Below are 71,768 nucleotides of genomic sequence, written 5' to 3'. Positions count from 1 at the left end.
TGGACAGAACCAAGGTCTTGCATGGTCCTCGGACTCAAGCCTATGGGGAAACCAACTAGTAAAAAAAAAAAAAAAAAAGTTTTGTACAGAATCAAGGCGTTGCGAAGTCCTCGGACTCAAGCCTATTGGGAAACCAACTACTCGGATGGGGAAGGTCCTCTGCTCAAATACTGTAAAAGGTTAAGGCCAGTAAGAGTGATAAGAAGATGGCGAAACGCCCCACTGTGCAGTAGCCTAAGGAGGCTGTTCATTTTGCGGGTGATATGTCTTCGGATGGTTACTTCCTACACCGCATCGAGCACTCAGTTCTCATCTCGGCTAGTTTTGGGGTAAGTATCGTTCTTCACAGGTCGGCATTGTTGTGCCAAACAACTCTGTTAAAGTTATGGTTACACCTATTTCTTAGCAAGTATTTTGGCCCTAGTTGTCATTGATTCAAACACTATATTTTTGTGCCGAACAGCACTTACAAATTCGTAAAAACGCTTTTCTCTTTGATAAGGGGTTAGGAACCCAAGTATTGTGCTCTAAGTTCGGCAGTATTGTGCTCGGCCGATTCAGTAAGCTCATCATAATGTCCTTTCTGTTCCTGCCTCAGGGGGTTTTCAACCCTAAGAATCGTTTGTTCGATTCAGTATTATTGAGCAGGATTATTTTTATAAACAGAGAGCAAGATCTTTTTATTAGCTGGAACTTTAGTCCTAGACGTCGGTCACGGTTTAAAAATAAAAAGAATTTACAAGACTGTATGTCTATGCATTGCGTAATCATTTTGGAAACATAGAGATATAACATGCAAAGTAAAATGGCAACAATTTTTATTAATATAAAGATACATTACAACGTACAAAAGGGGGCTTAAACAAGCATATACAAAAGGTAAGTTGCCGAAGCAACGATAACATCAGCAATACAGATAAGTAAACAGTCAGGTATCTTTTAAACTCGTCTTCAAAGTCTCTCCAATCTCTGCCTCAGTATTGCCCATATTGAGAGAAGAACCTTCTTTAGAAAAAGATGAAGGAGAAGGAAGAAGAAGATGAAGGAGAAGGAAGAAGAAGATGGAGGAGATGAATGAGGAAGATGGAGGAGATGAATGAGGAAGATGGAGGAGATGAGTAAAAAGAAGGAGGAGAAGAAGAGGGAAAAGATGAAAAGAAAGAAAAAGGAGCAAAAGAGGGAGAAGGAAAAGTACCAGGATGGATCTGGTGGTGGAAAGAAGAAGAAAGAGAGGCAAAAGGAGGCGCCAGTGAACGAAGAGAGGAAGAAGCAGGGGCACTTAGTCCCTGCCCCAGTCCTGACTCCTAACACACTGGTTCCATGTTAGATATGCTCATGAGAGAGCGGGTGGTGCTGATAATGTGTGTCCTCGGCTCAGTCACGCCGAAAGTGTGACGTGACGAGTCCCTGCTTCGGATTTTGGCTGAAAGGAAGGCGAGACAAATCTTGAGTCTCCGCCATCCTTGCCCTGACCGAGCCATTTCGAGCTTCGTTAGAACATGGTGTTTCTGGGAGGGGAATGACTTTTTCATTGCTTATCACTATGGTGAGTGTATTTCAGGTTAAGGTATAACCAGAGAGTAAAAGTAAACTCCGGAAGGAATCTAAGGGTTTCAAATTTCGGGGGGATTAAAGGGATTCATTTGTGGGAGAAACAACTCTTGTTTCTTCTCTTTATATAGGGGACGAAGAGGAGGGTACATAATGTGTTCAGATCTCCAAGGAAATCTGCAAACAAGAATATGCCCGTTCCGCTCCCCCACACCATCAGTAACTGTTGAATCTGAGATGTCTCGTGAAGAGAAACTATTAAAGACACGCTTCGGATAACCAAACGGCATGAACGTATCGTGAACAGATCAAGAAGAACATCTCGTAGACCGGTACATCTCTTGGGCAGGTGGAGAATTGCCAACGTCAGTGAGAGGATGAATTAAATGAGCCATAATAAAGGTTTGGTGTTATCAAAACCCCCCTCTCCAACCAGGAAGTCAGACAACAGGGTTTTGAGGGGCTATTGTGGGGCCCAATAATTTATGGGTCAGGTCCACTTGCTCGTGGGGAGTCCAAAGGCCCAAGCCAAAGAAGGCTACGGCCCAAGCTCAATAACATAAAGCCCAAATGGCCCGGAGATGTTGCTGAGGACAGTTCAGTCCTCGGCAGACCCAAAATTCTACCGAGAAGAGGGGCAAAAACGGTATAGGACCAAACTTGAAAGAAGATTTAAAATATCTCGGGAAAGCTGCCCTTATTACCCTTTCCAGATAAGACTCTGCACCCAAGAGAGCCGGATTCTTTGGCTTTATCAACCACCCCCAACGATTCTGGGATTAGACTGACGGGACAAATATCAGTCTTGGAAAGGTTGACCCTACACGTGGACGAAGGACAGCGAGCGTCGGCTAATATAAAAGAAAAAGTAAGTAATTTGGATAAGGGGGCTGGGAAAAAAGGGATAAAAACCAGGGCCTCCCATCCCACCTCCAGGAGAAAGACTCCATGGGTGAAAACACCTTAACGATGTATGCACATCACAGAAAAAACCCACCGCCAGGTAATCGGGGGAAGACCTTAATGCTCCTCGGACCAAGTCCGAGGAGTCCAACCCCTCAGGATACGACGCTATAGGGCTTAAATGTTCAAACCCAACCCCTTTCTCTACATGAATTCCTCTAAAATCAGGACCGGACCATCGCCCCGTGATCAAAAGCAAGCCTTTCAAGCCCACTCTCTACAAATCATATTGTGAGGGATCTTTCATGTGCGAGTCCAACATCATTATTGGGCCGTTAAATAATCGTGTCCCTACAGCTGAAATGTAGCATTTATTATTATTATGCTCCTATTGAGCCACCTCATCATAACGTCATTAGCCACACAATTAGTCTTTTTCATATTTGTTTTTTACCTTTAATTTTTATACAATATTAAATATATAAATATATTGGTTTTACAAATTCATCTTAGGCAGTTTTAACTTTACATATTCATCTACTTTAATTTTGATATTATAATCTATATAATAAATCAATAGAAAATCAAACAAAAGTATTGTCTATATATATTCATCTTGGGCGGTTTTAATTTTACATATTATTTTGCCCCTTCATCTTCCTTTTTTTATGGCTCTTCTTATTCCCATCATCTTACTATAAATTTGTCACTCGCTCACATTCTATGCATATATTTTCCATACAAAAAAGGTTATTTCTCTCTCTCTCTCTCTCAAATTTTTTTTTTCATTTTTTGTTGGATTTATTTTATTTTATTTTCCCTATATCTCTACCTTAGATTGATGAATATTTGCTTTTTAGAATTCTAGTTTTTAAAATCTTTCTATAAAAAAATTCATTGCCCATAGGAGGATCTCCCACTAGAGGTTCGTTCCCTTATTGTCCAATTATTAACTAATTCATATGTGTTCCTTGATGCAAGTATTTTTTTTTTTTTATCATTTTATTTACAACACTAAATACTTTTAATGAATGGTGTTTGATGTTGATCTGAATTGGGGAAAAAAATCATATTATAATATGTCATATTTTGTGTTGTTGTTAGATTTTAGTTTATTTGGAAAAAAAAGAAAAAAGAAAAGAAAAAAAAGAGAGGATAATCTAGACAAGTTGATGAAGAACAATTAGTGTAGTTGAAGACAATAGTCTTTGTGTAGTTTCTTTTCACTGTTTGTAAATATTAAATTTTATATATTAGCGGCAAATTGTTATGTCTTTATTATATGATGTTCTTAGATGCTTAAGTAATTTTTTTAAGTGTTTACAAATATTTTATATTGTTTTTCATCTTCTTTATTTCATTAGTGTGTTTTTTGAGATTTTTAAGAAAACAAATTCTATTTTGTGTTTAAAATTATTTATTTATCTATTCATGTTTCATATGTTGGATTAGATGTTAAATTAGATTATGACAATATTAACACAATACTTAAAAAAAAAAAAAAAAAAAACTTCTCTACTTTTTCACCTTTGGAATTGTACTCTTGGTTTTTTTTGTTTTTAAGGAAAAAGAGTTGCAATCTTTTATTTTTTTGAATAGTAGTTTTGTTGAGTTTTATTAATTTTTTTAGATAAGTTTCTCGGTGTTTTTGAGTGTATGGTCGAAAATTTCTAGTTTGAGAAAGTTTGTTTAAAACTAAAATAAAAATTTCAGATTTTATATAATTTTTAATGATACACAAAATATTATAAATAAATTTTATTAAAAAATTAATATTTTTGCTAACTTACCTTTTGAATTCTTGAAAAAAATTATATTGCTTTGATTTAGTATGACAAAAATAATATATATTGTAGGGACAAAGTTTGGAGCCCAAGCCCGAATTGTATGAAATCCTGGTCCAAAAAGCTCAATACAATGAATTTTGTAGAGTATGGGTCAAAGAATTAGATTTAGATGAGTTAAGCAACGGCTTGCATGGGATTAAGAAACAATCAGACAAGAATAAAAGCTATTATGATCTAAGGACCTTCTGTCCAAGGAGACTAGAATTTTGCTTATGAATACAGATCACCACATTAGGGTTCTTTTATATGCTACAGTATTATCTTTTTCTTTTTTTGCTGCCCTTTCTTCATGGGGGCTTTTCTACATTATATAGGCTCTTCCTGATCATCTGAACCTTACACTTGATCATCTGGACTCCTATTTGAGCACCCATCCAATCAGACACCTCTTTCAATCCTTTGTGAGTTGCGGCAGCCAAGGCAACATTGTTCAGGGGTCTTCTCCACATTAATGCGGTCACAAAAGTAGTTGCAGTAAATTTAATGTGGTGGTGACAGCTTTTCCTTAAATATTTTGAGTTTTCTTCTCTTTCACGTGTTCAAAGGGCGTACTTCAACTGCTTGAATATACACTTGGTCTGGGTCTGCCGTGTTCGAGGAGAAATTCCTCCTCGGACTTTCTTCTCTGTCTCCCAATGATGAGGCTTGTAAAGTAGATCACCTAAGTCATGTTTATCTCCTCGAACTTGTTAGTATCCTCGGATAAGGCCCAAGGCCCAATACATTATTTTGAGCTATAGTCCTCACACACACACACATATATATATATATATATATATTACATTTGTGATTGTCCCTATAATAAATTAAAATATGATTATAAATTACATTACTATTTATTAAATTAGTTCAAAATGGGTTTGCAAAAAAAAAAAAAAGTTCAAAATGAAATAATAAATAAACTTAATGAGATCACACGCAATGCGTGGGGTCTGCGACTTGTTCATTAATAATTGTGTCATTCTAAATGTTTCAAATTTTAAATGATATAGAGAGTAGAGTGTATAATTTAGCTGGGTGGGGGGGGGGGGGGAATTTCTTTGTTTATTTCTTTAAAGAAGTAAAACGTGTGTATCTTCAAAAAAAAAAAAAAAAAAGAAAGTAAAACATGTGTAGACTATTTAATTGTTTAGCTAGAAGCTAGAATTATTGCACCAAACAGCACATATGAAATTCTATATATATCTAAAAGCTAAAACGTAGCATTTATTGTTGCTACACTCCTGTTGAGTCACCTCATCACAACGTCGTTAGCCACATAATTAGTCTTTTTCATATTTGTTTTTTACCTTTAATTTTTTTACAATATTAAATATATAAATATATTGGCTTTACAAATTCATCTTAACGGTTTTAACTTTACATATTCATCTACTTTAATTTTGATATTATAATCTATATAATAAATCAATGGAAAATCAAACAAAAGTATTGTCTGTATATATTCATCTTGGACGGTTTTAACTTTATATATTATTTTGCCCCTTCATCTTCCTTTTTTTTGGCTCTTCTTATTCCCATCATCTTACTATAAATTTGCCACTCACACACATACTATGCATATATTTCCCATACAAAGAAGGTTATTTCTCTCTCTCTCTCTCTCTCTCTCTCAATTTTTTTTTGTTGGATTTTTTTTTCCCTGTATCTCTACCTTAGATTGATGAATATTTGTTTTTTAGAATTATAGTTTTTAAAATTTTTCTATAAAAAAATATTCACTGCCCACAGGAGGATCTCCCACTAGAGGTTCGTTCCCTTATTTTCCTATTATTAACTAATTCATATGTGTTCCTTGATGCAAGTATTTTTTTTATTTACAACGCTAAATACTTTTAATGAATGGTGTTTGATGTTGATCTAAATTGGGGAAAAATCATATTTTAATATGTTATATTTTGTGTTGTTGTTAGATTTTAGTTTATTTGGAAAAAAACAGGATAATCTAGACAAGTTGATAAAGAACAGTTAGTGTAGTTGACGACAATTGTCTTTGTGTAGTTTCTTTTCACTGTTTGTAAATATTAAGTTTAATATATTAGCGGTAAATTGTTATGTCTTTATTATATGATGTTCTTAGATGCTTAAGTAATTGTTTTAAGCGTTTATCAATATTTTATATTGTTTGTCATCTTCTTTATTTCATTAGTGTGTTCTTTGAGATTTTTAAGAAAACAAATTCTATTTTGTGTTTAAAATTATTTATTTATCTATTCATTTTTCATATGTTGGATTAGATGTTAGATTAGATTATGACAATATTAACACAATACTTCTTGTGGGGACACGAATCTCTGGCGGCCCAACATCGATGATGGGCTCGCCTACAGAAAATCCCTTACAATAACATTTGTAGAAAGTGGGCTTGAAAGGCCAGCGTTGGGTCACAGGGCGCTAGTTCAGGCCGGACTTTAGATGAACCAAGACAAAAAGAGGCTTTAGTCTGGATATTCAGGCCTTACACCTTTGTAACTTGAGGGATTTGGCTCCTCGGATCATGTCCGAGGAGCATTAAAGTTTTCTCCGGTTACCCGTCGATGGGTTCTCCATGGTGGAGCGCATATACTATCCGGGCATTCTCATTCTGGAGTTTTTTCCAGGAAGTGAGATGGGGGGGTCCCCTCCTAATTAGTTTGCCTTTCCTTTTATACTAGCCTACGTTTGTTGTCCCTCGTCCACGTGTAGGGTCGATCTTTCCAGGACAGATATCTGTCCCATCAATCTAATCCCGAAATTGTTGGAGATGATCAATAAAGCCTAAGAATCCGGCTCTGTTAGGTGCAGTGTCATGTCAATGAGGGGTATTAAGGACAATTTCCCCGAGACATTTTTCTGATCTTTTAAGTTTGCTTGTATGCCACTTTCCTCAAGGAGACTTTGGGTCTGCCGAGGACCAAGCTGTCCTCGGCCGTATCTTCGGGCCCCCTTGGGCTTAATATTTTTGGGCTTAAGCCCTGGCCTCCTTCAGTTTGAGGTCTGTGAACTCCCCATAAGTGAGCGGGACGAGCCCACAAATTATTGTGCCCCACATTAGCCCCTCAAAACCCTGCTGTCCAACGTCTCGGTTGGAAAGGTGGGTTTTGGTAATATCAAGCCTTTATTACGGTTCATTCAATTCAGTCCTTGATCAACGTTTGTGACTCTTCGCTTCCCCGAGGAATGCGCCGGTCTACAAGACGTTCCCTCAATTTGCGCACGTTGCCATTATGCCGTTTGGTTATCTGAAGCGTGCCTTTAATATTTTCCCATTTACGAGACCTCCCAGATCTAACGGTTACTGATGGCGTGGGAGAACGAAACGGCGCGTTCTTCTTTATAGATTTCCCTGGGGATCTGATCGTGGTATATATCCTTTCCTTCGTTCCCTATATAAAGAGAGAAGACAAGGCGATTTTCTCATATCTGAATCCCTCAGGCCTTTCTCAAAATTCACTTCTTCCATCTGGTCATTCCCTATCTCCTAATACATCCGCCATAGTAGTCAGCCATGAATAAACCCTTTATCTCCCAGAAACGCCATGTCCTAATAAAACTTGAGATGGCTCGGTCAGGGCAAGGGTGGCGAAGACTCAAGATTTGCCTCCCCACTCTTTTAGCCAAAATCCGAAGCAGGGACTCGTCACATCTCACTTCCGGTGTGACGGAGTCGAAAACCTCCCTTGTCATCTCCATCCGCTCTCTCATGAGCATACCTAATGTGGCTCCAGTGTGCTAAGAGTTAGGATTGAGGCAGGGACTAAACGCCCTTGCTTCTTCCTCTCTTTGTTCACTGGCGCCATCCTTTGATTCCCCTTCTCCTTCTTTTGCTCCTTTTTATTTTCTTCATCTCTTCCCTCTTCTTCTCCTCCTTCTTGCTCATGTCCTCCATCTTCTTTTCCCTTTGCCCTCCTCAGCGACAAGAGCTTGCTGAAGTGCTTCCATGTGTTCCAATTCTTCTTCCTTCTCCTTCCCCTTTTCTATATAAGGTTCTTCTCCTGATATGAGCAGTACTGAGGCAGAGATTTTAGAGAGACTTTGAAGACGAGTCTAAAGGACATCTGACGGTTTACTTATCTGTATTATGGATGTTATTATTGTTTTAGCAGTTCATTTTTTTTGTATAGGCTTGTTCAAGCCCTTCTTTGTACTTTGTAATAATTTTTTATATTAATAAAAGTTACTGTTATTCCATTTCGCATGTTCTGTTTATTTGTTTTAATAAATTCACAAGCATTGCTCGGTACAATAGTATAGCATTTGAATCAATGATAACTAAGGCTACAATACTCGCTAATAAAAAGACGCCATAATAACTTTAACAAAATTATTATTCGACATAACCATCCGACCAGTGAGGAACGAGACTTACCTTAAAATTAGTCGAGATGGGGACTAAGTGTTCAATAAGGTGTAAGAAGTAGTTATCCGAGGACATGTCGCCCTCCCAATGCACAATTTCCTTAGGCTAACGATTATCAGTTCGTTTCGCCATCTTCTTAACACACTGGCCTTTACCTTTTCCAGTATTTGGGCCGAAGAATTTGTCCATCCGAGCAGTTGATTTCACAAAAGGCCTGAGTCCGAGGACTTCGCAAAGCCTGGGTTTTACTTAAAACTTATGCTTTTTCTTTTATGTACTTGGCTTCCCCCTAGACTTGAGTCTGAGGACCATGCAAGCCCTAGGTTCTGTCCAAAACCTCTATGTCTTTGGTTTCCCCATAGGCTTGAGTCCGAGGATCATACAAGTCCCAGGTTCTGTCCAAGACTTTTATGTCTTCGGTTTCCCCTTAGGCTTGAGTCCGAGGATCATACAAGTCCCAGGTTCTGTCCAAGACTTTTACATCCTTGGTTTCCCCATAGGCTTGAGTCCGAGGATCATACAAGTCCTAGGTTCTGTTCGAGACTTTTCGAGTTCAGATTCTCCCTTTCATCAGGCATTTCATAAGGCGCCGAGCAGGGGTCGTCCTTGGCGACGGCTATTCCTCGGCAGGGGCCGCAGTTTCTGGGCCCTCACGCAGAGCGGGCCTGGGCCGCGAATTCACTTAACCCACGAATTGAGAGATATTTCTGCAACCTCTGGCCACGCGGTACTCTCTGACGTCACAATGATCGAGGTGCGCCTTTACGAGGCTTCTTTAATCTTGGGGCTGAAGTTGACGTTGGAAGTTGAGCCAGAACCCTTTTGTCTGTAGCGTCCCTTGGGACGCCACGTGAGTTGACTGCCATCACCTTGTCTTTTCAAATAAATGGGAGGGAGAAAAAGTTGCTTTATATATACGCACAAATCCTTCAGTTTTCTCCCACATCACAGCTTCCATATCCGGAGCTCTCCTCCCTTAGCATAACATGTTTAAGGCAAGGGTTGGGAAGAAAGAACTTTCTCTGCCGCAGATACGCCGTGTCTTCATGAGACTCAGAATAGTACGGTATGGGCACAGGAAGCATAAGTTCAGGAGAGTACTCCATTTCGTCCGGGGGGGAAAGGTGTCTCTCCCTCTTTCAGTCAAAATCCGAAGCAGGTTCTGTTCATGCCGGAATTTTGGTATGTCAGAAGAAAGATTTTCCACCATCAGCGCCTCTGCTTTGCGGCAGGCGTATATTTAGAGAAAGCCCCTCGACCTCCAACTCCCTGCACCTTTCCTTCAACGGTGTCAGGTTCAAGTTGGGTCTCTTTTGCTGTTTGAGTTGTGGGCATGTGAAAGTACTGAAGAAGAACAAGGTCTTGGGGCTGTAGCCAACCTCTCCTCTGACCTACTTCCTCAGCCTCATTTCATTCTCTTGTATCTTCCTTTCTTTTCGGTTATGTAATGAGCTTTGACGCAAACTGATTCCAGCTTTTCATTGTACGCTGTACTACTTCTTTGTTTTAGTGATAATGGAGATTTCTTTACTTGTTTTGGATACAGTTCCTTTGACTACACTACTTTGTGAGTGAGTGTGCCCCATGCGTGTGTTTCTTTCAGAATATTTAGAGCGAAATAGTGTGAAACATAATCTAGCTAACTCCAATTTATCAATATTACCAGGCATTATATCGATAATTCATAGTAAATCAAACTTAGGAAACTAACTGGGATAACAGTTGAATATTCTGTGAGAAGCGCGTGAACATCGTCCAAGGCTGATAATCTTGAAATAATCCATCCGAGCAATCGACTGGGAAGTACGGAACTCCGATGGTGCTTTTGTGTACTTGGTTTCCCATAGGCTTGAGTCCGAGGACCATACAAGGCCTAGGTTCCGTCCAAAACTTACGGTTTTTATTTTGTGTACTTGGTTTCCCCGTAGGCTTGGGTCCGAGGACCATGCAAGGCCTTGGTTTTGTCCAAAACTTGTAAGATATCTTTTTTGTACTTGGTTTCCCCATAGGCTTGGGTCCGAGGACCATGCAAGGCCTTGGTTCTGTCCAAAACTTGTAAGATATCTTTTTTGTACTTGGTTTCCCCATAGGCTTGGGTCCGAGGACCATGCAAGGCCTTGGTTCTGTCCAAAACTTGTAAGATATCTTTTTTGTACTTGGTTTCCCCATAGGCTTGGGTCCGAGGACCATGCAAGGTCTTGGTTCTATCCAAAACTTGTAAGATATCTTTTTTGTACTTGGTTTCCCCATAGGCTTGGGTCCGAGGACCATGCAAGGCCTTGGTTCTGTCCAAGGGAGGGGAGTGTTGGCTTGAGGCCGGAAGCCCCTGGAGCTGCCCGCGCCGTTAGCAGTGCAAGGCGTAGCCCCTAGCAGCTGCCCGCGCCGTTAGCAGTGCAAGGCGTAGCCCCTAGCAGGAGCTTATGGCGGAGCAACAACTGCACGTCGCCGGAGATGGGAAGAACTCGTGAATCTCCGCTTGCTAGGGAGCTGACTCATGCGCCATCCGTGCCAACGCGCAAGCCTTCCCACAGACGGCGCCAATTGTGGGGACACGAATCTCTGGCGGCCCAACAACGATGATGGGCTCGCCTACAGAAAATCCCTTACAATAACATTTGTAGAGAGTGGGCTTGAAAGGCCAGCGTTGGGTCACAGGGCGCTAGTTCAGGCCGGACTTTAGATGAACCAAGACAAAAAGAGGCTTTAGTCTGGATATTCAGGCCTTACACCTTTGTAACTTGAGGGATTTGGCTCCTCGGATCATGTCCGAGGAGCATTAAAGTTTTCTCCGGTTACCCGTCGATGGGTTCTCCATGGTGGAGCGCATATACTATCCGGGCATTCTCATTCCTGGAGTTTTTTCCAGGAAGTGAGATGGGGGGGTCCCCTCCTAATTAGTTTGCCTTTCCTTTTATACTAGCCTACGTTTGTTGTCCCTCGTCCACGTGTAGGGTCGATCTTTCCAGGACAGATATCTGTCCCATTAATCTAATCCCGAAATTGTTGGAGATGATCAATAAAGCCTAAGAATCCAGCTCTGTTAGGTGCAGTGTCATGTCAATGAGGGGTATTAAGGACAATTTCCCCGAGACATTTTTCTGATCTTTTAAGTTTGCTTGTATGCCACTTTCCTCAAGGAGACTTTGGGTCTGCTGAGGACCAAGCTGTCCTCGGCCGTATCTTCGGGCCCCCTTGGGCTTAATATTTTTGGGCTTAAGCCCTGGCCTCCTTCAGTTTGAGGTCTGTGAACTCCCCATAAGTGAGCGGGACGAGCCCACAAATTATTGTGCCCCACACTTCTTTTTTCAAAAAAAAACTTCTCTACTTTTTGCCCTTTGGAATTGTACTCTTGTTTTTTTTTTTTTTTGGGAAAAAAAGTTGCAATCTTTTATTTTTATTTTTATTTTTTTAATTGTAGTTTTGTTGAGTTTTATTAATTTTTTAGATAAGTTTCTCGGTGTTTTTGATTGTATGGTAGAAAATTTCTAGTTTGAGAAAGTTTGTTTAAAACTAAAAGAAAATTTTCAGATTTTATATAATTTTTAATGATACACAAAATATTATAAATAACTTTTATTCAAAAATTAATATTTTTGCTAACTTACCTTTTGAATTCTTGAAAAAGTTATATTGTTTTGATTTGGTATGACAAAAATAATATGATTGTCCCTATAATGAATTAAAATATAATTATAAATTACATTACTATTTATTAAATTAGTTCAAAATGAAATAATAAATAAATTTAATGAGATTACGCGCAACGCGTGGGGTCCGTGACTTGTTCATTAATAATTGTGTCATTCTCAATGTTTCAAATGTTAAATGATATAGATACTATAGTGTATAATTTAGCTGGGTGTGGGGGGGGGGGGGGGTGAGGAGGGAGAATTTCTTTGTTTATTTCTTTAAAGAAGTAAAACGTGTGTATCTTAAAAAAGAAAAAGAAAAAAAAAGTAAAACGTGTGTAGACTATTTAATTGTTTTGCTAGAAGCTAAAATTATTGCACCAAACGGCACATATGAAATGAAGGTAATTTTCAAAGATACAGTCAGATACAGATATAATATGAAAAGAAAAATTGAAAGAATAGAATAATTAAGGGAACAAGGATGTGGGTAAAAAAAAAAAAAGGGAACAAGGATGTGGGTCAAAAAAAAAAAAAAGGGAACAAGGATGTAGCATTTCCCACTAACATATCCATAAGATCATTTTCACTTAAAATTTTCCAATAGTGCAATTCAGCCAACTGCTTTTAAACAGTTTTTGCAAAAAAGAAAAAAAGAAAAAAGAAGAAGCATATTTAACTATTTAAGTTGGAGAATTCTACTCCAAATGATTCTCTAAAAAAAAAAAAAAAAAAGTTAAATCCACAGCTAAGAGTTTTATAACTCAATTATTTGACATTTTTTGATATTTTTAAGAGTTCAAATATTCTCATAATTATCTAAAGAAATTTTGAGTCCAATCAAAATGCCACTATTGTAAAGGTGACATTATTCCTTACCATATCAAGAATTTTTAATCAATGCTTTCTGACTAGACCTTTCATTGTTTTTATTTTTTTATTTTTATATATTTTTAAAATTTTTAAGTTTTTTTTAAAGCTCTTTAATCTTGCCAGTGATATGTGATCCGCTTTGTGCAATCTGGTTTCTGCTATGCCCACAAAAACACACTCCACACTCTTTGACAGCGCGTGGGACCTTTTTCACTTTATTACCATAATTTTTTTTTAAAAGTTATTAATTCCCTCGTTTTTTTCATTTTAGCTGTAATTGTTTTTGACCTATTGTTGAACACAAGATTCTCAAAAAAATAAAAAAATAAAAAAAACTTGTTGAACACACACCACGCGTTTCACACCACAAATTTAGCTATACATATAGTCCCACCAAATTAATTTTAGATATTTGGATAAGATATGGCCCTAATTATCAACTTTATCAGTGTGTCTCTACCTGAGTTTGTGCTAAGTGCTAACTTAGCTCATTACGTTTGTTTCTGTCTCCCATTACATTTCCAAGTCTTTCACTTTCATCATGCAAGCTCGAATGACGATGAATTCCATGTTCTTTTCTTGTTCTTGAGCGATACGTGTTATGGGAATCTTGGTAAAAATATAAAAGTAAAATTGTTCTTGTATAGTTTAGTCTAAGTCTCTTTAAGCTACTGTTCTATATATTTATTTAAAGACTTTGATTTCATTGGATTATAGAGTTGTCTCCCGTGTGATGGAGATGAAATTGTTTGAATCCAAATCAGTGTCTGTGTCTCAGATAGTCCATCTGGGAAGAACATACTCGAGCCCCTTTTTGAATTTCAAGAATATAATTGGTGTTAAGTTCTCTCCACAAATCTGTGCTTGCAAAGGTAATTCTTTCACTTAACTAAGCACAAAATGTTCCAACTTTTGACATTTGTCTTAGACTTATCTTAGCGTATGAACTTAGATTTTTGACTACATGAGCGTGCAGATTCTTATTTTTTTTATTTTTTATTTTTCTCAATCTTGGGTTCAGGAATAGTTCTGAAAGTTACTTGTGCAAGTACTTCAGATAACACATATCTGCCAGAAAAGGCCATTGGTTCGATTGGTCAAGGAAAACTTTCATTGTCCTATCGGATCAATGGAACAAATGGGACAAGCTCAAGACTGTGTTGTAGTGATAACAGAGTACTTCATGCATTTGATGACGAGTATGGGGGAGTTATAGTTGATCCAGAAAGATTACCAGCTAACCCAAATGCCTTTGTTTCTGTACTTCATGCTTCTCTTTCTCATTGGAAAAAGATGGTAATTTCTGAGTCTTTAAAATAACTATCACAAATTAAATATTACTAATCTTTTGCTTTGTCATTGACCATTACAATTTACAAGTTTTAGGCATAACCAGTGCCTTTGAAAGAGACCAGATGCATCTGATTTTTTTTCTTTTTCTTTTTCTTTTTTGTTTTTGTCATGGAATATTTTTTCTCTTCTTTACAACAATGAGTAAATAATGATGATAATATAAAAACGACTTGTTCATTCTTTTTCTTTTCTAGAACTGCAAGCATTAGGCACAACTTGGTAGATTAAATTATGATCTTACAAATGTTGATTATTTGCTGAAGGTTTCTTATACCCTTTTTGTTTTAAAGGCTCAATTATACAATTACAATATATAGCCATCCCCTTGCTGCACCCATTGTGTGCTCATTGAAATTTGGAATGGAATTCAGTATGATGGGTTTTTCAGACTTGACTAGGACTTTGATCATACAATCCAAGATTTTACTCTCATGTTTACATAGTGGGACTAATCAATTTTCATAAACTGTCTGTGTAAGTAAAAACATGATAGTAACACTTCCAAGTATTTTTGTCACTTATTTACTTAACTTCAATGGACTTGTCAGCCTCCAATCAATATTTGGCTCAAGAGGAATTTATGCTGTATGTAGAGCATCTTGAAGTTTTGAGACACATAATCTGAGGTCATTTTACTGCAGGGGAAGAAGGGAGTTTGGCTTAAGTTGCCAGTGGAACGATCTGAGCTTGTTCCAATTGCTGTAAAGGTAACTTCTGGACCAAAAATTTCCAGTATTTGACCCTTAATGTAAAAGTGAACTCGGATTTAATTTCAGCTTCAGCCATCTAGATTGCATACAGGTTCAGGATAACATGATAAAATGATTTTTGAAAACCTTTCCATTCTTGTAGTAAATGATTTACTTACTGAAACGCCATTGAGTCTCTGAGGCATGTCAACTGGTTACAGGAAGGTTTCCAATACCACCATGCAGAGCGAGGATATTTGATGTTAACATACTGGATACCTGAAGGACCTTGCATGCTTCCTGATAATGCATCACATCAAGTAGGGGTTGGAGGATTTGTTGTTAATGAAAAAAATGAGGTATTGTTGTTTGTGCTGATAATGTGACAAAAATGAATCTTCAAAATGAGTTACCTGTATATACGGTCTTCCACTATAGTCTTAATGAGGTACCTTGGTTCTGTATCTCACAGAACAAAGAAGTTCAAATAGCAATATGAATGAATCCTGTAGTAAATTAGTAATCACTACACATGCTGTAGAGTTAATATCCTATGATAATATTGTACATGCATCAGAAAGAGATTCAATTTCAATCTAATATAAAGGAACCTCATGACAATTTACAGGTTCTCGTAGTTCAAGAGAAACACTGTGCTGCAGCATCTGTTGGCCTTTGGAAAATTCCAACTGGTTTTGTTCTTGAGGTGGAGTACTTCTGTTTAAGTTGTACCTTGACTGCAAGTTTGTTTGGATGATCCTACTTAAAACAGAAAAATAATGTAAAACTCAATAGTTTCAATTTGTTTCTTTTTTATTCTTACCAATAGTTTTATTTGTATCAGTCAGAGGAGATATTTTCAGGAGCTATTAGAGAAGTCAAGGAGGAAACGGGGGTAAGAATGTAGTAGTTGATATTGTCTCTAAGCCTCTTGTTACCCAGACATCAATAAATTACTCTTGTTAGTTCAATTAGCATAAATGACCAGTTGAATTCTCCAATTGACATTAGCTGATTCTTATATATTGCAGATTGATACTGAGTTTGTTGAAGTTATAGCATTCAGGTAATAACAGTATGTTATTCTCATAGACAAAGGCATTTAATGAAAGGGGAGAAAAGTATCTGGGGCATATGAAAATGGTTGGATTTGTATAGCTTTAAAAAAATGTTGAAATGTTTTTAAAAACATATTATAACTATTATTATGTGGTTTAAAAAAAGGAAGTGCAATTATTGCATGTTTACTTTCACTTTGTAACAAAGAGAAAATCACTTGTTACAGGCAAGAATCTAATAATAATTAAAGTTACCAATTTTAGGCTGTATGGTTAAGTTCATTAACTGTCTGTATAGCCGGCATAACTGCATTGCATAGATTCTGGTGTGAAGCACCATTGACCAGTGCAATTGGACACTGTTCATACTTTATACTTTTCTAAATACTTTATTCCCTGCACTAACAGTATCTAATTTTCTCTGCAACTGCAATTCCAGGCATGCTCACAATGTGGCTTTTGAAAAGTCAGATTTGTTCTTTATCTGCATGCTGAGACCCCTATCTACTCAGATCATAATCGATGATCTTGAAATTCAAGCAGCAAAGGTAAATGTCCTAACTTACAGTCACAGAACACTCAAGATTGCTTTACACTGTTTCATTGGCTTTCTTTACCCTTTGCAATACTTGCCTATCACCAATAGCCACTTTAAGGTGAAGCTGTCTACAATCAGTTCTAATTTTTTTTTTTTTTGTTAATTATCTACAATCAGTTCTATGACAATCCTTTCATACACTTAAGTGTCAGAACAAAAAAGGCTTTGTTTGGAGCCACAAGAAAATAGGAAAAGGAAACTAAAGAAAATTAGGTTGGTGGAATGATTGTTGCAAGCATGCAGGCTGTGGAAATGAATCACAGTATTGGCTATGAAATAATTGCTTCATGCATCACCAACTCATTGTTGTCCTTAATCATCACACGGTTATAATGAACTGCTTTGATTAACTAGATGCTTTTTGTTAGAGTTATTTTACTCGTATGCATCCCTTTATCAATAAAATGCACCAATAACTTAATAAAAATATTTCACATACCCAACTAACTTGTTCAGTGGGATTTGGGGAAAATGAACTACAAATTACTTTACAAATGCATTAACCTAGGTTCTTCAAATTTTATGTGGCATCATATGTAGTTTCTGACTTCAGAATATTGTATGCTCCACCATGCAGTGGATGCCCCTAATTGACTTTGTGGAGCAACCACTTATCCAAGAAGACTGCATGTTCAAGAAAATTATTGATATATGCATTGCTCGGCTAGGGGAGCATTATTGTGGCTTATCTGCTCATAAAATGGTCTCAAAATTTGATGGCAAGTTATCTTCCCTGTACTACAATGTTGTTCAAAATCAAGATTTCAACTGTGGTGCCAGTTAATTGAAGCCATTTAAGCAATACTCTTTTTTTTTTTTTTTTTTTTTTTTTGAGAATCATTTAAGCACTACTCTGCGTTGCCACACAATCGTCCCAGTTGTCATGCGGAAATGATAACTGGGAGGATTGTGTGGAGTTCAGCTACAGGCTGAATGACCTTAGGAGTAATCCATTTTTATGGATATTACAGCTGATGTATATCATGTAAATACAACAATGATTTTTCTAATGTAAAATGTGTCAATTGTACATGAGTCATGAGTGACCATAACTTAATGCTAAATGTTTAATGTTGGACAAAGCCTGATCCAATTTATCATCCTCTTAGACGCTCATAAGGAATGCCTTTAGTAAATTGGAAAGGGCATAATTTATTTTATCATAAGACTGAAAAATGTGAGAATACACATCATGAACTAATCTTGTATAACTCCAAACACTAACGTGCCCTCATTGTGATGGTATACAAATTTTGACCATAGGACCTGAAACTGAAAGGGCCTAATAGAACTTGGGACTCAGGAAGTAGCAATGAAAACTTTTGCTTGCCTAGCTTTCTGAAACTAGTAAGAGGGCACAAGCTATTCTCAAATTTTGAATGCATCAATATGAGTTCAAACTGCCTGCTGATGGGTCAAAGCTGAAAAGAACAGAGGCCAGCTCAAATTGCCTGCTGTTAAACCTGAAGAATTCAGGCCGGCTGAGCTTCTTACCCACCATTCTCCAACTAATATTTTTATGTCAGAGGCAAAAGAACATAATGCCATGTGTGACATTATTAAAGACATCAACCCCTTTTTTTCTTAATATTATTTTATTTTCTTCCTTCTATTTTCTAAGTTATCCTTAATTCCTTATGCCATCAAGGGCATGGTCAGACAATTCATTCCAGTGGGTCATACTTTTTGTTATTATTGTTATTATTTTTGCTAGAAACAAAACATTGTTCTTTATTTTGTTCCCTAGTTTGTTCTCCTGTCACATCCAATTGACTCAGGCCGAACATGAGCTGGTCACAGTTTCTCATTATTAGATTATGCAAATTCCTGCTAATGATTTTTTTTTTTTTTTTTTTTTCCTTTCTTCAATACCAATTTGAAGCCGCAAACTAGTAGGTATAGTTTTAGCCTGACAAAATCTTGAAGGGATTGCTAAAATTTCAATACAAGTTTGTGGTTCCCAATCTTCAGTTTCTAGCAAAACATTGACACCTCACACCATGTTTTCTGCTACATTAATTGTAAGTTTAGTTATATAGTAGGTAAAAAATTGGCCGACACTTGTGAAGTCAAAACTACTTATTAATCATGAACAATGACAAAGATTCACAGAGCTTTCAAAGAAGATTAATACTTGAGTTGACGAATGTAACATAAATGAAAGTAACTGCAATGGTATTTTTTTTTTCTTAATCATGAATATCCTGCTATAAAGTTATTATAGAGTATGCTACATTCTGTCCTAGAGCCGGACCTGCTAAAATCCGGAATGTCAGCCATATGTACCTTGTATTATTGTCAGCAATAGTATTCTTACGGGCCTTTTTTATATATGAAAGTTCCGAATTGCCACTCCCACCAACTTCTCACTCATCCTATCTCCAAAAATAAAAAAATGATCGGTGTGGATCACTTATGACAAAACAATCCAAGATTTTATGTTTCTTAAACTACTCATAACTTTTGATCTATAACTTATACCAAATCCAAATCCAAATCCTCAAAAAAGAAATTCATATGATTATATCTGAAATGTTACATTTATGGTTTCTTCATTTAAAAGAAAAAAGAAACCTAAAACACAAAATTGGTCTATTTGGATTAGAAAATTAAGCACCTTATAAACTTAAATAAAGAAAGGAAAAAAAAAAAAAAAAACCCTTAAGTATGTTGAGTATCAAACTCATGATCATGATTTGCAAGGAAGTGTCAAGGATGTGGAGCAAGTGTTTATAGTCACTAACAAGTTAGCATTAGTTAAATGAAGAAACCATAAATCATGATCATGATCATGATCATGGGGCAGGTTTTTTTTTTTTTTTTTTTTTTTTTTGAGAACAGACTTATGGGCATTAAAAAAAATATCTAACAACATCTATTTGGTATCCTATCATTTTTGGTAACTTATTTTATAAATTTGAAGTAAAAAAATAAAAGTTAGTTTATTTCCAAAAAAAGAAAAAAGAAAAAAGAGAAGAAGCTAGTTTTGGAGATTTTTGTACAATTTTTAAAAACCTCAAATTTTTTATTATAAATTAAAGTACAATGTGGTGGGAATGAACAAGGAAAGAATTGGATGTATTGTGGACTAAAACATCTGTTATGAGGAAGGTACTGCTATTTTGTTAGGTAGATTGTTTCTCTTACATTGTTATAGAATGTACGTTTAGTGAACTAGTGGATCTCTTAAACTTAGACAGCCCTTTAGAGGTTGCTTGAATACTTGAAGATATTAATTTGATTTGCAAGAATTTTTTTTATATGTATCATTTGTTAGAGCAGTCACATTAAAGCTCTTAAATGCTATTTTTGAGTATTTTTGGGATAAAAACAGCTCTACATTAAAGCTGCTAAATCTTAAAATTTGTAAGATTCAACTACAGTACAATCTCATATTTGAGACTGCACTGTAGCTGGATTGTAAAAGAATTTTTTTTTTTTTATTCACCTCAATGACTTTCTCTCTTCTATCTTCCTCTTTCCTCTCTCACTTCTTTCTTCTCTCTTCTCTCTCTGTAGTTCGTCGATGTGGTTCGCCAATGAGTGTGCTCCGCCGATGATTGTGCTCCGGCGATTGTGAGCTGCTGATGGTATGGTCTAGTGGCGGTGATGGAGGTTTGTTCTTTTTCTTTTCTCTGTCTCTCTCTCTCTCTTTTTTTTTTTTTTTTTTTTTTTTTCTACGTGGTTCTTCTTGGGTCCATTTGGGTTTTGATCATGCAAGGCCGACACAAAACAACATGCTATCAAATTTTTGATTTGATTTTGGGTCTTGATTTGGTTTTGGGATTTTAGGTCTTAATTTGGTTGGGGTGGGTCTTGATTTGACTTACAATGCGAAGGAGGATGTCAAGCTGCACCGTGGAAGAAGATGATGACGGGGAGGGAAGTGGTGTCTGTGTCCTGTGGGTTTTGGTTCGGCGTGATGGGTCTGCTGGTGGGTTTGCTGGTGGAGGTTTTTTTTTGCTATGGTTTGTGGTGGTGAGTGGATGTGGAGGTTTCTTTTTGTTGTGATTTGGTTTTTCATTTTTTGTTAGTGGTGGTTGTGGTATGGGTGGTGGGTTTTGTGGTGACTGTTGGTAGTGTGGTGCCGACGATGCTGAGAATAGTTGGGTTGAGAAAGAGAGAGACAGAGGGTTGAGATCGAGGTGGGTGGGTGGTGGGTTTTGTGGTGGCTATTGTGGCTATTGGTATTAGGGTGAGGCTGGGCTATGGTGGTGGCTGGCAGTGGCTAGCCTTGGGTGTAGGTTGTGCTGTGGGTTGAGAAAGGTGGAGAGATAGTGGGAGAGAGAGACAGAGGGAGAGTGAGAAATAATTAAAAAAAATGAATAAAAATATTAAAGAAAGAATATTTAAATGAAGTTGTAAAAAAAATAGAATGTTTGATGTTTGGTATATTGTAAAATGAGGTGTTAAAATTGTAAAAGTAGTGTTTTGAGATTGTAAATGCTAAATTTTTTATAATTGTTGATGAGAATGCTCTAAGTGTGCCTTTGTGAATGTGATGTAATAGAGCTACTCTAGCTCTAGTTAGTGCTGCAAAGAGGAATGAAGAATGCCATTTTTTCTCTTTCCTATTGTAAACCTTATTTTGAATAAACAAAATCTACTGCCATTTTCATTTCAAATAATAATAATCATAATAAATAAATATAATCAGATTTTACCAAATAAGTAAATAAACATTTAGTAGAAAACTACATCCAAATTCATTAGTTAAAGGCCTCTTGACTTAGAGGCACTTTGATTCTCCTTAAGGTGGAGCTTGATTCGACTTCTCTTATGGGATGAGCTTAACTTCTCATAACACACCAAAAAATGCTATAAAAAAACCCTAATAACATTTATTTGGCATCCTGTCATTTTTGGTAACTTAATTAATAAACATGAGATTAAAAAAAAAAAAAAAAGATAAAAGTTTTTTTTTTTTTTTAATTTTATTATCAAAAAGATAAAAGTTGGTTTTGAGGTTTTTGTATAACTTTTTATATCCTCATTTAAAAAAAAAAATATTAATTAAAGTATGGTGGCATGTAAATGAATAAGGAAAGAATTGGATATACGGTGGAGTTCGAAATCTATTATGAGGAAAGCACTACTGTTTTGTTAAGTAGTTTCTTTAAAATTGTTGTGGAGTGCATGTTTGCTGAATTGATAGATCTCCTAAACTTGGACATTATCTACCCTCTGGAGTTTGTATGGATACTTGATGATATTAATTTGATTTATGAGAGTTTTTATTTTGTTTTCTTTGATAGTGTGCCTTTGCGATGTAATAGAGCTGCTCTAACTCTTATTAGTGTTGCATAAGAGAGTGACGATGTCATTATTTGTCTTAAAGATTGCCTTTAATTTCTCTTTCCGATTGTCTAACCTGATTTTGAATATCGATTTGAATATCGTTTTTGTTTATATATATATATATATATATATGAATTTGAACCAAAATTTTCAAATAAGCATATACTCCGGTTTTTTGACTTAATAATTTTTTTTTAATTTATGAAAAGTGTAGAATATTTTGAGGGTCAACTAAGGGTAATTTTGGGCTTTTAAAAAATGGTTCCCACATGTACCTATAATTATTTGCCACGTGTTCATATTTTTTTAAACAAAATAATTTTAATCCAAGTCAGATATCACATTAGCACTTCATCAAGTCACATAAGACATAAGTTAACGAAAACAGATTGAGGGACGAAAATCAATACGTTTAGAAAAGTTTTAGAAAAATTTAGAGACAAAAATAGAACTTTTGAAATTTTAGGAACGAAAAACGAACTTTTGTAATAATTTAGGGTCGAAATGATATTTTACTTAAAAAAAATCTAAAAAATGGAAAAAGCAAGTCAACCAACATGGAGGGGTATGCTATCTTCTTCTCAAAAATGGAAAACAAAAAAGGAAGGGGTAGACTCGTGATATAGCAGTAAAGCAAGGGGCATTGGCATCAGTCGAAAACCGGTGTCCGTGTGCTCTGAATAAAAAAAGAAAAAACTTTCAAAGTATTAATAATTTTTAATAAATCCCAGTCCCAACAGTGTACGAACAGAAACAGATTCCATTGAAATTGAAAATCCCACAATTTCCCTGGAATTCTGTCTCACTTTCCCAATAAAGCAAAACTAGCAAAAACTCTGAATTGCTCGCTCGCTCCCAATCCAAATCCGATCTCATTGTCAGACTCAGGTAAAACATTTTCCCTCCAATTCTCATTTCTTTCCCTCCGATCCACCTTTCCCTTCCACCGCTCCTCATATCTTTATATACTAAACTCACTCACTCTTAAACCATGTTTGTTTCCCGAGAATTTAACCTTTTTTTTTTTTTTTCCCCAAAAAAGAAACTGTAGCTTTCTTCTTAAATTGGCGTGCCAGATATTTAGTTGGAACTTCCACTCTTTTCTCTTCTACAATTTCGTTGCTTTCTCAGCAGCCAAACACATCTTTAGGGTTTCTCTTAATTCTGTAACTTTTTGTTGTTGTTGTTGTTGTTGTTGTTTGGTTTTATAGGGTGTTTGGATTGGTGTTGAAGATGATGAGCTTGTGAGTGTGTAAATATTATATACATATGTATGCAAAAATTGGGTGTTGAGGGAGTGGCAATTTGGTAAAAAAATGCGGTTGTTCCCGTTGAGCTCTAGCTCGAGCTCAAGCAGGGAAAAGGATGAGAGCGATGAAACCAAAAACCAGGCGTTGTTGTACCTCAATGTCTATGATCTCACTCCCATTAACAACTACCTTTACTGGTTCGGCCTCGGGATCTTCCATTCTGGTATCGAAGGTATATGAATTTCCAACCCATTGCATTGTGTTGCTTAGCTTCTTACTTATTTGAAGTCTAGGGCTGTAAATGAATTAAGCTTATTATGAACAGCTCAAGCTCGGCTTGAGAAAAAGGCTTGCTTAGCCCAATTTTAGGATCAGCTATTAATCGAGCCAAGCTCATACGTTATAATGTGTTCGTGAACAAGCTGGTGAGCATGATGATCGATTTAACCGTATATAATAGTAACATGATGATCGATTTAACTGTTATAATAATATTATATTTTCATATGTATACTTGTCTAAAAATATACTTATATAGACTTGAGATTGAATTGTGTAAATTTGTAAATAGGTTCATATGATATCAAATTACTATTTGTAGTTTGTTGATAATATAAACAATCTATAGTAAAAATTCATAGATTTTGGAAGGGTAACAAAATTTTTGTCAAGTTTTGACTATATTTGGGAAGTTAATCAAGTAGCTTGTAAACAAGCTCAAACTTGTTCAACAAGGAAATGAACCAAGCTTGAATATGTAATCTTGTTTGGTAATAAGCTCGAGTTCGGCTCGTGTTCAAAATAAAACCAAATGAACAAGCCTGAACTTTTAATACTTGGCTTGTTTATAGCCTTAGTTATTTCAAACTTCAATGCTGCAAAAATTGCAAATAGATAATTATGGGATTGTATGACAAGGTCACAATGTTATTGCCATTACGTTTCCTTGTCTTATGCTGTAATAGTTATGAATATGCTATAAAAAGCTGTATTCTGCAAAATGATTGCACTAGAAATAGAAACAACTGCTTCAAATGGTGAGTGGAAGATATTGCGCTTTATAATTGGTTTACTTTGGATAAATCTTGAAGCTTCATGTTTGCATTGCTATGCACAACTTTTGCCAGCTATGATTAAAAGTATGTGTTAGGACTAATGTAGAATGGCTGTTCTAGGCATTTCCCCAGAAGTGTGATTATAAAAAATCTAGCAAATAGGATGTTGTCTATTGTTTCTTGTTTTCATTCCTAAATTTGTTTTAGCTTATTATATTCTATTAAGTTAGTCTTTTGGTGGATTCATGGGTAATTTAAGGTTATTTTTTAATGTAAAATGTAAATGTACTAGGCTAAATCTTGTCCTAGCTTAAGGTTATTGGCTAGCATTATTAAGTTTATTTTTGATCTCTGCCTGAGCTGAATGAAGTTGTTCTGCTCTATTGATTGCTGTTACTCTCGGACCAACAACTTTAACCAATTTTACTAAGTCAAGTGCATGCTTTGGAACCTTCTTGTAGAAAATAGAGAATGGTGAGAATCCAATAGAACTTTGGACAACACTATAGGGGACTTCATGTTACATTGAAAAAAAAAAAAAAAAAAAACTAATGTTGGGATAGGAGAGGGGCAGATAGGTAAATTTCCATCTAAGCCCCTCTTTCTCCCCCCATTTTCTCCACCCCGATTTTGGGGAGACAAAAGAACACCTCAAAATGGTGGGCCCAGCCAGGCCCCACCAAACACTCACTTGACTGTGGCACTTAACTCCTCACTTCTCAATACAGGACTTCCCTAACCCCAACAAACACCAACATCATCTCCAACAACTTCCCTTCTTGCATGTTTTTGATTTGCTGTTCCTCCACACAAGATCTTTTTTCTTATTTCATTTCCAATGAAGAGCGATAATGACCGACTCAATAATATGACAATCATGATTGTCGCTCCTCAAAAGGATTGTGAGAATCCAATTTCCAATCCCCATGTCCTCACTTCAATGACAATGGTAGGGTTTCTCCTCTCTTCTCCAAGTTCTCATTGTTCTTGTCAGTTTGATTTTAATTTTCTCCATTTGAATCAATTGGTTAGTGCCTTAGTTCATGGTGCTCTGTATTTTGGGAATTTGATTTGTACTGCTATGCTCTCCTAGTTTCCTATGTTTGGTCTTTATTTTTGGGTGATGGAGTAGGTGAATTTTCTGTTATTATTATTACAAATTTTTGTGCTTGGAGATAGTATTATATCTTGTTCTTGTGGAAAAGAGAGAAATGAATGTGGTTTTTTGAAAATTTGCATATACCAGCGGGGTGGGTAGGGCAGGCCACAACAGGGTGGGATGGGTTTTTAAAAATCCCTGCATGCCAGGGTGCCAGGGATAGAAAACCCTGTTGCCACTTGATGTGGGATAGGGCATGGGGCCTTTTGAGTGGGGTTAGGCGGGGAATGGGATCACCCAAAAAACCTGCCCATTGCCATCCCTGGCTGAAAGGGCTTGTACTCCCTTGATCTTCATCAATATGCTAGTTATACTTGCCCTCATTGTTCGCTGTACTAGATTGCTGAACAGCTATGATACCACTTAATGCAAAACAGAAACGCAACAGGCTCTTGTTCTACCTTAATGAACCTCTTTAATATTCAAGAATTAGAAATCTATAATCAAACAAAAATTTTAGAATCAGAGAAATATTGTATTCCACTATGATAAAACTAGTTTGAGAACTCTTCTTGACAGCTTTTCTTTAAAAAAAAAAATATAAGTAAAAATAATATAATATTCCAACTAATTCACTGAAAGACTAATATTAATGAAATTAAATATTTTTAAAAAAAGAACTAAATCTAGGCATGAAAGTAAGGGTCAATGGAATGAACATTATGACTGCATGCCGTTTGCGTAGATTTTTTATGATCATACTTTTCGACAAATTCCAAGGAAACTTGTTCTACGTCACTTATTGGTTGCATCTGGCTAGACACACGATTCATGTCTATATAGATATTAAATGAAAAATTCAAGATTGATAAACTCAAATCTGCGACAACAAAAGTGAGTTTAGATTATATGCGTCCTCTAGTTTAAATTTTTTGAAAATTTGCATGAATTACTGTTGTTAAGCATCAACCCATTTGATTTGAGTCTAACTGGTGCAATTTTTTTTCAGTGGTTCTTTAGTGGATAATTAGGTCAACAAACTTACTTGTACCATGCGCTAATTCTTTTTTTGGGGATATTATAGGCACATATGCATACGTGGTCTTTCATTCTACCAAAATACTTAGTTAAACTGGTTATGCTTGGGCTTATTTCATTGTTGGATCTTTTCCTGACAAATGTCATGCACTAAATAGCTGTAGTAGTTATAATATAAATGACCTCTTTTCCAGGAAAGTGTATATTCCTGCTTCAATTGATCAATTCTCTCCCATTTGTGACTTACAGGCAGGTATCTTATAAGATCACTCATGTATGAGGGGTTTTTGATCTTAGGATATTATCAAATGATATTGTATATGGGTAGTTGTTGAGGATTCTAGGTGTGAAGCTTTTGTATTTTCAATTCTATGGTGTGCCAACCATAAAAAGTTGTCTCTGAAATTTGATGGACAGTGCATGGTTTGGAGTATGGCTTTGGAGCACATGAGTACTCTTCCAGTGGGGTGTTTGAGGTGGAACCAAAAAGTTGCCCTGGCTTCATCTTCAGACGGTCAGTGTTGTTGGGCAGCACTGATATGTCTCGTTCAGAGTTCCGGTCATTCATGGAGCACCTTTCTGCAAAATATCACGGGGACACCTATCATTTGATTGCCAAGAACTGCAACCACTTCACAGATGAAGTTTCTCTGCAGCTAACCGGAAAGTCTATACCAGGATGGGTTAATCGGCTTGCCCGATTAGGTAAGAGATCTCTCTGCCTATGTATTTACATTACTGAGAATCTACCTTGAAGTTCAACATAGCTTCTAGACTATGCGTATGAACATAGTTCCACATTTACCTGGTCATATGATTAAACACCTGATCAATCACTATTTTTCCATTATGTCATACTTTATTATTTCTATATTATCAGCTACATCAGATCTCTCCAGGGTCCATATATTTTTGGCAGTTTCACACCTTTGGGTAGATTGGTTATATAGGGTTTTCAAAGGGTGTGAACAGAAGAGCTGCTTACAATTATTGGTACTGCAAATGGATATTTTGGCCAACATATGACTGGCTTTTCCTTAATCTGATTGTATATCTGGTTGAAGTTTCAGGTTCTTTCTGCAATTGTCTTCTGCCTGAAAGCATCCAAGTTACAGCAGTGAGACATCTTCCCGATCATCCAGTATATTCTGGTAAGTCTATTTAGACAACCATTTTTGCAAGACTAATTACCTCAGATGCTTGAAAGTATTTTCTTCTTGAAAGAATATTACTGTCATTGGGTATCCAAAAATACAAAATCTGGTATAACAGAGTCACTGTGTGTAATTGAATAACCATATATTTCTATATGTTATGTGTTCATTTTGTCGAAAAATGGAAATGAAAGGTAGATGTTCTTTTTAATCTTTTATGTTTTTTTAACGTGTAAAATATGAGGTGAAAAGGTTAGTTAAATCATTGATATTCCCCAAGATTGCATGCTTAATTAGCATTGGTTGAACTTTATCAAGTTACTAAAAGATAGTTAAGTTATGGATCAATAATTCATAAAGATGAAGATATTGAAGAATATGTGAACCCTAGGATAAGAGAAAGGTGGATGAAGTGGAGAAGTGCATCAAGAGTATTGTTTGATCATAGAATATCTATAAATTTAAAGAAAATTTTATAAGACTTCTATAAGACTAGCTATGATCTATGGTACTAAATATTGGGCTGTTAAGCACAATGTATTTATAAAATAAGTGTAGTTCAAATGAGAATTTTAAGATGGATAAGTGTAGAAGGAAAGATATGATTAGAAATGAGGAAATTAAAGATTGGGGCGACCCCTGTTGATGAAAAGATGAGGGAGAGTCGCTTGAAATGGTTAGATCATGTTCAGAGGAGAGCAATTATTGCACCAATGAGAAAGAGTGAGTTGTTCAAGTTGAGAGAATTAAAAAAGGTAGGAAGACCAAGAATAATATTAATAGTAGTAGTAAAAAATGGTATGTCAATGCATGAAGTACTAAAAAGTATGACTTTGAATAGAATAGAATAGAATGGCAAAATAGAATAAATGTGACCTAGTCTAAGTCGCCAACTAGATCCATAGTTGATCCAAAACATATGGGTAAGGCTTGGGTGTTGTTTCTTTAAATTTTGAACTCTGGATTGTTAGGATATCCAGTGAAAATGATTTTTTAGGCTCTTAGAAGTTAGAAGCTGGAACCATCCAATCCCTGCAGTTGCATCTATAATTAGTTATCTGGAGTCCCCGTCTAAGAAGTTCTAGGAATGTCTTGACAGTGACTGCTTAATTGTTCAGCAGAAAGCACTAAATTCAGAGATTTGATTTTCCTATTACATGTGTTAGTGTTGAGGTCTCTCTCTCTCTGTTGATCAAAAATATTATGTCAATACAGATGATGATGGGTCAGAATCGGTTGTATCATCTGCATCAGTAGAGAGTGAAGGGGAGCAAAATCATCATCTCCTGACCACACCAAATGGCGAAGTGGCTTTTCTTAAGGAAAAACCAGTGAGGCTAGCAAGGGAGCTCATGTGATTCTTTCCTCCAATTCCAGTTCCAATTCTTTTGTCTCTTGGGTCTGTCTGTTGGTTGTTCTAGTAATGTATGAGCTCAGGTGTATCAGTGAACATGTCTCAAGTAAATTTTTCTAAAATTTTAATATATGTTTCCTGGTACAATATTGATGCCAAAAAGTTGTATGTGGCCAGTATTGTTTTGAAATGTATGATTATGCTTCAGATATTCCTATAACTGCATTAGAAGTTTGCTTATTAGCATGTTAGTAATTCTTAAATGTAAGGGCTCTTGTATTTGCTATTAAACTCAAAAGAAATACTCTCAAATTTAATGATGAGTATTGCAGATCCCAGAAATTTGTTATTAAGGATTTTGTTTATTTTTTTCTTTTCCTTTATTTTTACATTGAAATACAGAGAAAATTACCTATTGTTATTGTGTACGAATTTGCAGGACGAAGTTTTAAATTTTTTGCTGAGAATATTTGGTATGTGACTGAAATATTTTACAAAGTAGTATTTTTTTTTGCCAACTTTTTATTTATTTATTTCTCTCTCTTTACCACATTTCTTTGATTCTAGAGTCTTATGATCACAGAAAAATGTTTGTAAAACTGCGTTCTCTTTTTTTTTTTTTTTTTGGATAAGCTTCAATATAAACTGCGTTCTCTTAACTTCAAGACAAGACGTGGGTTCCAGTTAGGAAAATGTTAACTATATATGCGCTTATACTTCAAAAAAATTAGTCAAGTTACGATCAAATTTTGTTGGAATTGTCCATTCGATGACATCCAGGCTGTGGGCTAACTGGACTTGGCAGACATGCTGTGAACTTGGAGACACCACCCATACATGGGACTAAAGAGTAAAGACACCTTACCACAACACAATCTAGTTCACATAATCCGAACTATCACAATTCATGTGTTGTGTTACACCCAATGTGGGACTCAAGTCACTCAACACACGAATGCACAATGCCCATTTATGGAACTCATTCAACATAATTTGGGGTATCATAAGTTAACTAAATTGGTAAAATTTCTAGCATTTTCTTATTTATGGAAACTATTCCACATAATTTGGGGTATCATAAGTCAACTAAATTGGTAAAATCTCTAGTGCATCAGGCAGGTATGGGTGTATGGCCTGGCATATAGGAATTGATTACTCGAATATGTAGTCAGCCCACCTCTTTTGTCATGATCTTTTGCTCATAGTTCAGTTCACTCGTCCATCCCACATGGTGTCGCCACTCCCGTAGTGGGTTATGGCCAAGAAGCTCCACCTGCAAGGTTGTACTGCTTTGGATCACCCTCTGATAAGTAGTGCCAATAGCTTCACTTGAGTCCTTGTCATGAAGCCCTCATCAGGATTTCAATCTTCAAAGATATGGAAGACCATAGATGCATTGGTTTGGTTTGGTTAGGTTATAAGAGAGTTGGTTCTGCCTAAACCTCTGGAGGACTAGTAGATTAAAGGGCCCAAATTCCTGAAGTGGGTATTAATGAATAGTGCTTGGATTTTTAGAGTTAGACTCTCCTCCCATCTTCTCCTTCTTTTTATTTTTTATTTTTATTTATTTATATTTTTAATCCGAATAAAGGTCATGTAGTAGATATAAAAAATAAAAGTCTAATTTTTTGTTGTTGTTGTGAGAATACATTCAATAGGATCTTATGCAAATCCCCCACTTTACACCCTCCATTAGCAATATGTCACATCAAGATTTCACTAATAAATGAAATAAATTTATAGACATGTCAAACACAATAATCTCTTATAAATTAGTCATATATTTAATAAGATTCTCTGTTGATTAAAGATAATTTTCCTTAATTTATTTTTTTCTAATACTAATTAATACTGGAAAAAACAAAAAATTATTTTCACAAAAGATTTTCAATCAAAACAAATAGTGCATCAATTATTATACAATCAATTTGGAGCATCATGAATTGTGTTGCTTTATTAAAATACAATCGATGTTGCGTGACCAGAGGGTATTTGAGTGCTGGTAGTTGTATCATACAATCTTGAATAAAATAAGTTTTCTTTGAGTGTTTGATTAGTTAAATTGATAGTTGATTAACGGAGAGGACTAAAGTCAAGATAACTTAATCAGCAAGGCAATGACTGGTGAGAGATATTGACTCATTAGAGCCTGCAAAGTGAAGTAGTATTTGTTATTTAACGAGGTATGGCCGGAAAGGCTAGGGTCCAAAACAGAAAATGATAAGCAGAAAAATCATAAAGTTTAGGGGTCCACCGAAAATAAAACTGAAATTAAAACGTACAGTTTAGACAATGTGGTAAAAAAAATGAATGTCAAAAGTGAGTTTAATATAAAAAGGGGTAAAGGTTTATTAGCCCGTGAAAAATAAGAGAGGCCTAGTCGTTTATTATAATTTTTTAAAGTAAAAAGAGAGGTCAGATTGTTAGGTTGCGTTCTTGACCGGGTACCAAAGTCTCCTTAAGCATCTTCTTGTATGCTTCCTCAAAGTTTTGGGTCCAAAACCACTACCTAAAACTTTCCAACTGAATGTTCAAACCCCTTAAACACTCTATGATGGAAAAAATTGAATAAATTTTTTAATAATAAACCTATATTTGCTTTCTCTAAAGTGAAAACTCCCCACTTGTTCTGTAGAGAAAAAGAAAATAGAGACACTATTTCTAGGTGGCTGAAGTTTGCTTGTCCTTTGGGTTTCGCAGCCTCTGAGTCATTTCGGGTGTGCTTCACTCTCTTTTCCCTGTTCCATTTAAACACCTTCCCATATAAGTCATATAACACATAGGAATAAGATTAAAGAGTAACTAACAACTATCATTGTCCCAAGCTTGTGTCTTCTGCATACTTTTTTTTTTTGGTTAAGCAATGGATGCTTTTCTCTTCCTTATTCTCTTCTCTTCCACCTTGCTAAGCATAAACGCTTCTGAAGACACTTGTACCATGATGCAGTGTGGTGATGGAGCTCCCAAGATTCAATTCCCTTTCCAAGTAAAAGGCTTGCAACTCCAACACTGTGGTCGCCCTGGTTTTGAGCTTGTATGCAAAGACAACACCACTTTCATTCCCTTCCCATCCTACAATGGTGACTTGGTTGTTAAATCCATCTCTTACCACACCAAAAGTCTTAGTCTTCTTGACCCCAAAAACTGTGTCCATGAAGTCTTTCTTAACCTCAATCTCTCTCTTACACCTTTCCATTATTACTATGTTCTTAAGAACTACACATACCTCAATTGTTCTTCTAGGTTGGTTTCTTCTTCCTTCAGTGAGATCCCCTGCCTAAGTGGCTCCAAATATCATGTCTATACTGTAGAGCCTTCCTTGGCTATACCAAATTCTTGTAGGCCAGTGAAAACTGTGGCAATTCCTTTTCAGTATAGTCCTTACCTAGCTGACAATAGTTTTGGTCTTGGATTATCTTGGGATTTGCCTGGATCAGAAGATTGTGAAGCAAACGGAGGCCACTGTGGATTGAAGGATAAAACAGGATGTTTTAACTTGGCACATGATATAGGTAATCTTTGTCCTTTGTCCCTTTTTTATTTTTATTTTTATTTTTTATTTTATTTTTTTTCCTGTTTTTAGAAATTTTGATTATGTCCTATAATATTTGACAATTTCTAATTTTAACAATTTTGATTAGTAATGAAACTTGTAAAGTATGTACCAGGACATATTGTCATGTACTATTTTCTTAGAAAAGAAAAGAAAATTTCATTTTACTAAAAAGAGAATAATAAAATCATGATGGGGATAATAAAACAATAGTTTGAGAGTTTTTGAGATATCAGAAAAAATTTATGTACTACTAAATTCTTCCAGACTTGCTATGTCATTTCCACTGAAGAAAAAAAAAAATACTAGCAATCTTCTACCCCCCTAAAGTCCAACCTATCTCATATTCCAAGTAACTATTCTGTCTGTCTAATCTTATAGCATTCACATGGAATCATAGTGGGAAAATAAGATCTAAAACTAAAGAAATCATGAATGTCATGTCACTCACATAAATGTGTTATGTGTCCATCATGTATTAGGATAAGCACTCTCAAAGGTTTTAATTGGTTATATTTCAATTCTACTTCACGTTGGTCAAATTGACAAAGACTTTGACCCGGTTTTCGTAGAAATACTGAAAGGAAACTTCCCTTCCCTTCTTGTCACTATGTACCCTTGTCAAATAAGTAGCTACCATGCCCTTGATTACACTTTAGAATTGTTGTAACATTAATATTTTAAAATTGTATGAATTGAAAAATTGGAGTAGCTAGCATCAATATCTTGTTCAAAACGGAGGAAAACAGGCACAGGAAAGGTCTTTTTCACTAGCTAACCAATATATCCCATTTTCAATACATGATCAATTGATCATATGTATTATATATAAATCATAATACAAACTAATCTTAATTTTTGGGTTTTATTATGCATGTGCTTGTAGGTAAAAGCCTCAACTAGTAGTATTTGTTAGTTTTTACATATAATAAAAGAGAGATTGGTCTAGTAAGTTTATACTAATTGTGGTCTGATTTTTGCAGTCTTCAGTATCGGCATCTTCATTTTTGAGATTGGTCTAGTAAGTTTATACTAATTGTGGTCTGATTTTTGCAGTCTTCAGTATCGGCATCTTCATTTTTGCGATGGTGGTGGCGACAGTGACGATTATAAGGATCTATCACTCGAAGAAAATACACTGCCAGGATGAAGAAAAGTATTCAGCTGTGGTTGAGAAATTAGGAGACTATAACCAGATTGTGAAACCAATCAAGTAATCAATAGTAAACATGAGCTATTTAGGACATCATAGTACAGAAGCACCTTCAGAGGCAAAAAAAAAAAAAAGTATTTATATAAGAAGGTAGTTATAGATTAGCTTTGATTGTATAAATTTTTGTTTAAAAAAAAATGTATGGCTTTAAGAGCTAATAATTTTGGAAAAGTAGACACTAGAAAGAAGTTTGGCAACTCAAACAAAATGGTTTAATTGCATGAATCAGACATAAGATTGAGATGAGAAGTGATGTTTCTCAAATTCTCCAAGATACGTTCGACATAATAACACGCATGTGACTTCATTACTTCAAGATTTGAGTCTTGACTACCAGAGTTTGTCTCTTCTTACCACGTCTTAAGGGTTCCTATTATACTCTGCAAGTAATATGCATTGGAGTATAAAGTGAACAATTTAGTTACAGATTTTTTCGGATATGTGAGTACATCAGAAACTCATATGGAAATATTTTGTAAAATATATTTTTATAGTTTATTTATAATACTCATTGGGTAGTATTATATTTGAGAATTAGTAATATTACAAAAAAATTAAAAAAAAAAAAATTAAGAGAAGAGAACGAGTTATATTATATTGTTGTAAAAGCTGAAGCTCAAATACCAATATTGATTGTGATTATTGACTTGAGGAAGATTTTCAAAACAAATAATAGAAACGGAGAAAACCAAACCCAAAAATAAAAAGATGACCACGCACAAAAGAGAACACCAGAAATTTATGCAATTCAACGATAGCCTACATATATGGGCAACGGTCAAGAAAATTTCAATAACAAATCTGGAAGATACAAATACGATGTAGATGCATTATCACATAACTCAAAATCCCAATAAACCCAAAACAAATCTTCATCTTTATCACTAATATCTAACATCCAAATTTTGCAAATCAACAAACATTTTTTTTATAATCACTAATATTAGCATATTTGCCGACATCTTTGACTAACCATCCATAAAACTCCTGTAAACTATCAATTGATTCAATTCCACCAGTTAACAATTCTAACCAGTCACGGGGATAATAAAAACTAACTCATTAAGAGACAAGTCCCAAACATGATATCAGATTCTTGGTTTTGCCTCATTTAGATAGAAACTGAACTTAAGGCAAATCCTATAACCGAGTGAAATCTTCTATACAAAATCCTCTTTGACATATGGCTTGATCATGTAATTACAAGTTCAAAATAGATACAAATACTTTTTGAGCTTTGGCTATGTGGATCTTCTTCTTCATTTTTTTTTTTCTTGGTGGTAAGTAGCTCTCTGGACCTAGTTGCTACATTATGCTTGATCATGACCTATACCATACCATGGACTCAGAACTTGCTAATTAGTTTGCAGTCTCAGCTAATTAAGGAGTGGCGAACCATGGTTCTGCTTCAAAATGCTCTCACCCAAAACTAAACATGAATTTAGAAATTTACTTTGTATACTGACATAAGCAAAGTATCACTCTGTTCCCTGCAAGTAGTTTATCAAGTTGTTTTAAAATACCAGAAAGGCAAGTAGATTAATGGTCCTATACAAACAACTGCAACCTAGAAGCTGAATATTGTACCTCACAGTTCAACATTGTACCAAAAGAATTAGAAGGAAAAGAACATAGGTGATTTGCATAAGTCAATAACAAACAATGTTTACAGAGCATTATATGGACTAGGAAAAATAATGCACTCTAAAACAGACGACTTTTACAATAACCTTAAACTTGGATACATGAAGAAAGGCAATAGAGAAATTAACACGGAACAACAGGGAAAAAGCAAGCTGGGCAGGAATATCAAAATGTGGTTTCCATGTATGAAAAAGATGCAGGGAAACCATAACAAACCTGAGCGTACAAATGGCGCAAGATGCACAATGTAACTAGTGCTATCCTTGTTAATTAAACCAGGAGAGCTCTCCTTCAATCTAGTGACCCCTGGACTTCATGGGTCCAGAGTTTTCAACAAAAGCAAATTCGAAGTCCTTAATCTTATCTAAATTTTCGAGATTTGGGCATTCCCTGACTTTGATTAATTTTATAGATGGAAATATATCCAGAACGCTCTTTGACTCTAGCACCCCAATACTAGTCAAATTAGGCAGTTCCACCACGTGCAGCTTCTGTAAATTCTGCAGTTTACAATCTGTTGATGTATTTGGCATAAACAGAGTCTTCAATTTATCACAGAATTTAATTTGGAGGACTTCAAGATTTTCTGGTAGCTGGGATGAATGAAAAACAGCTTCAAGCATTGGGCAACAATCTAGATATAATTTTTTAAGGTGTCCAAGTTGCAAGTTTCCATTGGAGACACTCTTCAATGTGGGAAGGTTTGACGCCCACAGAGTCTCAAGATTTTCCTCCATTAAGACTTCTGCCTCTTCACCAAAAATAGTTTGCATTTCAGTTGACCTCTCTAGCCAACAGCCTTTCATTGCCATGACATTGCCAACATATTTTGGCTTCACACCTGCAGCCAAGTCTGATAAGGATTTGATAAACTTGTTATCGATCAAAGAGATATATTCAGCTTTTAGAAGGGCATCCTCAACACCGGAAGGAAAACTATCAAATCCAACAATTTCCAGATACTTGTCATGTTCTTCAGGAAGAGAAAGAGTCTGAAAGTATATTTTTCTGAAGATAGGGTCAACTTTGTGCAGACAGATATCTACATATTTGCCTTCCTCCTTAGGAGTGCAAACAGAGAACTGAAATTCTTTGAAGCATGTCTCCCATAACACAGGATCTTTCTTCAAAATTTTGAAAAAATCAGTACCCCTCATTGATATGCAAGGCCTTTTTTTGCCATGCTTGAAGATGCCACATTGAACCCAGTTTACTTCCTCTGGTAGGTACTTTATATCCCTCCATTCAAGTGTTTGAATATCCTTCAAGTCTGGCAGATCAAGGTGCTTTAAATGAGTCAACTCTGAGATCTCATAGGGAAACTCTTTGACTCCAGTCCCCCACAATTCAAGAACTTCCAAATGAATAACTGATTTCAGACACGGTAGCTTGTTTAAGCTTGAACAATCTCTTAACTTAAGGTCACGGAGATTGCTAAAATTGTCAAGTGACGGTAGAGACCGAATGTGTGTCTCAGAAAGATCCAAAACCTCTAGCTTAGTACATTTTTCTAAATTTGGATATAATTCAGACAGCGTACAACCTCGAAGTAAAAGATGAGTGAGGTTGGTGAGGTTGGATGTGGGAGGTAACTTAAGTGCAGTTCCTGATAGGTTGAGGAACCGAAGGTGAACCATGTTCTCCAAGAATTCAGCTTCAGTTTCTTTCAAAGACCTTGCACCACATAAATCAAGCTCCTCAAGTTTCGATAGAGATTCCAGAGGTGGAAGTTCTTTGAGATTGACACAGTTTCTTAGTAAGAGTTGACAGAGGTTCCTAAGATTGGAAAGGGATGGTAGACATTCAATCTTAGTTTCTGAGAGGTTAAGTTGTTGAAGGCAAGTCATGTGCTGAAAGGATTGATCCACAATTTCTTTCAAAGAACTACAACCTGAAAGATTAAGAATTTCAAGGTTACAAAGGTTAGAAAGTGAGGGTAACTTTTGAAGGTTGGTTTTTGAGAGTTTAAGATGACGGAGGTTTCTCAGATGTTCGAAGATATTATCTTCGATTTTGTCTAAACTAAAAGCATCAGAAAGATTCATCAACTCGAGATTTGGGAGGCTGTTATTATTGGAAGGTAAATGCCTGATTGCAGTATTAGAAAGATTGAGGGTCTTGAGGCCATCCATACTTGGAAAGATTTCATCTTGATTTTCCTTTAGCTTAGAAGAACCTGAAAGATCAAGAATTTCAAGCTGAGATACTGATTTTAGGCTGGGCAGTCTAGTTAAGCATTTACAACATCTTAAGGAGAGTTGAGTGAGATTTCCTAGATTTTTCAAAAAAGGCAAGCGGTCAATCTTTGTTTGGGAAAGATCAAGCATTCGAAGTTTTGCATGTGCTTTAAACGTTTTATCTTTCAATTTTCTCAATTCAATAGCACCAGAAAGATCAAGCACTAGGAGGCTTTCAAGTTTTTGTAGTCTTGGAAGTTCTTCCAAGCTAGCACACCCCCTTAGCATGAGCCACCTAAGTTCACTCAATTCAGAGATGGAAGAAGGCAGCGATTTGATCTGGACTGCAGAGAGCTTCAGGCTTCGAAGTTGAAGCAATTTATGAAAAAAATCATCTGGAATTTTCTTCAAGGAGGTAGCACCTGATATCTCTAGAACCGTTAATGATTTAAGTTCTTTGATATCATCAACGTTCTCCAATAGATCACATCCTCTGAGCACAAGAAGACGTAGCTTGTCCATTTCAGACAAGTTTGATGGCAATGATTTGATTGTGGGATTGAAAAGTGCAAGAACTTCGAGTCCCTGCATTGGCTTAAAGAATGTATCAAGGACTTCCCTGGAGAGACGACTTCCATCAATCAGTAGTGTGGACACTTTATCCCATTTGTCACGATTGCACATTGTTTTTATCAAACCGTCTGCATGTGTGATTCTCCCAAAACCTTGCCAATGGCCACCCTCAAACACTCTAGCCAAACCCAAACTTGATTTCCCTTCGTTCCTATCAGGACAAGAATCAAGGATTGTAAGTGCTAATCCTTCCACGACAACAGCATTATCATCTCGTATTTTCAGCAGATGGCGATCTATAAGCTCCACTAAAACACGATGTCCCTCTTCATACACCTTCTCAACATGGTCAACAGGACCAAAATATCCTTCCAATATCCAGCAAGCTATCAACTCATTGTAATGGACTCCACCATGCCTGAGAAAGAACTGCAAGCTATACCAACAACAATCAATCAAAGCCTTATCACTCTCCGGCAACATTTCATACCCACAGCGCAGCAGTGGATTTGCACTGTTATGTGCATCCTCACTTGTCGCTGCTTTTTTCATAACACTTTCCAATGTCCGAAACCCAGAATCATGCTCTACAATGCGATTTAAGGCTTCTGCTATTACTACAATCACAGCTGGTAGACCCTTGCTGTTTTCTGCAATTCTTGAGGCAGTTTCATAATAATCAATGCCTGAAACGTTTTTAGTGAATCTTTCCATAAACAGACTTAATCCCTTATCGGACAAAGGCTCTATTTTTATTATCTCACTCTTTGTTTCAGTCACTTCATTTCCTTCCACAACTGGCTCTTTTCTTCTAGTGATTAAAACCTTAAACAAAGCCTGCCCATTCAGATGCATAATTTTCCCAAATGCTGACATAATATCATTTTCATTCATCGTATCAGGAACACCATCGACAATCAAGAGAAGACACTTTTTAGAATCAGGCAATATCACTTCTTCAAGCTTAGTAGATATCTTATTTTTCAAGCTTTCCAGGCTCTCCTCTTCATGGTCCTCCTCCTTAGTTGCATTATCTTCCCACTCCTCAATAGTGGAAAGTACAGACAATTGACGGGCAATGTTCTCATAAAGAGACCTGTTCTCATGGAGAGACTTCTTATCATCTTGTTGATTCATAAATACCCAAAGAGTCACATAAGATAGGCCCTCCTTGTCTGCTGAATCAGCTATCGATAGGCCCTCCTTGTCTGCTGAATCAGCTATCTTTCTTGCAATCCATGTTTTCCCAACTCCTGCATCCCCAATGAGAACAATTGTCGTCACATTGTCGTCCTTCAACAGCTCAAGTATCTTATCTTTCTCCGCTCCTCTCAAGGCCATAGCTAATATGAAAAATTCAATGTCAGAATTTTGATAAGATTAAAAGAATAAGTTTAGCAAAAAGATAAATTCCACCTTGCACAAACACATACATATTGATATACACACATGCACAAAGTACTTTATTCCTCCAGGAAAGTTTTTTACAACACTTTGTAAAAGATTTTCATTAAATGGTTAATTTTTACTCCCATTTTACCAATAATTAATATATAAAAGATTTTCATTAACTGTTTATTTCTATACATATTCTTTGTTTATTTGAGTTTTTAAAACAAATAACAACCATCAAAATATTTAAAAACATATCTAAAATTACATTGAGAACAAGCATAGTGTCCCCGGCGTGTCCATGTCCAAGATGGACATGCTAAGGATTCTGGACTGTCCGTGCTTCTTACCAAAAAAATTCCTTCAACAGGTGTGCTATGAAATATGAATTGAAACCTCAAACTCAATCACACCCTTTTCAGTGTCCTCTGCCTAAACCACTCTGCTACAATGACTTTAGCTCTTGTAAGTACTTCTTTGAGATCAACTACCTACTAATATATATATATATATATATATAAAACTAAAATCTCAACTTCCCTAGTGGATTGTGGAATCTATAATTCTGTAAAATATATCACTAATGGGGACATAGAATCATAGATACAGCAAAGTGGTGGAAAAATTATTTTGTTACGTAGCACTATAAAATCATTGGCTAGAATAATGAAAACAATATTAAAAAAAAAAAAAAAAAAAAAAAAATAGAAACCCGTATTTTATTCTCAAGCTAAGATTTGAGACACAAAATAAAAAAGCTCTCAATATCTCCGCAGAAACAGATCCTCTGAGTGAGAGAGAGAGAGAGAGATCGTTAAGATGCACAGACAAACACATTTTCTAATTTTAGACATTATTCTACATTATCTAAACCAAAACGGCATAATAAATTACTTAGGATCAGAAACATGGTAAATAATAAAAGGAAAGTAAAAGAAAAACCTGGTACGTTTTTTTTCTGGGTTGCAAAGCAAAGCAAAACAGCTCCTTCAAGTTCAACGCTCTGAGTCTGAGCTCTCTCAACTCTCAAGTATGACGGATCAAAAGTCTTGCTTGTTATCGCGCTGGCTTTTGGTTTAAAAGTCTTCAGTCTTTCCCAAGTCAACTTCTTGCGAGTTGTGTTTACGAAATTACCCTTTCAATAATTGCTTTAAACTTTAAAGTGACTTTTTCTTTTTCTTTCCATTTTTTTTTTAAAAAATTTAAAGCTGCAAAAGTTTTATTCATATTGAATTCTGGGTGAGCCGTGTTGGAGGTAATTTGGTTAAAAAGTTTATGTTTTTGATTTATGCCTATCTTTTTAACTTCAACAAAAATAGTATTTTTAAAAATATATTAGTATTAATGTTTCTCTTTTTGTCACGCATTTGGTATGAGTTATGAAAGTTATAAAATTTTTTTTGCAATAGCCAGAGCAATATGATTTTAACATTTTTCTTTTATTTGAAAAAATTATCTAAAATCATAGATTTTTAACAAGACGTGAGCACAGGTGGTTGCAATATCTTCTTTAGATGACACGTGTTAATCAATGGCCTCATAATGGCTTTAGTTTAGTAGAATCTCATATATTACTTTTTTTTGTTTTCCATTTTTCCATCACAACCTCGACACCTCCATTACTGACAAAGCATTGATCTATATGGGGGTTATTTCCATTTTCCAGTAGTAGTTCGACTTCACATAGCAACAACAAATTGAAAGTAATCCAAGTGCACCCTAAATTGCTGCATTTGATGGATGATTGTAGATCTCTCTTGTATAGAAGTCCTTACTTGCAAATCAACCATGCGTTTAGAAAAGCTAACAGATGTGACAATGCCTTGGCTAGCTTGGGAAGATCTCATCTCATTCTCCAAATTTTGTTTTATTTTTTGCTCCCACGAATTCTAACAGATTTCCACGAAGCAGGAGTAGGATTGCACTTTGTTTTGTGAGGCGTGGAGTCCATCACAAGGTCACAATGCAATGTACCACATACATCTGCTAAAATATCACCTCTCGGCAAGCATTGAAAATCAAAATGAAGTTTTTAACTCACAAAAGTTAGTAGAAATGCATTAAAATAAACTTGAATTATCGTTAAGAAATTGCAAACCCATCTAAAATCCTACCGAACAACCAAACCGCGTTAAAGCACTGGCCATCCCTCTTAGGCATTTCATCAAACATTTATATAGAATACTCAAAAGCATAGTGGATTGGAAAAATAACCAACTATAGGCATTTCAATACAACCAACTCTACCCAATCCACCATAACCAACTACCAAACCAACAAAAAAAATAATATATCGCACAGATTGAAAAATATAGAGAGCAGCCAAAAAAAAAAAAACAAAAACACCAAAGGGTGAGTAGCTCGGTCGGCTAGATGACGGTGGAACTACGGCATTAGAGAAAGGATGCAGCAGTGTTTATGGCCTTCTATACGATTGTCTCTCTCTCCCTAAACTAATCCTTAACGTTCTCTCTCCCTCTCAATGGAAAATCTTTGGTAATTTTTATTCCTACATGCCTCTCACATGAGTTTCCTGTTAGTTTGTTAACAGTAGACTGACAAATGTATTGATTTGGCAACTGTCCAAAGTTTAGGAGATAAATTAGTTAAAATAAAAGTTCAAGGGGTATTTTGGCTACTACCTTGAAAAGTTCAGGGGAGTGTGAACATTTTTCTTATTAATTTTTGTTTTATGTGTTACAAATAACCCAATGCATGGTATGTATGGACTTGGATGAGCCTTAAATGGGCTTTTTAGTACAATTGGCCCTCTAGGGCCAAAATTCAAATTATAAACTATTATCTTTAACAATGTCATATTGGATCTATACATACTTCACTAAGAAAAAAAAGGTTAATTCCATACGCATTGACCGTACTTCAACACTCCTCAGAGGCAGCTCAATAGTATAAGTAAATGAAGCAGTCATCTAAAGCCTCCAGGTAGAAAAGACCCTAAAATTTTTACCAATATAGTTATTTCTTTCATTGTAATAGTATTAATTAAGTCCAAATATTAGCTAATAAATAAAATAATATTTTTTTATCAAATAAAAAAAAAGAAAAAAAGAGAGAGGGAGAGAAATGTTACGTCCACAATATTTTTCACAACAAATTTTAAGTGACAAGTTGTTATTGACTGTTATTGGTTGGAAAAAAAAAAGTAATTTCGGTAGTGGGTGCAAATTAGAGTTAGTAACAACTTAACACCTAGAATTTTTTGTGAAAATGTTGTAAATATAAAACTTAAAAAAAGAAGAAGAAGAAAAGAGAGTAATACAAAAAAAAAAAAAAAAAAAAAAAAAAATTCACATTTTTCACAGCAACTAAGTTGGATAACTTTTATTAGTTCTCATCTAGGTCTACCACGAACATCACATTTTTACTTACCACTATCAATCTGCCACATCAATGGGTGTGAAAAGTTTTGTCAATTTTTTTTTGTGTCTATAGACTTTCTAAAAACAATTCTACGCGGTAAATTAGTCATTTTGCATCTAAAATAAGAGAATAGAGTTCAAGTAATATTTAATTTTTTTAAATAAAAAGTCATATTTAAATATATATATAAATATATATATATATATATATAAAGCCTCAATTTAGTTTTTGCCTAAGGCCCCCAAATGCATCAAGCCACTCCTGACACTCCTTTAATATGCGTGTAGGCTTAAACATATAAATCCTACATGAATATAAGAGTGATATTGCATATTACACAAATATATTTCCTATGTTTTGCGTAGGGTTATGATTGTCATGGGTCAAAAAAACATACTACTGGACATTGTTCTGGTATTTGCTAGAATATCAATTGGATGACACATAGTAGTAGCTTTCTGAGTGTCTTTTCTATTAAAATTGCATGAACTTGATCAAGTCCAACATGTAACCCTTCTCTGTAGTTTGGATCTCGAAAATCCAAACTAGGGTTGTTCATAGGTCGGTTTTGTACCCAACCTGGACTCAACTCGAAATTATCAGGTGGGGGAGATTTTAACCCCAATAGACATGAATGGAGTTTCGGATCAACCAAATTGGGTCGTTGTAAGCGCATCGCTTTCCTCCTTAGGAAAGGGGAGTATGCCTCGGCCGAGTGGACCGGGGTGGAGAAGGAAATGGAGTCGCTACTTAGATTAGGTCTAGGAACCACAAATATAGCAACCTTTGTGGAAGAACTGATCTACTACTAGAGCATGTGTCTAGAGTTTAGGTAAAGGGATGGGAAGGTGTTAGGCACCCAATCCCACCCGACTCGTGGGTCGGCCTCCACTCATTGTGTTCTAAATCCTAATCCCATTAAAGGGTCCCCTAATATGTTATTCTAAACTCACACACATTAACATGCATCTAACATCCAAACATGGCATATGTCCCACACTCATCCATAGCATAAAACCCCACCATTCATCTAGCATATATATATATCCAAGGGTAACAATTATATCACAAGGTAGAAACATCAATAAGGCATTAATCATCAAGTATATTCAATCATTCAAAACTAGCATCATGGTATTCATCAATCAAGGAGACCAATCATCATATTCAAAGATGCATGGTCATATTCATATGCATGACTTACCTTCACTTACCTCACTGCACTATAAAACCTTAGCACCTATGCATCAATGCATGTTCATGTTCATATGCATGTTCATGTGGTTCATCAAAGTTATAAACCCTAACCATTAATTCAACAATCAAAGCATGTGAAGCATGTTATTCTACTAACCCTAATGCTAAATATGTGAAAACTAGACTCAACAAGACCTAGACATATGATTAAAACAAAACAAAACAAAACAGATAAAAAATTAAGAATCCTAAATCTGCATTTCTGGGCATGAGGATGCGTACGCATACATAAGTATGCACTCATGACTCTAGTATGTGTACGCATGCCTCTAGTATGCGCACGCATACTGCCTAGAAACACAGTTTTAAAGCAAGCAACAAACAATAATAAAACAAAACCTAGCATGATTCTAATGTATAACCAAACAATCTAAACTAACAACAAAGAAATCAAAGATAAAAAAAATAAAGATAAACAAAACAAAATCTATTCTTAAACATGCATTGGATCTAACAACAAACAAGAATAACACTTAACACATCAAAACATGTTCATCAATTCATCCAATCATTCAGCTCTCCAATCAAAACATGATAAGACACAACGAAACAAAATTAAACAAAGCCAAACATATTTCTAAGCATTCATAACATATAAATCAAATTAGGACAAAAAGAGCACAAGTTATAAAACCCTAAATTAAGGAAGAGTCATGGAGGGAAACTTACCTTGCTTATGGAACACAACTTGGTTGACATTTTAACGGCCCCTCAGTGCTTGCATAACAAGATTGAATGATAATCAAGAGAATTAAAGTATTCAATAGTTCATAGGTAATCACAACTCAAAATAAAAAGATGTTCTTGAAAAGATTGTTTGAAAAAGATTAGAAAATAGTTTTTGCCCTAATGAGTAATAGAAAGAAGTTTTGAAAAGCCAAAAACGTGATTAATGACGTGTGTGAAGAAAGTTCAAAGTTAGAAAAGAGTTTTGGAAGATTTTAGGTGAAAAATCAACTCTCGCTTGCTAGGGTTTGAGTTTGGAGGCATAAAGTTGTATTTATATGTTTAAACTAGGGTTTTTAAGCTCATCTATAGGGTTTTGGACGTTCTAAAAGGTCTAGGAGCCGGGCCCCATCAAAGAGGGAGACTTTGGACCCTAAAAAATGAATTTTTGGGCCTCTAGAACTCGGCCTGCGTATGTAGGTTTGGGGCTAAGCACACATGCATGCTCCCCGCGCATGCATGTGTCCCCAGAAATACTAATTTTGACAACTCTGATAGCCCGAATTCAAGCAGTCGTAACTCACTCAATTTTAGTCTAAATTAGGCAAATTTTGTGTTTAAATTGAAGCTCAGGATGTTTATGTTCTAATGAAATAGACCTCACTCAAAAATTATTTGTGGATCAAATGTTATGGTCAAAACTGTGAGCAAAGGTCATTTTTCAATATCATTTTCAAAGCGATTTGAACACTTTTGAGTTGTGATTAATTCCAAATTATCAAAATAACTTCAATTACCTTTTGTAGACATGTCAAGTTCATCGTTGGGATTGGGGACTAAAGTTTATTAATCGGGTACAGTCGTATTGGTTTTAGGTGTGTATCAGTCGGTTTTGGGTTTGCAAATCTTGCTTGATTTTGGCCAAAATCTTGCTGGATCTTGTCAGATCTGGCTGATATTCCTTTGGACGAGATTCAGCCGGATCTAATGAGATTTGGCCAATATTCCTTCGGATCTATCGAGGTCTGGTCAAGATCTTGCTAGTTTTGTCAAGATTTGGTTGAGATCACCTAATACCAGTGGAGTTAGAGTTCGGGCTTATCGGATTTTTGGTTGAAACTCTTGATTTTTGAAGGGGAGAGAACAAGTCTTTAGATAGGTTAGGTTTTTTGGTTTCTCAGACAGCCAAACCACCACTCGCATTGACAACATTGGGTCTTGGCGTCAGCGACCTGGGGCCAACCGAACCACCGATTATATTGGGTGGTTATCGGGTGGAGATCATCGAGTCTAAGCAAGTGATGGACACCCCTCATTCAAACAAAACAGGGACCAAGTAGAAGCCGTCCGTATCATACAAGAATTAATAGGGTTTTTTTTTTTTTTTTTTTTTTTTTTTTTTTTTTTTTTTGGAGAAGGAGAATTAATAGGTTTCAATCCTTATTAATGAAGCTGCAAAGGTTACTGCTCGGCCCTCTCCCGCACTTTGAAAATCTTGTCCCTCCTACTTATAAATCTTGAGCAATACTAGCAAAAGTTTGATCTTTAATGTTTTAATTCCATTTAGTGGTACTCAACGTGCATCAGCAGTACATCAATAGCTTTTTACGAAGAAATATGAAAAGGCCATATGAAATAATATTGGCTTCGATGGAACAAACATATATGCAAGGAGTATTATTATAATATAAGGAGATATTGTCCTTTATTTAGTAAAAATACATTAATAAAGTACAGAATTCAGGTAAGATATAGATTTGAAATTCAAATTAAAATTTTACTACCAACCAAAAAAGAAAATAAAGGAATTCAAATTAAATAGCAATATTCTCTCTCAAGAAAAAAAAAAAAAAAGCAATGAATTAACACACCAGAATAGTATTTAATAATAATGTGAGGCCAGTAGAGAACAACAACCAATCCCCTGTCACAGCTACTTTTGTTCGATTTGATCAGGATTCTTCATCCACACTCCATGCTCGTCGCAAGGGCAGATTGTGATCCCAGGGCATTTGACTTTCTCCAAGTAAACCAAATCTGGAAAGGAATCTTTCAGTTCTCTCCAATTCATCTTCAATTCAAGCAAGTATTTCAAACGTAAAGCTTGAACCTTCAACCACTTGCTTCTGTCAAGAGTTGCGAGGTTTCCTCCTCTTATGTAGAGTTTGTATAGGTTTGGCAAAGAATCAGGTGTCAGCCACGTCGCTGTAGATTTGGGGAAACATTGAAGATCCAGCTTCTCAAGTTGCATTGGAAGTTTCTCCGTCATTGTTTTTGGGTTGTGCTGGTTTGGAGCTAATTTGAATATTTTCCAGCAGGAGGCATCTCCTCCATTCTGAGCTTCTCCTTGCTGATCTACTTGCGTTGCTACCCATGCTATTATTAGCTTTCGAAGTACTCCTCCTCCTCCAATCTGTTGGAGAGCACTTAGATCCTCATTTGTAGGGAAGTCTTTATTGTTGGGCTTTGTGGAGTTTAGTTTTGTTTGATCCAGTTTGATGACCCGACCTGACCCGACTAATATTGCGTGGTTTTTAATGGGAGATTTATTGAGGCTTAGTCCATGGAGTGGAGGTTTGGGCCGATAGGCCCAAGTCGAAGCGCTTATGGACAAGCCTCTTGAGGGTTCGGGGGCAATGCCCTTGGGAAAATTTTTTTGGTTCGTTTAGCCCATTGTGGAACCGACTTTGGTGATTAGGGTTATTATTGTGAGTCGGTTGCTGTGTTTTTATAAAGAGAAAAATTGTAGCCGCACTGTGTATTGTATTTTTTCTTTGATAATAGTGAAATCCTTACAACTCCATGGACGTAGGCAAATTGCCGAACCATGTAAATATTGTCTTGTGCGTTTGATTGCTTTCTTTGGCGTGTGTTTTCTCTATTTTTTTTGTTTCTCATAGATTGGGATTTCGGTTGAATTCCCTTCAACTGGTATCAAAGCCTAAGGTTAGGTTTGAGTGGGAGCAATGACAGAGGAAGTAGGAAAGGCTTCTGGAATAGAAAAGTTTGATGGCACAGACTTTGCGTATTGGAGGATGCAGATTGAAAATTATCTCTATGGGAGGAAATTGCATCTACCTCTTTTAGGGACAAAACCTGAGACTATGAAGGCTGAGGAATGGACGCTTCTTGACAGACAGGTTTCAGGAGTTATTAGGTTAACTCTGTCTAGGTCAATTGCACACAATGTTGTAAAGGAGAAGACCACAACAGATCTGATGAAGGCTTTGCCCGGTCTGTATGAAAAGCTGTCTGCAAACAATAAGGTGCATCGGATGAAGAAATTGTTCAATTTGAAGATGACAGAGAATGCATCAGTAGCACAACATCTAAACGAATTTAACACTATCACAAATTAATTGTCGTTTGTAGAAATTGATTTTGATGATGAGATTCGTGCTCTGATCATCTTGGCTTCTTTGCCAAATAGTTGGGAGGCAATGAGGATGACATTAAGCAATTCTACAGGAAAGGAAAAGCTCAAGTACAATGATGTACGAGATTTAATTCTGGTTGAGGAGATTCGCAGAAGAGATGCAGGCGAAACCTCAAGATCTGGTTCTGCCCTAAACCTTGAGACAAGAGGTAGAGGTAATGATAGAAATTCAAACCGGGGCAGATCAAAATCCAGAAATTCTAATCAGAATAGAAGCAAATCTAGATCAGGCCAACAAGTACAATGCTGGAACTGTGGGAAAACAAGTCACTTTAGGAGGCAATGCAAAAGTCCTAAGAAGAAGAATGAAGATGATTCTGCTAATGCTGTAACAGAAGAGGTATAGGATACATTACTTTTTGCAGTAGACAGCCCACTTGATAATTGAGTTTTGGATTCAGGAGTTTCATTTCATACCACTCTACACCGAGAAATCATACAAAATTATGTTGCAGATGATTTTGGTAAGGTATATTTGGCTTATGGTTCAGCCTTGGATGTTGTAGGTATGGGAGACGTTCGGATATTGTTGCCCAATGGACCTGTTTGGTTACTGGAGAATGTTCGACATATTCCTGACCTGAGGAGGAATCTAATTTCTGTTGGACAACTTGATGATGAAGGACATGCAATACTATTTATTGGTGGTACTTGGAAGGTTACAAAGGGAGTTAGAGTATTGGCTCGTGGAAAGAAGACTGGTACTCTGTATATGACCTCATGTCCAAGAGACACAATTGCAGTTGCTGATGCAAGTACTGATACAAGTCTATGGCACCGCAGACTTGATCACATGAGTGAGAAAGGGATGAAGATGCTATTGTCAAAAGGAAAACTACCAGAATTGAAGTCCATTGATTTTGACACGTGTGAAAGTTGCATCTTAGGAAAGCAGAAAAAGGTGAGCTTCTTGAAAACTGGCAGGACACCGAAGGCTGAAAAATTGGAACTAGTACACACTGATTTGTGGGGGCCTTCTCCGGTTGCATCCCTTGGAGGTTCAAGGTACTACATCATTTTTATTGATGACTCAAGTAGAAAGGTATGTGCTTATTTTCTAAAAAATAAATCTGATGTATTTGAAATTTTTAAAAAGTGGAAAGCCATGGTTGAGATAGAAATAGGTTTGAAAGTAAAATGTTTGAGGTCAGATAATGGAGGAGAGCACATAGATGGAGGGTTTAGTGAGTATTGTGCTGCACAGAGAATTAGGATGGAGAAGACCATTCCTGGGACACCACAGCAGAATGGTGTGGCTGAGCGCATGAACAGAACTCTCAATGAGTGTGTTAGAAGTATGAGGTTGCATGCTGGACTACCAAAAACATTCAGGACTGATGCTGTTAGTACTACAGCTTACCTGATAAATCGAGGACCATCAGTTCCTATAGAGTTCAGACTTCCTGAGAAGGTTTGGAGCGGTAAAGAGGTGAAGTTTTCACACTTAAAAGTTTTTGGTTTTTCTTATGTTCATATTGATTTTGATGCTCGTAGTAAACTTGATGCAAAGTCTAAAATATGTTTTTTCATTGGTTATGATGATGAGAAATTTGACTATAGGTTTTGGGATGAACAAAACAAGAAAATCATCAGAAGTAGAAATGTGATATTTAATGAACAGTCTATGTACAAGGACAGGTCAACTATAGTGTCAGATGTTACAGAGATAGATCTAAAGAAATCTGAGTTTGTCAACTTAGATGAATTGACTGAAATTTCTGTCCAGAAAAGGGGTGAAGAAGATAAGGAGAATATAAATTCACAGGTAGATCTGAGTACACCTGTAGTTGAAGTTCGCAGATCTTCTAGGAACATTAGACCTCCACAGCGTTATTCACCTGTTTTAAATTATCTCTTGTTGACTGATGGTGGTGAGCCAGAGTGTTATGATGAAGCCTTGCAAGATGAGAATTCAAGCAAGTGGGAGTTAGCCATGAAGGATGAGATGGATTCTTTGTTGGGGAATCAGACATGGGAATTGACTGAATTACTAGTAGGAAAGAAGGTTTTGCACAACAAGTGGGTATACAGAATAAAGAATGAGCATGATAGTAGCAAACGTTACAAGGCAAGATTAGTTGTTAAAGGGTTCCAGCAGAAGGAAGGCATTGACTACACATAAATATTTTCTCCAGTTGTGAAGATGTCAACAATTAGACTGGTACTGGGAATAGTGGCTGCAGAAAACTTACATCTTGAGCAGTTAGATGTGAAGACAACATTCCTTTATGGTGACTTGGAGGAAGACCTTTACATGATTCAGCTAGAAGGGTTCATTGTTCAGGGACAAGAGAATCTAGTCTGCAAATTGAGAAAGAACTTGCATGGCCTAAAACAAGCTTCTAGACAGTGGTACAAGAAATTTGACAGTTTTATGCATAGAATTGGGTTCAAGAGATCTGAAGCTGATCATTGTTGCTATGTTAAGTCTTTTGACAATTCTTACATCATATTACTGTTATATGTGGATGATATGCTTATTGCAGGGTCTAGCATTAAGGAGATTAATAATCTGAAGAAGCAATTGTCCAAATAGTTTGCAATGAAGGATTTGGAAGCTACAAAACAAATCCTTAGTATGAGAATTATTAGAGACAAGGCTAATGGTACATTGCAACTTTTACAGTCAGAGTATGTGAAGAAAATTCTCAGCAGGTTCAACATGAATGAAGCTAAACTAGTGAGCACACCCTTGGGTAGTCATTTTAAACTAAGCAAAGAACAGTCACCAAAGACAGAAGAAGAAAGGGACCATATAAGCAAGATGCCCTATGCCTCAGCTATTGGCAGCTTGATGTATGCTATGGTGTGTACAAGGCCAGACATTGCACATGTAGTGGGAGTTGTGAGCAGATTCATGAGTAGGCCTGGAAAACAGCATTGGGAGGTAGTCAAGTGGATTTTGAGATATCTGAAGGGTTCATCATATACATGTCTTTGCTTCACAGGTGCAAGTTTGAAATTGTAGGGTTATGTAGATGCTGATTTTGCTGGTGATATTAATAGTAGAAAGAGTACTACTGGGTTTGTTTTTACTCTGGGTGGTACAACTATATCATGGGCTTCAAAACTACAGAAGATTATTACTTTGTCTACTACAGAAGCTGAGTATGTTGTAGCAACTGAAGCTGGAAAGGAGATGATTTGACTACATGGTTTCTTAGATGAATTGGGTAAGAAGCAAGAGATGGGCATTCTACACAGTGACAGTCAGAGTGCAATTTTTCTTGCTAAAAATTTGGCTTTTTATTCAAAGTCAAAGTATATATAGACAAAATACCACTTTTTCCGTTACCTTGTTGAAGATAAGTTGGTAATACTTGAGAAGATTTGTGGATCTAAGAACCCGGCAAACATGTTGACTAAGGGGGTCACCATTGAGAAGCTGAAGCTGTGCGCAGTTTCAGTTGGCCTTTTAGCTTGAGGATAGGAGGATGAGTTGCAGGGATGAGGGATTGTTTTTGGAGGATTGCGGTTGATGTTGGTGATTGAACTAGTCTCCAAGTGGGAGATTTGTTGGGTTTTGTGGAGTTTAGTTTTGTTTGATTCGGTTTGATGACTTAACCTGACCTGAATAATATTGTGTGGTTTTTAATGGGAGATTTACTGAGGCTTAGTTCATGAAGTGGAGGCTTGGACTGATAGACTTAAGCCGGAGCACTTTTGGACAAGTCTTTTGGGGGTCCGGGGGCAACGCCCTCGAGAAATTTTTTTTGGCCTGTTTAGCCCATTGTGGAACCGACTTTGGTGATTAGGGTTATTATTGTGAGTCGGTTGCCGTGTTTTTATAAAGAGAAAAATTGTAGCCGCACTGTGTATTGTATTTTTTCTTTGATAATAGTGAAATCCCTGCAACTCTATAGACGTAGGCAAATTGCTGAACCACATAAATATTGTCTTGTGCGTTCGATTGCTTTCTTTGGCGTGTGTTTTCTCTATTTTTTTGTTTCTCACATGTTGGGATTTCGGTAAAATTCCCTTCACTTACTATTTGCATTGATGGTCAGTTTCCTCAACTTCATCAATTCCTTCAAATCATCTAAAGTAGCCGAGCCTTTTCTTTGCGGATTACTAATGACAAACCCCTTAAGGACTCGAAGTTGTACAAGTGCGGAAAGCTCCTTGGGCAGGCGAGCTAGCAGATAACAGTCAGAAAGATCCAAGTACCTGAGGTTCGTTAGTTTGCCTATCTCCTTTGAAAGCACCTCCAGATGTGACACTCCTTGAGATCCAAAATCACCGAACTTCTATGGTTGTCTATAAATTCTGGAAGCTCTGTGATATTTGAGACTCCTTGGAGGCTAAGAAACCTTAAACCTGTGCTATTCTTCAACCCTTCTAAGAATTCAATGCTCTCGACTTCAATATGAGGTTTAACTGATCCCGGCCAGCTTCCCAGACAAACAACTTTGGCATCTTTCATCTTCGATAACCAGTCCTTCGCACTCGGCTCTTTAATCTGCTCATTTTTATCTTTCTTCTTCATTAACCCCGCCAATTCGAGATCAGGAAAAGGCTCATTAACATTGAATAATGTAATGATTTTTTCTAGATCTCTACCTTCTGAATTCTTACTTGATGTTGAGTGTTGACTGACTTTCCTTTGTTATAGAAGGTTTTTTCTCTAATAACTGCTTCTGCTTCTGCTTCAGCTCCTGATCCTCCTCTTCGACTTTTAGCAAACACATCCTTTTACACCTTGGGAATGAGACATTCACCGGTTCCTCCCTAGGATGTAGTGATTCAGAAGTCCAATATTTCTGGTGAAGCACATTCCCCTTATCATCATAAATAAACAAATTACCAGCTTCCTGGGAAAGCATAGTCATAGCTGAACACACAAGAGGATGCATTTTATAGCTCTTAACATGCAGTTTTCGCTTTTTTTATCGCAGGCTCAATTAAGCCCTTCTCTTGAAATTCTTTAAGAATTCCATCAACAATATTCTCAGGCGTTTCATCATCTTCAAAAACTGAATCTTTCCACAACTCCTCTCCCACCCCCCAGTATACAAAGAGTCAAAGATCCTCCTCTTCACCACTGCATTTTCTGGGAAAACTGTAAAGCAAGACAAAAGGAACATCCTTTCTTCATCAAGCCCGTCAAAAATCTCCTGAATTTCTTTGTAAAATGAGCTATCTTTGAAGCTTTTACGCTGGTGTACGTTAACCAACTCATGGACTGCACTGCGGCGATTAGACTCGGTGCTTGACTGTAAATGAGTACTACTCGAACTTACTGCCTTAAACGCTGTTTCTGGTGATGATAGATGCTTCTTTAAATTCATAATCTCCTTGTTGATTTCAACAAGCCTGACAGCTGGAGGTTTTTTACTAGTTGATGCTTCCTTTTTTCCAGAATCTTCACTGTTGGGAAATGCCTTAACTAAATCTTGGAGCCTCTCTAGTTGACTTTCCGCACTTTTCTGAAATTCCGCAAGATCATCTACGTTTTTTTTTTTAATTTGGGTGAGCTTCTTTTGTAACATTTCTAGTTGAGAACTCATCCCTTCGTTGTCCTCTTCTTTTTTCCTCCTGATCGAGTCTTCCGCCACCTCTTCCTCATTCAGATTCTCCTTGGGGTTCTTTTTTTTTTTTTTTTTTTTTTTTTTAAGTAAATGAAAATCTGGAATCCTAAAGCACATGCTGGTGGTGCTAGTGGCAGTGTTTCCTTTGTCGTTAGTTTCAGGTGTGTGTTGTACAGCAGGTTGTGGACTGTTATCAACATTGTTCTTCTTGCTGACCTCATTGTTGCTGCCGTCGCTGTTAGTGGTGTTGGGGTTGGTGCTAGTTTCTGGTGTGGGTTGTACAGGGGGATTCGCTTGTGCAAGGATCCAGGTTTCTCCAGGAATTTTTTGCAATTGCATGTCATTAGAGGCAGACATGATTGGATTGATGGAGATGAAACACAAAGTTTGGAAGGATATTATCGAGAATGAAAAAGTGTGGCCAACCAACTTGTTTTGTCTGACTATCTATTTTGTGGGTTGCCAACTTTTTGTTTGTGGTGCCATTCTCATGGACGTGAGTAACTAGAAGAGTAATTTATCATATAATATACATTAGCATAAGAGTGGTCCTTTTAAAAGGGTCGAAGGGGGAAATGTCTCTTGCAAAATATTCATGTCTGTCATTATAAAGAAAATAGCCAAATTTTAGAAGTACGGATACTTACAAAATCGTCGCGTGTCGGGTCTTGGTTAAGTTGGGTAGGCTTATGCATACATACGTGTTCACTTCTTAAGAGTATACATAGTATATGTTGCAAAAAAAAATGTCATTTTACCAAACTAAAAATCTACTTTATTATCTTATCATATTATTTTACAACATCCCATTTATCAGATGTTTTATCATTCAATTTTATATATTAAAATAATATTTACTACACATTAAAATAATATATCTAACACAATAAATAATAACCACAACATTGCTGCCACCTCCGCCACCACCACCACTGTGGCAGCCACAATCCATTACAAAACAAAAAACTAAAAACAAAACCACCACCACAACCATCGTCATCAACAACCTACCACAAAACCCATTAAAAACAGAGCAACACCCACTAGCACAGCAACTCAAACCCAGAAAACACAGCAACCCAAACCCAGAAAACACAGCAACCCAAACCCAGAAAACACTCCGATCAAGATCTCACCTCACCTCAACCCACGATCAAGATCTTAATTAACTCAACGTTGATGCCCACTAGCACTCCGATCAACTCAAACCTAGAAAACACTCCGATCAACTCAAACCCACTAGCATCGGCAACTCACGATCAAGATCTCACCTTAACTCAACGTCGATGCCCACAATCAAGATCTCAACGTCGATGCCCATGATCGTGACGAACACTCCGATCTCACCTCAACGTCGATGCCCATGTCAATTCCGATCGGCGATGACGATGACGATGCCCGGAGAGATCGGCGATGACGATGAAAAATGCAACCGATGAGAGATCGGCGATGACGGATCGGCGATGACGGATCAAGATCAACAATTTATAAGAGAGAGGGAATTGGTGAGAGAGAACAGAGGTGAGAGAGAAGAGAAAAGAATAAACTGAAGAGAGAGGAGAGAGAAAAGAGAATAAAAAAATATTAATCAGTTATACAATTTCCGTCCGTATAGTGGCAAATATGCAACGGCACTGTTCATATGTTGCAAAAATTATAGCATTTGGAACATCTGATAAAGAGGGCTTTTGGTGTTTGGTGTGGCAAATGTGCCAAATATTTGACATTTGGCACATTTATCACATCTAGTGTGGATGCTCTTATATTAGCCATTAGTAGAGAAACAAAATTGTACTTTTTTATTGACATTTTTCTTAAAAATTTATACGGTACTTAAAGGTTTTGATAGTTTAAAAAAAAATATTTATATTGATAAATAAAATATGCTTAAAAATATGTATTAATTAATTAATTAATTATTGGTATCAATACATGTTATGTCTTAAGTTTCCAAGAATTGTTTCTATAACCAAAAAAAAAAAAAAAAAAACTAAAAACAATTTCCAAGAATTTATGAGTCACGTACCTTGTGTGTATATGCGTCGGTATATCATAAAATAAAACTGGAATTTTGGTTCATATGATGGTTTAAGGGTGAACCTTAAGGCCAAAATGTAATCCACAAGAGCCACAAAATGTCATGGCCATATGTATAGGAATTTTTTTTTAAGTTGTGCTATGACCACAACAATTTTACAACAAATTTTAGATGGCAGATTATTACTGATATTTGTTTAGACCCACTACTAACATCTGTTTGGATACATGGTTTTTGAGTGGAGTTGTGGTGTGTTTGAATCTCTTTCCCTCTTCTTTGTGTGTATATGTGTTTGTTTCTAAATATACATACATATATATATATATATATATATATTCGGATCTTTAGAGCATTCACATTAATTAGTTTAAATTTTTCTTTCTATTTTAGTATAAGAACTTACTTTTTTATATTTGGTAAAAACACCATTTTAGTCCTTACATTTTGGTAGCAGTTAATTTGGTCTTAGTTATTTTCAACTTGCAATCAATTTGCTCCCTACTGTTAGCTCATTAACAAAAAATGCTTATATGGTTAACGGTGTGCATTGTTGACACACTTAAATCCTACATGGAAAAAAAAAAAAATAATAATAATAAAAAATTTAAATAGACACTAAAAAAATTCCACATCATCATTTAAACAAAAAAAAAATTAAAATTTTTTTTTTTTTTGTTTATATTCTCTTTTTAATCTTTCTAACTGTTTCTTATTAACCGAAAAATCGATACATCTCTTTTTCCTTTTTATCTCTACAGCCCTTTCTTATTACTAACCAAAAAATTAACACAGATGTTTGTCTCATCTTCATCTCACACCAGAGAATCGCTCACTTTCTTCTTCCTCTTATTATTATTTTTTTGCCTTGTCTCCTGTTTTTTCATTTCTCTTTCATATTTTCTTCTCTCTCTCGCTTGCAGATCCCTCTCTCTCTCTCGCTCTCTCTTTGTGCTTTGGAATCTCCAATGGGCTAGCACAACGAATCACAGCCCAGTTTACTTTAAATTTGGATCTCGGTTTTTCTCAAAAAAAAAAAAAAAAAAAATTGGATCTTGGTTGTGACCAATTTTCGTTGCAATTTTCTTGCCAGAGGCAAAGGGAGTCCCTTTCGAGTCAATGCATGAAGTGTGGGAGCGGCATTGGTATTGGCGCCGCTTTGTCCAGGAGCAGCCATATGCAAAATATATATGAGACCATGGTTGAGTTGTGACTGCGAATCTTTAACAGGTGGGTTTCAATGAATGACATACAATTGCAAGGTATACTGTTTGGTTACTAAGAAAATACAAGCAAAAAAAAAAAAAAATTTGAGAGAAAAAAAAAAAAATCTGTTTGGTTACCATAAAAAAAAGAAAGAAAAAAGAAAAAAAATGGTAAACATAAAAAAAAAAAAAGAAAAAGAAAAGGTAAAGTTTGTAATATATATAAAATGTTGACGTGATTTTTTTTTTTGAATTTTGAGCGTTGACATGGCTATTAAAATTTAGACATGTCAACATTAGACATGCCAACAGTGAATACCATTAGCTATGTAGGTATTTACCGTTAGTGAGTTAACGATAGGGACCAAATTGATTGCAAGTTGAAAATAATATGACCAAATTGATTGTTATTAAAATGTAGGGACTAAATTGACTATGACCCCAAAATATAGGGACCAAAATGGTGTTTTTGCCTTTATATTTTATACAGTCACTTCTACAAAACATGCACATCAAATTATCTATTATACACATCTTTTTATTTAAATAATATTTTTTATTCATTTATTATTATTATTAGCTTTATTTGTTCTCACATTCCCTCTCATCTCTCTTCTCTCTTTGTGTTCTCTCTTATCTCTTTGCTCTCTTCTCTCCTGACCACCACAAAGGCGAACCTCCATGGCTGGACCTCCATTTCCTTCTGCTGCCATTACTTCTTCTTGTGCTACTGTTGTAGCCGTTGCTTCTTCTTCTGCTACTAATGTAGCCGTTGCTTCTTCTTCTTCTTCTTTTTGAACGCTTCTTCTTCTTCTTCTTCTTCTTCTTTGATGATTCACATAAATTTCTATATGGGTTTGATGATATGGTTTTGTATATGAGTTTGATGGGTTTTAGATCTAGATTTAGGAAAACCATATGAGTTTGATGAGTTTGAGGTCTAGATCTAGGATTTGTTGTATGGAGGAGAGAGAGAGAGAGAGAGAGAGAGAGAGAGAGAGAGAGAGAGAGAGAGAGAGAAAATTATTAAAAAAATAAAATACAAAGCTACAGGAACTGTATATATTTACATGGTTATTGTGGAAAAATGAAAAGCTACAGTGTTTTACACAGACTAATGTAGAGAGTTTTTGAAGGAAAATATGTAAATTTGATAACTTTTTCTATTATACACCCATTGATGTTAATGCTCTTAGATTATATTGTTGTAAAATTCCATGACAAATTTGATGTATTTTTCTATCATGTTAAAGAAAAATTGTATTGTAAATTTGCGTAGGAACTTGTTGTGTATTGGGTTGAAGTCAAGTGGAGTTGGAAATCAAAATTGCGAGATCAAGAAATTCACTCAAGAATAATCTGTCTAGCAAATCCATTTGGTGAATTGGATTTTTGGAAAGCAATTGCAGATTATTTTGCCAAACATTAGAAGACACTGGCTCAAGCAAATTCCTTAGAACCTAAGAGAAATTTGTTATGAATTTCTCTATAGTGCCAACTCTTTTGCCATCTATGTAAGCCTCATTTCCCACAAGTTTTGACAACTAAAAATTCTCAATTGAAGTGTTAGAGAGCTTAGATAAACCCTAGTTCATATACTCATTTCTCTCTACCTTCCCCCTCTCTACATAGCTTGATATTTTAGTGAGGAGATTGATACCAATATTTCCTAATTAATTCCTGAGTTGTGTGATTTAACTGGTGATTGTGATTGGAAAATCATTGGAGCACTCCACAATTAGTCTTGATGGCCTAAAGATGCAACTATTGCTTGGTTATAAATCTAAATGCTAAGATAGAGAAAGGACTTCGTGAAGTTAGTAACTAACTAGAGCTTGGAAAGCTCAAGTACAAGTTTGTTGCAATACTCAGAGGGTTTATGAGTCAAATCTTATTGCAATTATTTATCTAAGTGGATTGGTTCGGTTGCCTTGCCATAGAGAGGTTCTTATGCTCAGTATTTGAGTTTTCCTCTTTGATAGCACATCAGTGTGTTATATTATGGTTGATTTTTTGGAGGTTGCCTACTTACTTGCTTTGTTATGGTTATATTGTTAACCATGTTATGTTTATCATCCATGCTTAATTCAATTGGCTAATCAGTTATATTTGGGTGAATTGATAGCTTAGCCTAAAAATTGATTAAGTTGTAAATTTAAAATTCAAGGGTCTAAATAATTTCCTAGGATTGATTAGGTGATTCTTAGCATCACTTCTTCAACTATTATAAACAACTTGTCATCTACACTTCATTGTGAAATTGTTATAAAAATTTTGTGTATGTAGCTTATTCATATATTATTTTTAGAGAATACATTCAATAAGGACTTGGTATAAATCTCTTATTTTACACTATTCAATAGAAACATGTCACATCAACATTTCATGAATAAATCAAATAGACATACCACACACAATCACTCCCTCCAAATACACCCTCTCTGTCCCTCTATCTTTCTCACTGGGTCAAACCTTCATGGTTAAACAATTAACTTTTATCACAACCACCCAACACCGTGAAGTGGCTCCTAAATTGATGCCCTCGTCTCTCCTTACTCATTATATATATATATATATATATAGTGGTGGAGTTATAAAATTTTCTCTAGGAGGGCCAAGCCAAATGTATCATTGTATTCTGGTAGCCTTCACTCTCTATATAAATACGTATTATTGGGTTATATATTGACCCTAGGTAATTAATTTAATTACCCAAGTTAATTAATTAGCTTAAATTACATGCAAATCGTGGAGACACCAACAAATCACCAAATAAACTATTATGTACTGTAAAATAAATAACACGGTGATTTGTTTACGAATAGGAAAAACCTCTTGCAAGGCAAAAACCCCACTAGGTGAATTTCAAGTCATCACTCTCAAGAATCCACTAATTAAGAACAAGTAGTTACAAGTATAAGGAATTTTATTACTATCCTGGATTATCCAAAAATATCAACTTGTAGTTAAACCTTTGCTCCAATCCCCAATTAGACTTGATCTTGTAGAGACTTTTTCTCTTTTTGCACAAACCTCCAATTGTGACTAACTCTTTTGCTCGGATCCTAGTATGTGAGTAACTTCAAAGCAACCTTTTGATTGTTATAGTTGATTTGTAATAGTTTCACATAGAAACATCAATAAGATCTTTAATGTTGGTGCTAGAAACTTTGCTTGGTTACAGAACCCAAAAGCGTACAAGAAATGCAACAATATTTCTTTCTTCTGTAGGAGGAGGCTAGGGTTTTAAAAAGAAAACCTTATGAAGCTTTCTAGGGTTAGGGTTTTCTTTCTCCATCTCCTTATTTAAATAGGAGCTTAATGGGCCTTTTAAAAGGGCTTTCCTATTCTTAATAGGTTTACACAAACCTTAGACTCTCCTAATTCTGTTAGGATTATACAAACCCATAAACAAATAGCCTTATAGAATTAATTGTTGCTGGCTATATTCTAACATCCGTTAACTCGATAGATTGAGAGGTGTCGAGCTTGTGTCGAGAATTCTTTATTAACTCTAGATAGATAGTCTTGAAACTAGTGTTGAGCTTGTCTGAATCAGCTTTTCTTCACTTGTTTCTTGGTTCAATTTTCATGTCTTTAATGATATCACTTGATATGTTTAAGCAACATACTTCTTGATACATTAAACCTAATTTAGATCTATCCAATTATTAGTAAAGTGCGTTTTGTCAAAGGATAAGCTAATACATAGAAAATATGACCCTAACACGTATGACTTTATTTTTGGAAAACAACAACAATTTTTTGCTGAAGAGATTTACTTATGTATTTTCATTAACTTATACTTTAAATTCTCCTAAAATTAATGACAAAAAATTAAATATTAAAAGGAAACTAAAGGAGACAACAATAAATTAATGATTATTTATACTTCTTTTTTCTTAAATGAAGGGGGGCATCACCTAAAATTTACTCAATATTTTAAAATTAAGTAGAGGGGGAGGGGGCATTTTTTGAAAATCCTGGGGGGCCATGGCCCCCCTAACACTAACACCGAAAAAAAAAAAAAAAAAAATCATGTGAGAGTTGATGAATCTCAGGAGCCGTACTGGATCACTATTCGATCAACAAATTTATTTTTATGTTTCACCAAAAAAAAGAAAAAAAAGAAAAAAGAAAAACTTTTTTTATGCATGATTTTTTACCATGAAAACTTAAAATTTAAATGTCATTGATGACATAACTATTAATCTATTATCTTCTTTAAATTTTACAAGTATAAAAGATATAGGAAGAGTATAGACTTTCAAGATTCACAGGTAAGGCAACTATTTATTTATTTCTTAACACATGTAAGGCAAATATCTATTTCCTAGAGAACTATTCTTTACTCTTTTTATTTGGCTAACTGGTGTAGTATTCTTCACTTGGCATTTGTTGATCATGCCTGCCTTTATCTTCTTAATTGTACTTGATGCTAGTCGTTTTATTTCTTTTTCTATTTGTGTTAATGCTTATCTCTTTTTGCAAAGGTGAGCAGCTACAGTATATTTATTCTTTACCTGACATTTGAAGTTCCCTAAGGCTTCTTGCATTTAATTTACTTTAACCTCATTAAGGCAAATCTGAAATTTCTCAGTTCAAAGGTGAGGAATCTGCTAGTGAAGTATCCTTGGCATTTGAAATACTTTCCTACTTTCTTAGTTGTCTGGAATCAGGGATGGAGCCAGAAGTTCAATTGAAGGGGGCGAAGTAAAAATTAAATATATATATATATATATATTAATTTTCTATTACTAATCAAGTCAGTTGTTGCAAAGCCACTCAAACACTGCCAAAAACTCAAGTCAGTTGTTGCAAAGACACTCGTTAATACTACTAATACTAAGGAAAATCTAATGAGGTCAGGGGCGCTAGAGCCCCCCTTGGTCAATACATAACTCCGTCCCTGTCTGGAATTTACCTTTTTTAATTTGCAAGGGTAAGTTGTTTGCATAATATGCATGTTTTTTTTTTTTTTTTTGGGCATAATATACTTTGCTGTTTATATTTTTATGTTTTAACGGAGTACAGCTTAGGAAAAGGATCGACATTCCTGTCTCTTGAATAATTTTCCAATGCGGGTGACCTATTGCCCCCAAAACATGAAGGAAAAAAAAAAAAAAAATCAATTAAATTGATATATTTTATGGCTCAAATTAAATACTGATTCTTTATAAAGAAGGCATGTTGAGTTTATAGTTATAGTTAGCAAACATGAATAAATGTAAGAGCATTCATATTAGTCTTAATAAATTGGTCTAAAGTTAAAAATATAGCTAGAAATCCACAAAAATCCATGCATCAGATTTAATAAACTAACTAAAAATTTGTAGTGATCAACATTGATCGCCACATGTGGCAAGATAGTTTCCTTGCTAGCTAGTCCTACAAAATGTTTTTTAATTCTCAAAACGGTCTCCTCTCTCTCTTTCTCCTTCCCCTCACCAAACTCTGTCTTTGTCTCTGTCTCTCTCCACCTAACCTCCATCTTGTGGTAGTCGAAGATATAATGAATCGTGACTCTTAAATTTGGTGGCCATAGCTGCGATGGTGGTGGATTTGGGTTTATGAAATGATGAATCAATAAATTCCCATTGTCTAGAAAAGCCTTTGGACGACCAAAGTAGGTATCGTTGGACAACCAAAGTGCCATAAATACACAATTAATGCATGAGTCGTTACCAATGGATGCACGTGTATACATGACCATTGGCAAGATAATCAATCATCTCATAAAGCCATTAGATGTGTTACAAGAACCATTAAGACCACCATTAAAGGCCTCTAATAGTTAGAGAAGTTAGAGATCTATATAAACCACCTCAGTACCTAAGCAAAGGTACGGATAGATACACACATACACATCCATACATACTAAAATACACTCACAGTTCTTATTATTTCTCTCTCTCAACATCATCATTGGAGGCTTATTGACAGGCACCACACCAGTGACCTTAGAGGGAGGAACATCCATTGTTATTCTGTTGTAGGTCTCGAACTCATTCTCATAAGATTCCGTCTAGACGAACATATCAACTGATGAATTTGACTTCATTAGTTTAGGCTCATTGGCAGGCACCATGCTAGTGAGCTTAGAAGGAGGAAAATCCATTATTATTTTGCTGTAGGTCTCAAATTCATTCTCATTGGATTCCATTTGGACGAACGTATTGACTGACAAATTTGACTTCATCATGAAAGTTAATTTTTGTAGGTTTTGTGTTGATATTTACGTTGATTTGGGCGGTGGGTGTGGTAGATGATGGGTTTGGTTTGATTTATGTGGTGAGTGTGAGGTTTGTGTTGATTTTCGGTTTTATTTATGCAGTGGGTGTTGACGTGTTGTGGTTGCTGGGTTTGTGTTAATTTTTTTATTTGCGAGGTGCTGGTGGTGGTTTCCGATAGTGGCTAGTCTGGTGAAGGAGATCTAAGTTCAAAGGTGGTTTTGTGCCCTTTTGATCTCGTTTATTCTCCCTCTCTCATGATCAACTGCCCTTGGGTATCACATCAATGCGTCATCGAAATTGGGTCATGATTTGGTTGGTGGGTGCGACTAAGCTAGGTTGTGATTTGGGATTTTGGAATTGGTTGAGGTGGGCAAAGGTTGAGATGGGTTTTTTTTTGATGGCGTGTGATGGCTGGATGGTGGCTTAATACTCTTTTTTTTAATAGATAAAAAACATAAATTTTATTAGATAAAGTATGAGAAAACATTACATAAGAACCTTGTAACATCAATATTTGGGAAACCAAACCTATTTTGCAAAAAACAACCAAATATGCAAAAAAAAAAAAAAAAAAAAAGTGTGCAAATACAGCATTGTACAGAAAACACATTGTGCTAAAAAAGAAACACTGTATAGAAAACAACCAAATATGCAAAAAACCACACTGTGTAGAAACAACACTATATAGAAAACAACACTATATATATATATTTGACTCTTTTGTTTGAAAATAAGTACTCTTCAATCTTCATATCAGACCCTTAATTTATTGAATTGTTTTTTCAGTACGTAATTAATATGACAAGCAAAAGAAAATCAACATTAAAACAATTAAGTTCACAATGTTATGCGCATGCACAAGGCTGCCAATTTGAAAATTGAGATAAGACATGTGAATATTAGACTAATCTAGTTTTATGGAAAATCTAAACCAGCTTTATAAAGAGTAATATCCATCTCTTTAACATCAAGACGATGCTCAAAAGACTGAATTATTGCACCTCAGCAGTAAAAATTTAAATAATTAATGTCTTTCATAATATGCATGACAAGAAATTCTCAATAATATTCTTCACGGTAGAATTTTAAATTAAATTTGTTCCAAATTGAATATGATTTTATTGAGATTTAATTTATATTGGACTAGCCTTATTATTATTATTTTTTTAATTTGCTTCATAGGATTTTGAATTTTTATAGAACCTCCTGTGTACAACCTCCTGTGTGTTTCAATCAACTAGAACCTTGCCGTGAAAAAGAGAAAGAGGGAACATGTTTTTTATTATTATTTGTAGTTAGATAGTATATCAAATCTATGGCTATAGCCGTTACCTAATGAGGATGAAAAACCTCATGATACACCACTGAGAATCACATCCAAAATGAGGATGGTTATAACCGTTACCTAATATCCGTTACTGCCACGATGAAGGATGGCAGAAAACAAGGAAATAAAAAAGTAATAAATATCTAGAACATACAACAACTACAATCATTGTCTAGTTACTTTCTAGCTATAGTAACATTCTAAGCGGCTTTTTGTTGTTGTTGTTGTTGTTGTTATTAGGCATCACCTTGATCAGTTAGTGTGTAACGAACTGCTTCAACAGGAATGTGTGGTGGCTAGGGCGGCTTCTTTGTCATCTATTGTTCAAGAATTTAGCTTTTTCTTTACCATAATAAAGCGAAGGAACTAGAACCTTGCCTTTGAAAAAGAGAAACAGAGGAGGAAGAAAAGAAAAGGCGAATATACTTTGCTTAAATGAGGAGGCAAATTATTAAGTATTCTTGGTGCTAAATGAGAAAGCCCACAAGATGCCAATGGTGCATACTTTAAGAAAAGAATAATAAGCTAATTAATGAGTTGTACATTTACAAAAAAAAAAAAAAAAAAGACTTGTGCAAATATTAATTCATCAGGAAAATATCCTCGTCTCAAATGTCTTGCTGCATTTTAGAACTGCCATAATATAAGAGCTGTTATTTGAGTCATGTGAATTCAAATGTAAACAGCACACTTCAATATTTGCAAGAATTAAGGATCCTAAAATCTAACTGTACCTTTTAATTCTCTTATTACAGAAGTCCCAATGTCATTATCTGGCACAGGGAAACGGTATTCTGCAACTGGAGGAAGAAACAGAAGAAAAAGAAAAAAACAATCCAGAATTTAATTTCAGTGGCAAACGAAGAAAAAAAAACTGCCAAACAGGAACAAAATTCTAACCAAAAAAACAGTAATCGACAAAACAAAACTCAAGAAATTGAAAAAATAAATGGGAATGGAGAACTCTCTCCTTCGCCATTCCCAAATTTCAAAAAATCAAATGAAAACCTATTGTTACCCAAATACCTAAATAAAAATCAATCCAACCAAATTGAATAGCATATAGAAAAACTTACCGGCCGTAGTTCTCTCAATGTTGTCTCCTTCTCATCTATGTATCACAAGGTTTATTACTTTGCTTTCCCTATCTGTGGATCGCAACCCATGTTAAAAAAATTGAAAAGGAATTGAAAATAAATTCACAAATTAAAACCTGATTTCCTTAGCCGTACTTTTTGAATCCAAATCTAAAACCAAATATTTAAATTGAACATTTAAACCCAAAATCAAAACCCTAGATCGACGGCTGAAACCCTAAACCAAAAATAGGAACCCTAAAACAGAAATCAAAACAAACTATTTTAAAAAACTTACTGTTAGTCGGCCTTGCGAGAGTGTGTGTGCGCTACCGATCAATGAGAAGGGAACGAAGAGGAGGAAGAGCGGAAGGAGGAAGGGGATTCACATAGGGTGGAAGTGAGGTAGCTTGAGATCGGTGAGAGTGGTCTGAGAGTGTTTTGTGGAGTTAGGGTTGAGGGATTTTTTTTTTGGTTATTTATACTGAAAGTTGAAGCTGCGTTTAAAGAAATGCAGCTCTAAACATGTAGAAGCTGCGTTTTTTAAACGCAGCTCAACCTAAATGTCTAAGTTGTGTTTTAAACGCAGCTCCAGACTTGTAAAGTATATTTGAAGCATTTTTCAAGCTATACTTAAAAAAAAAAAAAAAAAAAAAAAAAAAAAAAAAAAAACAAACAAACAAACCTGGACGGGACTGAAGCCGCATTTTTAAAAACGCGGCTTCAGTCCTAGGGAGCTAAGCACAGCCTCACCTTCGAAAAACGCGGCTCCAACCTTTCCTTTGAGCCACGTTCTTCAAAAACGCGGCTCAAAGGAAAAGTTGTAGCCGCGTTTTCAAAAAACGCTGCTTCAGAGCGCGTTTTTTGTAGTGCGTGTAGGATAAGTTAGCTAGGCACATTTTTGTATGTGTTTTCTCATAGTATCATTAGAGAAAGAAAAAAATATATTGTATTTTTTATTAAAAAATAATTCCTTTAATTTTATTTTAAAGATTTATTGTTGTTATTTATTTTGAGAACTTATAAATAAACATAAAATATACTTATAAATAAATAAATTGTGTATAAAAATTTATATCATTTAATTTAATTAATTGTAATATGCCAACATGTGTCTTAAGTTTTCAAGAATTAATGTGTCACCATATCTTGTGTATATTCTTGAGCTTCATAAAATAATATTGGAATTTTGGTTCATACGATTTTTAAGCGTGGACCGTAGGGCCTAATTGTAATCCACAAGGACCACAAAACAATGTGGTCACATGCTCCATGTATTGTAAATTATTTTTATTTTTTCAATGATTATCATATCTAGCGTGTACATATATACTGTGTCATGCGAGCTGATATAGTATTTTTAAAACACAATATTTTAGTTCAAATATATTTTGAAAACGCGATCCAAGGGGGTGGGTATGATAATGTGCGATAAACTATGGAACAAGAATTATTGCCTTTTTTTTTTCTTTCTTTTTGGATAAGTCATGCATTGCAAAGGAATTGCATCGTCGATTATACTTCCTAGAATTTTATATTCTTCTGGATTGTTATCTTTAATTTATTGCTCTCCTACTAGATAGCTATAAGCCCCCGGCCTTTACTTTTCTTCAATTTGCAAGCAAACAAGTCTTTCTTTTGCAAAGGTTCGCCGTCTGGTAATGTATTCTTTACTTGACATTTTGAGTTCTTGCATAGTTTTAGGTTCTCGATTATATATTAGACACGAGCTAATGATCTGCATTACTTCTTCTATTTGTAATAAGACAAAGATCACTCTCTAAGCGTGAAGGTGAATTATCTGCTGGGAGAGTATTCGTTACATGGCGTTCAGAGTTCGTTCCTCGCTTTATCTTCTTGATTTATGACTTTCCCATAGATGTCTCGCTTTTATTTATTTATTTTTAAATTTTCAAGGCAAGTCTCTTTGTGCTTCTCGAAAACTATACATATATTCTTTACTTGGCAAATCGAGTTTCCTGGCTTTATCGTAATTAGTTGATTACTTTCTTATATGAAAGCAAAGTTCAATCTCTTGCTTTTATTTTCTCTTCAAAACTTGCAAGGTATCTCTCTTTTGTGCGAGGGAAGGATGTTTGTTTCTATTCTTTACTTGGTAGTTGAGGTTTGGAATTATCAATTATGCATTCAACTAAAACATAATTTTTTGAAAAAAAAAAAAATTGTATGTAACTTTGTATGCACTTAATTTTTTTTTTAAAAAAAAAAAAAAAAAAAATTCTGTTTGTATTCTTCACTCCGTCTGTTTGGAATTATGCATACAAAAGTGAGACACATATTTGTTATGTTAGTTTGTATGCCCTTTTTTTGTAATGATTTACACATGGTACTAGAGAATACAAGCCTTTCACTTTTCTTCAATTAGGAAGTGTTAGGTTCTAAATGTTTAGAACAATTAGCAAACTGTGAACATAACTTGTCTAGGTATAGATTATAGTGTCTATATATAGGTCATATTAGACATTTCTCAAAGTACTGTAAGTCAGAATTCAAAAACATACTAGCTGTAGGTGCAAGAAAACAAAAATTGACAGGCTCGATTGATCAAGATTGAGCTTCGACTGGTCGAGATGCGTTTCTACAGAATTTTAAATAAAGCCCAACAGCTAGCCCATCAAATGTTTAGGGTTTCTATCCAGATTCACTAGGTATATAAATAAAACCCTAAAGTACATTTTTCAAGTCTTGGAGAGTTACTCTTTTGAGATTTGAGAGGTCCTGTGCTTTCTACTCTTTCAAGCATCTACTGGAAATCACACCATTAGTATCGGTGGAATCAAGTTGTGATCCAAGCTTTAGATATCAAGTATATTAAAGATCAAAGTGTGAACTAGAGGTTCATATTGGAACAGATCTATATCAGAGAAGTCTGTGGGATTCAGAACTAAGTTTGTTAACTCTAATTAAGTTTACTACGAATTAAATATTCTTGACCATAAACTTTTATTTGATACTGGATTGTTCTTCTTGGGTTCCCCAGTTTTTTTTTTACCTTGCATAATTGTTCTAATTAATTACTTGACCTTAAAATTGGTTAAACATTATTTGTTTAGGGGTCTAAAAACTAACAGCAAGGAATCAATTTTGTTTGTTCAAAGTTTAGTTTTCTGGTGGAGTATTCTTTGATGATTTTTATTAAAGGCTATTGTAAGGACACGATTCTCAAACGGCCCAACAAGGACGTTGGTCTCGCACGTGAAGGATCCCTCACAATAAGATTTGTAGAGAGTGGGCTTGAAAGGCAAGCGTTGGGTCACAGGTCGTTAGTTCAGCCCGGATCTTAAGGGAGCTCAGGTAAGAAAGGACTACAGTCAGGATATCCAAGCCCTACAGCTTTGTAACTTGAGGGATTGGACTCCTCGGATTATGTCCGAGGAGCACTAATGCCTTTCTCCGGTTACCCGGCGGTGGGTTTTCCGTGGTGGTGTACATATATTGTCCGGGCATTCTCATCCCTGGAGTTTTTCCCAGGAAGTGAGATGGGGATCCCCTCTTCTAATTAGTTTACCTTTCCTTTTATACTAGCCTACGTTTGCTGTCCCTCGTCCACGTGTAGGGTCAACTTTTCCAGGACTGATATTTGTCCCGTCAATCTAATCCCAGAATTGTTGGGGATGGTTAATAAAGCCTAAAAATCAGGTTCTGTTAGGTGCAGAGTCTTATCAGTGAAGGGTATTAAGGACAACTTCCCTGAGATATTTTCTGATCTTTAGAGTTTGCCCGTATGCCACTTTCATCAATGAGACTTTGGGTCTGCCGAGGACCAAGCTGTCCTCGACTGTATCCCCGGGCCATTTTGAGCTTCTTATCTTTGAGCTTGGGCCATGGCCCTCTTCGGCTTGGGCTTGTGGACTCCCCATAAGCAAGCGGGCCGGGCCCATAAATTATTGGGCCCCACAATAGCCCCTCAAAACCCTGCTGTCCAACATCTTGGTTGGAAAGGTGGGTTTTGGTAATACCGAGCCTTTATTGTGGCTCATTTAATTCAGCCCTTGATCGACGTTGGCGACTCTTCACCTCCCCAGGGAATGCGCCGGTCTACGAGACGTTTCCCTCAATTTACGCGCGATTCGTTTATGCCGTTTGGTTATCTGAAGCATGCCTTTAATATCTTTCTTTTACGAGACCTCCCAGATTCAACGGTTTTTGATAGCATGGGGGAATGAAACGGGTGTATTGATGTTTGCAGATCTCCTTGGAGATCTGCACACATTAAGTAATCTCCTCTTCGTCCCCTATATAAAGAGAAGAAACAAGAGTTGTTTCTCCCACAGATGAATCCCTTTAATCCCCACAAAATTTGAAACCCTTAGATTCCCTCCGGAGTTTATTCTTGCTCTCCGGTTACATCTTAGCCTGAAATACACTCACCGTAGTATTAAGCAATGAAGGAACCATTCCCTTCCCAGAAACACTATGTTCTAGCGAAGCTCAAAATGGCTCGGTCAGGGCAAAGATGGCGGAGACTCAAGATTTGTCCCGCCGTCCTTTTAGCCAAAATCCGAAGCAGGGACTCGTCACGTCACACTTTCGGCGTGACTGAGCCGAGGAAGCACATCATCAGTACCACCCGCTCTTTCACGAGCATATCTAACATGGCGCCAGCGTGTTAGGAGTCAGGACTGGGGCAGGGACTAAGTGCCCCTGCTTCTTCCTCTCTTCGTTCACTGGCGCCCCCCTTTGCCTCTCTCTCTTCTTCTCCTCCTTCCTACTCATGTCCTCCATCTTCTTCATTCATCTCCTCCATCTTCTGCTCATGTCCTCCATCTTCTTCTTCCTTTGCGCTCCTTGATGACAAGAGCTTGCTGAAGTGCTTCCATGTGTTCCAATTCTTCTTCCTTCTCCTTCATCTTTTTCTAAAGAAGGTTCTTCTTCTGATATGAGCAGTACTGAGGCAGAGATTGGAGAGACTTTGAAGGCGAGTTTAAAAGACACCTGACTGTTTACTGATCTCAAAATTAGCCAAGATGAGGACTGAGTATTCGATACGGTGTAAGAAGTAACTATCCGAGGACATGTCATCCGCAAAACGAATAGTTTCCTTAGGCTATTGAATAGGGGGTCATTTTGCCATCTTAACATACTGGCCTTAACATTTTACAGTATTTGAACCGAGGACTTTCCCGTCCGAGTAGTTGGCGTTCCCATAGGCTTGAGTCCGAGAACCATGCAAGGCCCAGGTTCTGTCCGAAACTTTTTCCAGTACTTGGTTTCCCCATAGGCTTGAGTCCGAGGACCATGCAGTGCCTTGGTTCTGTCCAAAACTTTTTAGAGTACTTGGTTTCTCCATAGGCTTGAGTCCGAGGACCATGCAATACCTTGGTTCTGTCCAAAACTTTTTAGAGTACTTGGTTTCCCCATAGGCTTGAGTCCGAGGACCATGCAATGCCTTGATTCTGTCCAAAACCTTTTGAGTTCAATTTCTCCCTTTCTTCAGGTATATCACAAGGCGCAGAGCAGGAGGTTGCCCTCGGCAGCGGCTATTCCTCGGCGTGGGCCATAGTCCCTGGGCCCTTATGCAGAACGGGCCTGGGCCGCGAATTCACTAGGCCCACGAATTAAGAGGTATTTATGCAGTCTTTGGCCACGCTGTACTTTTTGATGTCCCAGTGTTCGAGGTGCGCCTTTACGAGGCTCCTTTAATCTTGTGGTTGCAGTTGACGTTGGAAGTTGGGCCAGAGCCATTTTGTCTGTAGTGTTCCTTGGGACGCTGCGTGAGTTGACTGCCACCACCTTGTCTTTTCAAATAAATAGGAGGGAGAGACAGTTGCTTTATATACACACAGCTCCTTTAGTTTCCTCCCAAATCACAACTCCTATATTTAGTGCTGTCCTCCCTTAACATAACATGTTTGAGGCGAAGGTTGGGAAGAAAGAACTCTCTCCGCCACAGAAGCGCCGTGTCCCCATGAGACTCAAAATAGTAAGGTATGAGCACAGGAAGCATAAATTCAGGGGAATAC

The 71,768-nt window shown here is 36.1% G+C and overlaps 4 protein-coding genes across 9 annotated transcripts; 3 read left to right on the top strand and 1 right to left on the bottom strand.

The window, feature by feature from the left end:
- The first annotated feature begins 13,529 nt into the window (after positions 1 to 13,529).
- On the top strand, positions 13,530 to 17,875 carry LOC126709226 (nudix hydrolase 8). Of its 5 annotated transcripts, none has more exons than XM_050409357.1 (10): positions 13,530 to 13,755; positions 13,907 to 14,014; positions 14,164 to 14,438; positions 15,137 to 15,202; positions 15,406 to 15,543; positions 15,813 to 15,890; positions 16,029 to 16,079; positions 16,216 to 16,250; positions 16,682 to 16,790; positions 17,418 to 17,875. In XM_050409357.1, the coding sequence occupies exons 1-10, from the start codon at positions 13,566 to 13,568 to the stop codon at positions 17,622 to 17,624; spliced, it is 1,257 nt and encodes a 418-aa protein (XP_050265314.1). In that variant the 5' UTR covers positions 13,530 to 13,565; the 3' UTR covers positions 17,625 to 17,875. The 5 variants fall into 5 exon arrangements, with proteins under 5 accessions (XP_050265314.1, XP_050265316.1, XP_050265319.1 ...); XM_050409362.1 differs by having other exon boundaries at positions 13,600 to 13,755; positions 13,921 to 14,014; XM_050409361.1 differs by having other exon boundaries at positions 13,624 to 13,755; positions 13,860 to 14,014.
- A 4,930-nt stretch (positions 17,876 to 22,805) lies between these two features.
- On the top strand, positions 22,806 to 29,441 carry LOC126708684 (deSI-like protein At4g17486). Of its 2 annotated transcripts, none has more exons than XM_050408547.1 (5): positions 22,806 to 23,026; positions 23,350 to 23,620; positions 26,998 to 27,285; positions 27,651 to 27,731; positions 28,950 to 29,441. In XM_050408547.1, exons 2-5 carry the CDS (start codon positions 23,455 to 23,457, stop codon positions 29,090 to 29,092), a joined length of 678 nt encoding a protein of 225 aa, XP_050264504.1. In that variant the 5' UTR covers positions 22,806 to 23,026; positions 23,350 to 23,454; the 3' UTR covers positions 29,093 to 29,441. The 2 variants fall into 2 exon arrangements, with proteins under 2 accessions (XP_050264504.1, XP_050264503.1); XM_050408546.1 differs by having other exon boundaries at positions 27,645 to 27,731.
- A 2,146-nt stretch (positions 29,442 to 31,587) lies between these two features.
- Positions 31,588 to 34,170, top strand: LOC126709559 (RING-H2 finger protein ATL22-like). The gene is made up of 2 exons (XM_050409848.1): positions 31,588 to 32,600; positions 33,698 to 34,170. The coding sequence occupies exons 1-2, from the start codon at positions 31,952 to 31,954 to the stop codon at positions 33,856 to 33,858; spliced, it is 810 nt and encodes a 269-aa protein (XP_050265805.1). The 5' UTR covers positions 31,588 to 31,951; the 3' UTR covers positions 33,859 to 34,170.
- Positions 34,171 to 35,469: 1,299 nt separating this feature from the next.
- LOC126709410 (putative disease resistance protein At4g19050) lies at positions 35,470 to 40,745 on the bottom strand. Its single transcript, XM_050409631.1, has 2 exons — positions 40,583 to 40,745; positions 35,470 to 39,591 (listed from the first exon to the last, which is right to left on the bottom strand). The coding sequence occupies exon 2, from the start codon at positions 39,587 to 39,589 to the stop codon at positions 35,795 to 35,797; it is 3,795 nt and encodes a 1,264-aa protein (XP_050265588.1). The 5' UTR covers positions 39,590 to 39,591; positions 40,583 to 40,745; the 3' UTR covers positions 35,470 to 35,794.
- Between the last annotated feature and the right edge of the window lie 31,023 nt (positions 40,746 to 71,768).

The sequence above is a fragment of the Quercus robur genome, chromosome 12 (genome assembly GCF_932294415.1).
Source record: "Quercus robur chromosome 12, dhQueRobu3.1, whole genome shotgun sequence".
NCBI classification, from domain to species: Eukaryota; Viridiplantae; Streptophyta; class Magnoliopsida; order Fagales; family Fagaceae; genus Quercus; species Quercus robur.
This window is presented reverse-complemented; position numbering and strand designations above follow the sequence as displayed.

Excerpts from the sequence above, each read along its gene's own strand:
- LOC126709226 (XM_050409357.1), top strand. The coding sequence starts at position 13,566 with ATGGCCCTAATTATCAACTTTATCAGTGTGTCTCTACCTGAGTTTGTG. Across the intron at positions 15,544-15,812 it reads TTGTTAATGAAAAAAATGAG|GTTCTCGTAGTTCAAGAGAA; the intron begins GTATTGTTGTTT and ends GACAATTTACAG. Across the intron at positions 15,891-16,028 it reads CAACTGGTTTTGTTCTTGAG|TCAGAGGAGATATTTTCAGG; the intron begins GTGGAGTACTTC and ends TATTTGTATCAG.
- LOC126708684 (XM_050408546.1), top strand. The coding sequence starts at position 23,455 with ATGCGGTTGTTCCCGTTGAGCTCTAGCTCGAGCTCAAGCAGGGAAAAG. Across the intron at positions 27,286-27,644 it reads TAATCGGCTTGCCCGATTAG|TTTCAGGTTCTTTCTGCAAT; the intron begins GTAAGAGATCTC and ends ATCTGGTTGAAG. Across the intron at positions 27,732-28,949 it reads CGATCATCCAGTATATTCTG|ATGATGATGGGTCAGAATCG; the intron begins GTAAGTCTATTT and ends ATGTCAATACAG.
- LOC126709559 (XM_050409848.1), top strand. The coding sequence starts at position 31,952 with ATGGATGCTTTTCTCTTCCTTATTCTCTTCTCTTCCACCTTGCTAAGC. Across the intron at positions 32,601-33,697 it reads TAACTTGGCACATGATATAG|TCTTCAGTATCGGCATCTTC; the intron begins GTAATCTTTGTC and ends TGATTTTTGCAG.
- LOC126709410 (XM_050409631.1), bottom strand. The coding sequence starts at position 39,589 with ATGGCCTTGAGAGGAGCGGAGAAAGATAAGATACTTGAGCTGTTGAAG.